This window comes from Nuphar pumila, chromosome 9 (assembly GCF_984573655.1).
Source record: "Nuphar pumila chromosome 9, dmNupPumi1.hap1.1, whole genome shotgun sequence".
Lineage (NCBI taxonomy): Eukaryota > Viridiplantae > Streptophyta > Magnoliopsida > Nymphaeales > Nymphaeaceae > Nuphar > Nuphar pumila.
In genome coordinates, this window is record NC_143257.1 from 12,722,827 (window position 1) to 12,794,915 (window position 72,089).

The 72,089-nt window shown below is 37.6% G+C and overlaps 1 protein-coding gene and 1 long non-coding RNA gene across 2 annotated transcripts; one reads left to right on the plus strand and one right to left on the minus strand.

The window, feature by feature from the left end:
• Positions 1-12,281: 12,281 nt before the first annotated feature.
• On the plus strand, positions 12,282-35,785 carry LOC149828430 (hypersensitive-induced response protein 4-like). The gene is made up of 5 exons (XM_090017573.1): positions 12,282-12,529; positions 13,193-13,313; positions 13,413-13,504; positions 34,991-35,087; positions 35,265-35,785. The coding sequence occupies exons 1-5, from the start codon at positions 12,341-12,343 to the stop codon at positions 35,633-35,635; spliced, it is 870 nt and encodes a 289-aa protein (XP_089873699.1). The 5' UTR covers positions 12,282-12,340; the 3' UTR covers positions 35,636-35,785.
• Positions 35,409-37,081, minus strand: LOC149828431 (uncharacterized). The gene is made up of 2 exons (XR_016434287.1): positions 36,887-37,081; positions 35,409-36,523 (listed from the first exon to the last, which is right to left on the minus strand). It is a non-coding gene; the product is annotated as an uncharacterized LOC149828431 (long non-coding RNA).
• Positions 37,082-72,089: the final 35,008 nt, after the last annotated feature.

Below are 72,089 nucleotides of genomic sequence, written 5' to 3' on the forward strand. Positions count from 1 at the left end.
ACATGGACCTATTAGAAAGCCTAAGAGGTGTAGGTACTGCACACGATAGGAAGAAAACTATGCGTAGATATGAAAATCTAGAGCTTAGTGACTCGAACAATTAAGTCAGAGGGATACTTTGTATCTAGTGCCCTAAGGTCATCTGGTCTAGGAGTCAATGACCCAAAGCTTGTTACAAGGGTCACAAAAGCCTAAAAATTGACATAGTGCTCTGAATAAGTGAAAAAAAAGAGCTTAATAAAAATTCATTGCTTAGAAAGAATTGCGAAAACTATACAGAAAACATACATGTGAGGATAGATAGGTTATAATATGAATGTGCTTGACTTTTTGAGGAAAAAACATAAATAAATGCAAATGCTAAAAAGGTAGACAAAAAATTTTTACTATTGTGGAGGCATGTTAGACTAAGCATGATTATGAGAATGTGATTGCATGAAATGTATGTTCAAACTAGATTCTTAATTGTCTAATGCCTTTTAAAAATATTGTATACTTATGCATAATAAAGATGTTTGTCAGTAACATCACTGTAAACCCTCACGAGACAACTCTCATCCATTGGGGTAACCCAGGGGTTTAAAGGGCTTGTTGCATATGCTAAATGAAACCGTGATTCCTACGAAAGTGAGTTATGCTAGTTAGGACTTGTATATTTATTGCTTTTGATTTCATGCATTGTTATTTCTAGTTTCTTAACATGTTGAGTTAGAAGTATATTAGAATTAGTTTGCTCAAGAACTAGCAAACAAGCAGGCATGGGGGCATTTGAGAATGCATGAGATGCATGGTATTTTATCATAAATTCATGCATTTATATTTGATTTTATAGCTTAAGTACCTGTGTTTATGATGTTTAAAAGGTAAAGAGGCTTCAATTTGAATTTCACGCGAAACTGAGTCAAAACGAGGGAGATAGAGCAACTTTAAGGTAATTGGATTTGTTTTCGATGAGATTTGGATCCAGATCTGACCCAAAGATTTCACCATGGACCTTGGATTAGATCCATGTCCAAATCTACCTAAGAACCCAAGATCCAAAGTGAGAAAAAAGACCAAACCACCCTCAAAAGTGGTGCCTAAAATAATTTTATAGTTTAGGTGGTGTTTTGAAAATAGTTTTAACATAAGATTGTTTTAGGAATTGTTTTAAATATTTTGTTTGAAAGAAGGGCTGCAGCAACCCTAGCAGTCATCCAATAATCCATGGGAAAACCGCCCCCCTCTTCCACCTTCTTTTCCACTTTTTCTTTTCTTCTTCTTCTTTTTCTTATTTTCCTTTCATCATTTTCTTCTTCATTGTCTCTTCCACCTTCATTGGTTTTTTTTCGTATTTGGTGTGTGCTTTGCTATTTTTTTTTTTATTCTCTACAAAAATATTGTCTTGGAGCAATAACTCTGATGTGGTGTAGTTGTACCACTTACCTTCACCGTTGGTGATCGAGACTCCTCTTCTAGCAACCGCCAACATCTCTTTTCTTCTCCACCGTTCTTCCCCTTCAACAACTCCACTCCATGACATGTTTCAGCAAAAGGGATTCAAAGTTGCAACAAAGAGAACATGAGTACGCGGTTCCAAGGAAGGCAGACTACTCTCTTCTTCCTAGAAATTGACGGACAACCCTTGAAGTGAGTCTTCTCATCCACTGCTTGGAGTTATGCATAAATTTAAATAGTTTCATTGAGTCTTAGGATTTTAGTTTATTCTTTTACATTGTAGTTTAGGTTTTAGTTTTAATTTTGGTTAATCTTCCTCTATTTTGCATCTTAGAATAGGTTCCATTTAGTTGCAGTTTTCTTTTTAGCATTTGATTGTTTTTAGCATCGTTGGCACCTATTTAGCTGTGAGGACCGGTTAGGTGGTTCTTGACCAAACTGTGGTCTTTGAACCTAGTTTAGGTTAGTTTAGGAATAGTATTGTTGATTCTAGGTTGGAGTAATTAGATTTGTTATTGCTTATAATTAGATTGAATTTTGATCGATTAGGTTTGCTTTATTTGCATTTGGTTAAGCATATGATATATTGTTTTTATTTTAATGTGAATTTGGGTAGTTTCTTATGGTTTCATGCTAGATTAGGTGTTGCACTTATTACTTTCTAACGTAGGATTTCATGCTATAACACATTTAAGTTTTTAAGAACTTTCCTAGTTAGCATTTTTTTTAAAGGCTAGTTTCTAAATTTTAATTTGTTTATAAAAGACAAGTAATTAAGTAGGTTTAATTAGTTTAGATAAGTTTTTATTTAAGTTTAAGTTGGAATTAAGTAAGCTTTCTTAGTTTAATTAGACTTCTTATTTTTTTTAGTACTTAATAGTAGTTGAAGTTAGTAGTTGGTGATAAACAATTATAGTTAGAATTTAAATTACTTCACATTAATTTATGTTCATAGCTGTAGGGTCTGATTTAGGCACAGATTAAGCTGGTTAAGATTAGTTTAGATTTTCAAAGTTTTAAGTAATTGAAATTAGTTATTGTTAACTTCCTTTTGGCTGCATATTTCAGAATTGATTATAAGGTAGATTATATTATGTTCAGTAGTAAATTAGAATTAATTGCTCTATTTTTAATTATCTTTTGGTTAGAATTTAGTTGAGTTAAGAGTAGAAAACGGTAAGGTCAGTTTTCTTGTTTTTGCATTAGTCTAGTTTAGTTGTAGCCGTTAGCATAGTTTTCCTTGTTTCTGTTTTAGTTTTTGAGTAGTGTTAAATTAGATAGATTTATTATTGCTTATTTGATTAGTTATTGATTCCCTTTAAGTTTCCCTCGAATTTAGTTAGAATTAATTTGTGTGAGTTTTTAACAATTAGTCCTGCAGCCCTTTTTGTTAGTTTAATAATAATCTTGTTAGTATAGGTATAGTTGTGTAATTTATTTTGCAAGTATTTTCTTTTAGAGGTTGCTTCTTTGGAGAGGGGGATATCTATTATTACCTCTTTACTTGAGCCCAAAAGAGAGGGAGTCTCGAGCCTAGTTTAGGATTTGCTTTCATTTTAATTGTATTTACTTTTATTGCATTGTAATTGCAGAGGTAGTGTAATTCTTTTATTCTCTTTTGAAATATTAATAAAGTGAGGTTTTTAAGTGAAATATTATTCCTTATTCCTCATTCCCTAAGGCGACGATCCAACTTGCCACTCTACACGAGTATAATGATTGGTTTTAAATTTATCATTTGGTGCGTAGTTCTTGTTTTTCAAAATATCTGTTTGCAAAAACTTACCACCAAACACATCTGCAGGGTCAGATTTGTGGAAAATAATCCAAAAAATGCATGTTTACTCTATGTAAGCTGGCAGTATGCTAGAAAAGTTGTAGGCAGCTATCACTTTTCTCTCTATATATATACTCCTTTCTTACATTTTTTTCTTTTAAAATCATTTGTTTAACTATACCGATTCATTTTTTTTTATGATTTTGTCACAACATTGTTGTTTATGAATCGTTGACAACAAAAAGGTACATAGCACCTATTTGAGGCATTTTCAGAAAAGTTGGGCACCCTATTTAAGGTTTTTGATACTATAAGGGGTTTCAATATAAAAATAGTGAAAAGCTACATAGCCAACTATAAATCTCTCTAAAGTCTAAGATGGAAGTAAAGGAATGTGGGAGAATGACCTTTGAGGGGTCGAGCACCCAAAGTTGCAGTGTGGTTGTCCATGGGCATGGCATGGGGAGACACTGATGCATTGGGTCTAATGCAGGGCTCTATTCAAACCATGGTTGCCGATTATTCCACTTACATGAAGAAAACTTTTTTCATGAAAAACTGTTTTTGAATTTAAAAACCTAGCATTTCTAAAACTTGTGAAAAATTGCTAAAAATGTATGGAAAAGTTGTTTCTCATCGAGTGAAAACCCATTTCTTTTAATTAAATAACATGTTATTGGACATTTATTTCAAGTTTTCTTTAATTAATAAAAATAAAACTTCTATTAAACATTTAAAATATATTTGTTATTTAAAATTGAAATAACTTATTTTAAAAACTATATTTTGTGTATATTTTTATTATTAAAAGAATGCAATGTATTGGATGAAATTGCGAATTTCAAAATTTAATATGACTACAACATTTTTTCTTATTTCTTGATGTGATCTAACCTATATTGCATTTAAATATTTTTTATGGTATTTAATATTTTTAAAAGCTATTTATGCAGGGATTATATGAAATATTATCAATTGTATAATAGTTTTATAGTTGTAGTCACTGTAATAATTAATTTTATTTATTTATTTTTATATTAATAAAAAGATAAAATTCATATAAACTAACAAATGTTCTTCATACATATTGTTGACTTTTGCACTTCCTTTTTGACAGATAAAGTTGGGGATGCCGTTTGGGGTTTAAACTTGCAACATAAGGTGACATGCACTGTTGACTTTTGCACTTTTGCTCTATAGTTTCTGTGCATCTATCTATATATATATATACACACACACACACGAGTGAGTGGTAAAAGGTGGCCACACAAAAAAATATGAAAAAGGAGAAAAAATGCACTTTTTTGGCTCCAGAAGAAATTGAAACCTTAAGTGAATTTTTTAACCGTCCCAGCAAAATAGGACCTTTAGCGATGGTAAAAAATGCTGCAAAAAACTCTAAAATGTATATATGAATTTTATATATGTTGTAGCGATGGTAAAAAATGCTATATATATATATATATATATATATATATATATATATATATATATATATATATATATATATATATATATATATATATATACACACACACACACACGAGTGAGTGGTAAAAGGTGGCCACACAAAAAAATATGAAAAAGGAGAAAAAATGCACTTTTTTGGCTCCAAAAGAAATTGAAACCTTAAGTGAATTTTTTAACCGTCCCAGCAAAATAGGACCTTTAGCGATGGTAAAAAATGCTGCAAAAAACTCTAAAATGTGCAAAAAGCATGTTTTAGTATTTTTTAACATTTTTTATGCTAGTTGTCCATCAAGCCCTACAATGGATGGCCAGCGTAATCTGGTAGGTAGCTACGCACCTAAGAGTTATGCAACTATCACTTTCTATATATATATATATATATAGAGAGAGAGAGAGAGAGGAGTTGCCTTTGATGCCGCACAAGGTTTTCTGAATGTTTTTAGCCATCTATTTTGTACACTCTAGATGCCCTCATCCACATTGATGGTTGTCAAAAAAGTCTGTGGGACCCATCTAAGATAAAAGAAACACAATCATTGTGTTTTAGAAGCCATTCATCCTGTAGATGAATGGTATCTGAGGCAGTTCTGATGGTGATGGTCCTTCCCTAGAGCTGATTGTTGGATTCCTGATTAGGGCAATCATATTTTTTGATCCCTAAATTTGTTCATGCTAAATCGTTAAAAATATAAAAAATAAACAAATAAAATCTAAAGCAAAATTGTACCTGAATCCATTGTTGCACTGATAGATCTTGATAGGTTCGATCTTCCAAAACTTCTATAGGTGGCATTTCCTTCTTCTCTAAATGTAATGAGAGAGGGACAACTTTCTTTCTTGATGTGGAAGCAAAAGTGAATAGCCACTATATATGGTTTTGGGGATCATAACCTAATTGTAACCACCCTAATGTCTTATTTTCAATTTAGCCCATCATAAAATAGGAAATTAATATATGAGGGCACATATAAGGTATCTACACATTATTATAACCATACACTATAAGATGTCATATGACCCAACCATATAAGATCACTTTATATGGGCCTTCACTTTAGACAATTTATAATGTGTGATCAATTACATATGTAGGCCCATATGAAATATACAACAATCTTTCACTTGGGCCACATATGTTACCATACAATTATGTATTATACAATATCCTTATGAGCTCAACACATTATTTTACCCGATGACATCTCCAATAATCTAGTCCATCAATCATGTCAACATAGAACTAAAGTGATCTTCATTATATTCATCATAATTAGATCCATCAATGATCATGTATATTGACATAACCAATGGCATATATTAAGTATAGATGTGAAGCATGAAAATTATACGTAATGTGATCCAAACATGCCTATTTCTAACTGGTCTTGCCTTATTCTTTAGTGAGATCATCATAAATGAATATATAATGAAAGTGAAACTTAAGCCTTATACTGAAGTAATAAAATTGAAACTTTATTTTATCTCAGAACATCTGAATACAAACTCCCACTAAACCAGCATATCATTAAATAATATAACACTCATTCGAGTAGTATGCTCATGAAAGACCTTGGGTGGTAAACCTTTGGTAAGTGGATCTGCAATCATAAAGTTTGTGGCAATATGTTCAATAGATATCTGATTATTCTGCACTCTTTTTTTAACAACAAGGAACTTAATGTTTATATGTTTTGACTTTGATAAGCTCCTGTTGTTGTTGGAATATAGTACTGTTGAATTATTATCATAAAACAACTTTAATGGTCTTTCAACATTATCCAAAATTCGCAGCCCAATAAAAAAATTGCGTAACCATATTCCATGATTGGATTCTTCATAATAGGCTACGAACTCTATCGACATAGTGAAAGATGCAATGAGTGTTTGCTTAGCACTCCTTTAAGGGATAGCTCCTCCGGACAACAGATAAACATAACCTAATGTGAATTTGCGACTGTCTTGATATCCAACAAAGTCAAAAAAAGAATACCCAATGATCTCTAACTGATTTGACTTCCTGTATGTGAGCATGTAATCTTTTGTTCTCTGCAAGTACTGCATAACCCATTTGGTTGCTTTCCAATGATCCATACCGAGGTTACTGAGATATCTACCTAATAACTCAACAATGTATGTTATATCCGGACGTGTACACACTTGAGCATACATAAGACTACCTACAACAGATACATAGAGAATCTTTTTCATATCTTTAACTTCAAGCTGGTGTTTAGGGCACTGAGCGAGACTAAACTTGTCTCTCATAGCAATAGGGGTGTCACCCAATTTACAATCATTTATGCTAAATTTGTCAAGAATCCTTTCAATATACATCTTTTGCAATAATCCAAGAATACCTTGAGAATGATCTCGATGTATCTGAATTCTAAATACAAAAGAGGTGTCACCAAGATCTTTCATTTCAAATTTTCTTGTCAAAAATTTCTTTGTTTCATGCAATAAGCCTATATCATTACTGAAAAGTAGTATGTCATCGACATATAAAACCAAGAAAATGAATTTACCCCCACTGAATTAATGGTATATGCATTCATCAACACATTCATCTCAAAACCAAATGAGAGGACAACTTGATGAAATCTATGATACCATTAACGAAAAGCCTGCTTAAGTCCATAAATGGATTTCTTTAATTTGCAAACCATTTTCATTGCATCGCCTGAGACAAAATATCTCGGTTGCACCATATATATTGTCTCATCAATGTCATCATTAAGGAATATAGTCTTTACATCCATTTGATGTAGCTCCATATCAAAATGAGCCACAAGTACCATCATTATTCTGAAAGAGTCTTTCTTATAAATTGGAGAGAAAGTCTCTGTATAGTCAATGTCTACCTTTTGAGTAAACCCTTTTGCAACAAGACGTGCCTTATATCTTTTCACATCACTCTTTAAATCTCTTTTGGTTTTAAATATCTATTTGCAACCAATGAGTTTCACACCTTTAGGTAATGGGACAAGATCTCATACGTCATTGCCTTTCATAGAATTAAACTATTCATGCATGACATCTATCCACTTTTGAGAGTTAGAACTCTGTATAACTTACTGAAAGTTGATTGGATCATCTTTCTTTAATCCAGTATCACTCTCATGTTCTTAGAGAAAATAATATAATCATCCAGAATTGCCCTTCTCCTCTTTCTAGTGGATTTCCTTAATGACACTTATTTTTTAGTTGAGGTATTTCTTGAGGTAGTTGAGTTTGTACTTAAGGAATAAAAACTTGATTTTTGATAGGAAGATCTTGAACAATGCCTTATTTTGGATTTGTTTAAACAATGTTAGAAATTGAAATTTGATCATTGTCAATAACAACTACAGGAAGAAAAACAAATTCTTCTTCAAAAGCAATATCTTTTACCGTATCATTTCCCAAAAAAATTAGCATCCTAAAAGAAACAAGTGTTTTCCGTCTAAAAAAAAACTTATTTATAGGGTCATAAAATTTATAACCCCTAAATCTTTTAGAATATCCAATAAAATATCAGCTAACTGTTCTTGAGTTTAGTTTCTTTTTATGTGGCCTATATGGCCTTGCCTCAGCTAGACATCCCCAAATATGAAAATGCTTCATACTAGGCTTTTTGTCTGCCCACATTTCATATGAGGTTTTGGTCACTGCTTTAGTTGATACTGTATTCAATACATAAGCTTCAGTCTTTAGTGCCTCTCCCTAGAGGGATTCTAATAAAGTAAAATGACAAATTATACTCCTTACCATATCCTTTAAGGTCATGTTTCGTCTCTCAGCAACATCATTCATGCTAGAAGTGCCTAACATGGTGTACTGAAGAATAATATCGTATTCTTCTAAGAATTAAGCAAACGACCCTAGATGTTGTTCACTTGATCCATCATATCTACTATAGTATTCACCATCATAGTCAGATCTGACAACTTTAATCTTTTTGCCAAGTTGGGTTTAAACTTCAGCCTTAAATAATTTGAACACATCTAGTGACTAAGACTTTTTATGAATCAAATACAGATACCTATAACGAGAATAGTCATCTATAAACATAATAAAACATTATTGACCATTCCAAGAAGCTGTAGAGAATGGCCCATAAATATCTATATAAATAAGTTCTAAGACGTGTGTTCTTCTGTCGGCACCTATTTTCCTTATGTTTATTCATTTCTATTTTATATATTCAACACAAACCTGAAAGTCAGTGAAATCAAGGGAATCAAGAATTTCACTTCTCACAAGCCTTTTAATTCTTTGTTTAGAAATGTGACCTAAGTGTTTATGTCATAATAAAGTAGAATTCTTATTGGCCAATTTTTGTTTTGTATCACGTGAACTTGAATGCAAGGTTTCATGATATGAGACAACAATATTAAGTAAATATCGATTATCGACCATAGATAAAGAATCAGTCACAACAAGATTTGAATTAAGAAACAACTTAAACTGATTATTTTTAAATAAACAAGAATAACCAAATTTGTCTAATACGAAAATGGACACCAAATTCTGTCTAAATGATGGTATAATACAAGTTTCTTTCAAATCTAAATAGCAATCAGTCCTTAATAATAACCTAAAAGTTCCTATTGCCTCAATTTAAACTGATTTACCATCATCCACATAGATAAATCTTTTAACATCAATTGATATTTGACAACTTAGGCAACTCTACATAGATACAGTTACGTAAGTGGTAGCACTAAAATCCATCCACCAAGTGTGATTGAGTACATAAGTTAAATTAACCTCAGAATAAACCAAAGTGAGAAGGATACCTTTCTTTTCACCCCAAGAACGATATTTGGAACAATCCTTTTTCATGTGACCCTTGCTCTTGCAAAAGAAACGAGTGAACTTTGAATCCTGATGTTTCTTCTATTTCTTCTATGATGAAGGGTCCACTACAACTTCCTTATCATTTTTTTTTCTTATATTTGTCTTTAGAGGTAACTGCCAAGTGAACACTTTCTGTTTTTTCTTGTTTCATCATTTTTTTTCTTGCACACAATGAGAAATAAGCTCATTTAGAGTCGATTTATCCTTTTAGCAGTTATAACTGACCTGTTGTATTGTGTTGGAAGATATATCAAAACTAAACACACGAGTAAGTCCTCAGACAACTCTAACCTTAGTGCCTTTAGTTTTGAAGTAAGATGAGACATTTTTATAATGTACTCTCTTATGTTCCATTTACCTTTATACCACATCAAAGCAAGACTCGAAAGGAGAGTGCTTATCTCAGCCTTTTCGTCTTTAGTAAAATATTTTTCAATTTTCTCAAGAAACTTCTTGGCATTAATCTCTTCAAACATAGTGCCCCTAAAGGTTTTAAGAATTGCACATTTCATGATCATAAGACTCATAAGATTGGATTGATTATACTTCTCATAGTTTTTTTTATCCTCTGAGAGTAGTGGGTTGATCCTCTCAAAGTGAAAAGCCCAAATCCACACACCAAAGAACAATCATAATGTTCTCTTTCCCGTTTTAAAGTTTGAGCTATTCAAAAAAGAGATTGAATTGATATTTCCTATACAGTGTAGACACCTTACATGTGCCCTTATATGTTAATTTTTATTTTATGACGGGTTAAATTGAAAAGATGATATTAAAGTAGTTATAATTAGGTTATAGTCCCACATTCAATCTCTTTTTTGAATAGCTCAAATATCAATTCAATCTCGGATTCAGTTCGGATCCTATACAGTGTAGAATCCGAATGATTAGTCAGATTTGGTGAAAAGAATCTGATTAGAATATCGGATCGGATTCAGTTTTGCATGGTAGAATTCCGAATGATTTGGATTTGGACTCGGTCTTGTACCAAGATCCGGCAGATTCCTGTGTGCTGCGTGTTTTCAGTAAAAAAGAAGTACGTTTGAGGCTCGAGAAAAATGACCTCAACCAAAAAACAAACTTAAGACGTCCGTAATCAGATCCGGTTACTTCAATGTTAGTCCGACTCGGATTCAATGTTATTTCTTATGTTTGTCTATAAATCTGATCAGTCGGATTTGGTAACGCCAACATCCGAACTGAATCCAACCCATTTACTATGTAACCGTGATTGGGGTCAATGCCAACTGTGTCAGATCGATCCAAATAAACTTTAGCCATATTTTCCAATCTGATTACAACTTGAATATGAATATCTCAGACCATATTTGTTCCTGATCCAACCCATGTTCTGGTCTAACAAATGAAAAAATGGGTTGGATACAGGTCTAAAATACCTGGATCTTAAGATATCAGATGGTCCAAGACTATAACAGTAGGGATGGCAGTGGACCGGGGATGAAGGTCATGAAATGAGGATGGAGGCGGGGATGAAGGTTAAAATCTATCCCCGTACGGGGATGAACTTATGCTTTTCTCCGCCCCACCCCATCCCCATCCCAATCCCCACCTAGCCCCGCCCCGTCCCCAATCCTTTAAGGGATGACTACTCAGGGTAAACGGGCCCCGCTTTGCCTCACCCCCGTTTGACCAGGGATGGAGGACATGAAAGGAGGATGGAGGCGGGGGTGGAGGTTAAAATCCATCCCCGTGCAGGGATGGAGGTTCGGATTTTGAAACGGGGCGGGGGTGGAGACCTTGTCCACCGCCCCGGTCCACTGCCATCTTTAATAACCAGTTTGCACCTCTACATGCAACCAGTCCATAAAGCAGGCCCACCAGTCGTCTGTGGGTGCGACCAACAGAATCCTTATTAAACATCCAAACAGCAAAATCCTTAATGATGCATAAAAATTGAATGATCAGCTCTGGTGGATCCCAACTTAACATTCCGTGAGCTTCAACATGATTGTAATGAGGTCAAATATGGTTAGATCCGGGTTTCATACCACCTGGGTTCAACAAAGACCGATCCCTTGACACACCTATTTATGCCATGAACCATTGGAGGTTTGAACCAAGGGATGGATCTCATTGATAGTAAAAAATTACCAGACCCAACCCAACAAAATGCATACCGATGCATAGGTCTTAATAAGAACTCAAGTGGAACCCTGCTATGAAATTTCACAAAAACACCCGGCTCCATATACTAATTAAATCCATTGGCCTCACATTTTCTAATCTTCATTTTTTTAAAGAATGTTGAAGAAATATTTTATTAAATCAATAAAGACGACTAGAAGTCGTCAAACATAACACATAATTTGAGCTTGGCTTAGCAGGTTTAAGGTACAACATTCTATCATTTTTAATTTTGAGAAAATATATTTATTTGTAAATGAGCTAACTTGTACTCTGCTAGGCTTCAAACAAGAATGAAAAATGTTGCGTTATATGATGTCAACACATGGTAATTATTTTAAATAAATAGTTGTTGCAATGATCTATTTTGTTATTCTTATTTCTTCCTATGCTCTAACTTCGTATATTTGTTACTCAAGTACAAGGTTTTAAACGTGAAATATTTGAAAACTAAAACTCTTATTTAGTAATGTGCCATTCATGCATGCACTTGTGCACACGTTCGTGCATCGCACGAGCCACGTTACTAGTAACGTTTGAATGTTTGGTTAGTAATGTTTGAATGTTTGGTTATTGACAAAAGTGCAGCAGCAAGCAGGGCGGACTTGCTTCGGTGGTCGCCGGAACGTGGGAGAGAGAGAGAGAGAGAGAGAGAGAGAGAGAGAGAGAGAGATGGGAAACTCCTTCGGGTTGATCTGCATCGACCAGGCGAGCATAGGCATCGTGGAGAGGTGGGGACGCTTCGAGCGATTGGCAGAGCCTGGCCTCCATTTCCTCAACCCTTTGGTCGGCCAGTTCCTCGCCGGCGTCCTCTCCACTAGGCTCTCCTACCTCGACGTCCGCATCGAAACCAAGACCAAGGTGTCTCCTCTCTCTCTTTCCTTTAGGTCCGTTCTCCTTTCTCTTTCCTTTCCGGCCCTAATATTTGATTTGATCCCTCCCTTAAATCTTCTTCTTCTTTACACGATCTGTTTGCCAAGAATGGCGATCAATGGATTGATTTGTAGGGAACCCATCTTTTAAATTTTGATTGGTTGAATTTATAGTTTCTCTCGGCACTCTTTATCTTCATGGAAACCGAACGTATCCCGTGGATATCCCCTTTCCCTCGCCCTGATTTCTGAATTCTCTCCTGCCCATGTGAATGATCGTTGCGATAATCTGGAGCTTTTGCTTGGCTACCGATTTGTCCATCGTGTTGCCATCCCATTTTTTTCTCTTTTTGCAATCCATCGTGTTTCCTCTTCCCTGTGTGTTGTTCAAGATATGATTCTTTTAGGCTTCAAAGGTTTCTTCTTCATCTTCCACCTCCTCTACTTCATTGGTGACCAGCACGTATTTCAAATGGTCATTCGCCTATTTAGACCTGTAAATGATTGGGTTGATAGTCGGATTCAATCTTGCACCACCCGTTGTTTCTAGAATGCCTCTATTGGTTAACGACCTAAATATTTATGTTGGTCATCCAGGGTTTTCCTTCTATTCATCTGATAAATTCTCCGACTACAACTTGTGTTCTTGCAGGATAATGTGTTTGTACAAATTCTGTGCTCTATTCAGTATCGAATCGTTAGACTTAATGCGGACGATGCATTCTACGAGCTGCAGAACGCCAAAGAACAAATTCAAGCCTATGTCTTTGATGGTAGTTTCAATTTCATTTATTTTTCTATATGCAAGTCTTCCTTCAAAATATGTTGTTTTGCCATTGCAATATGTCTTATGCGTTACCATCAAATGCCAGTGGTCAGAGCACATGTCCCAAGGATGTCACTGGATGAATTGTTTGAACAAAAGGATGATGTTGGTAAAGCTGTTCTTGATGAACTTGAAAAGGTAATGATCTTGACTATTCTGTTTATAAGTAGCTTCTAGAAGAAAAAGCCTAGTTGAAGATGATCGATTCTTTGTCACGGCAGGACTTTGGAGTTAGACCATCTCATCTTGAATCTACCCTGTATTTTATATTTGGAAACTTGTACTTATTAACTATGTATGACTCAAGTGGCCTCGTTGCAATTGATATTATAGCTTGGTTAAGAGAACCCACCAGAGCCATAGCTAAATTGATTCTTCATAGGGCAATTGTAAATGCTTATGGACCCGAACCCGGGTTATCTAGCCATGACCAGGATAAAGCTTCCATCAAGTTTGTTTTACAAGCCATTCGTCAAATTAGACTTAGTATTCTGTTATACAGATCAGTCAAGAATTTATTGCTAAATGATGATTGCAAGAAATACTATTAGGAAGAGAAAAAAGTGTAAGTCCATCAAAGACAATTTCAAATTCTATAAAGCTTTCTCATGTTTCAGAATGAGAAGTTAGAAAGACATATGCTTGTGTTGTATCATCCAGACTTTACAAATTGATAATTACAAGGTTCACATAACAAGGTAGTAGCGCCAGGTTATAGGGATGAGACTGTTTCTAACAATCATTGATTATGCTTTGACTGCCCATGCAACTCCCTGTATTAAGCGGTTAATTTGCCTAACTCTGCCTAAATTGACTATATTTGGATGAAATGAAATGTAAATAGCAACATTTCTGAAACATACCATAACACATAAGATCTAAGATCCAAACTTATCATATTGTATTGCAATAAACAGACGAAAACCAAATTTACAGATTAAAATTTAAAGTTTTGTATTAAAAACAAAAAACATTTGATAAATAACATTAGAGATATTTGATGTTTTTACCATGAAAAGAAGATTGTATAATAAACAATTGAATTGAACACACTATAGCAAGCAAAAGTTAATTATAAATATTTAAAGCACAATATTAAGTCTTGATGTTCATAACCTAAAGTTTGTAATTCATGGCAGTATAAGAGACAACAAAATCAATAAAATGTTATTAAGTAACATCCAACCTGAAAATGTATGACGTATCTAGTTTTCCTTATATAATTAGGGTGGTCTACTTCCAATTTTTTTCTAAGTAAATTATGAGTATCTCATCATCGACTTAATTCATAACTTTTCATACACATGAGAACGTCCTTCAACTTCATTATATCTGCAACTTTACATTTTTGTATGATGATGGTTGATCTTCCTTACTTTTTGATGTTGATGGTTTGTCTTTTTTGTCGTCTTCTACTATTTCTAGGTCATTATGTCATGTTTTGATCTGAAATATTAGGAGAGGAACATGGCCTTACAAGTTGTGTTTCACCTTGATAGTAGATCTGGTGGTTGAGGGATGAAGATGATGGTTTTTAATGGGTTTGGTGGGAAGGAAGGGAAATGATAGGGAAATAAGAGATCGACTAGGCTAGAGAGGGGGTTTGGACAGCTAGAATGGATTGGAAGGGATAGATCTAGGTATTGATAAGTTTATTCTCCAATTCCCTAGGGATTACTAGAGAATTAGAACCAGACTACCCTAATTAGAGGAAAGATTTCTCCAAAGAGAACTCAAGATGATCTCCAATTCTTTGTTAGACAAAAGATGAGAATTACAAGAGCCTTGACCAATTTATAGCCTTGGTGAGGCTTAGTACATGGGAATTGAATCCTCTCCACTCCTACTTGGATTCAATCCATACAAGTAAACCCATATTTTAAAGAAATGGATCCAAAACACAAAGAAGTCCTAAACTAAATATAAGTATCAACCCGTAGTTCTGATGTGAGAAGGGTGTGCATGTAACTTTCTACCCACTTTTAAATTCGCCTTGCTCCAAGGTGAAAATCCTTGGAATTCTTACGAGTATACATCACAGTGTCGCAGTGGTGAGAACCCACGGAAGGCATGTGAATAGGCATGACTTTGTCTCCATGGTGTGAATCCCTGGAATGCATGTGAGTATAGCATCTTGGCCAATTTTGGTCTATCTTTAACTTCACATTGCACGTGAATGCCAAATCTTCACCATTTTCATACTGGAGGAGTTGCATTTAGCACTCATGCCATCATTAGTAAGTATGCTTCTGCCAAGGTGGGAAAAAATGTAGACCATGCCAAAATTGTTCATTCATCCCCTTTGATGATTGATTAGCTTCTGAACTATGTCACAGGGATTTGGCTAGCAGGGTGCCGCACCCGCATCGATGCGGGTGCAGGTGTGGTCAACCCAACCCTGGGTGCGTTGACCGCACCCAGGGTCATTTCGGTCTATTTTTTAGATTTTTTTTTTTTTTTAAATTTCCCTATGAAATGGGCTGCGGAATTTAAAAAAAAATCTTGGGGGGAGGGGGGGGGGGCACCCGGACCCCCCTTATATATATATATATATATATATATATATATATATATATATATATATATATATATATATATATATATATACATTTTTGCCTCTGCCGCACCCCCGCACCCAAGGTTTTTGAAAGTGCTGCACCCCTGCACCCGCACCCATGTGACATAGCTTCTGAAGCATCATAGATAAGTGACACCCTACTTCATGCATGGTAGTGATTCTTATTGGTGGCAGCAAACTATGCTTGTACTTGGCAAGGTTCATATCAACAAGGATCTGATCTAAAACCATGCATATCTCACATGGACCTGCAAAAAGTGATGGGACATCTGCATTTTCTAGGATTCTATCCATGATCTTGCGTGCAATCTTTATACTGGATTTTCGTCTTTTTTTGGCAAGAGGTGATAATTTGCGAATTCTGCTGCTAAGATAGCAAGCCTTTCTAAGATCAATGGTGAGGAAGGATCTTTTGAAAGATCTCATTCAAGATCCTTCAAGGCCTCATTGATGTCCTTCAAGCTCTCCTTCACCAAGAAGTTGGTCTATGAGTTCATTCCTTAATCATTGAAAAACCAAAATTGACTTGATGATGGCATCGGCTTCTTTGAGATTTGGATATGATTCTGCCTCTGTCAACTCATTGACACGTGAGCTCAAGTCAAAAAGTGAGTCGATGAACTCTAACTCTCTTTTTGTCACTTTCATTGGATTCTTGGCCCACTTATGTCAATAACAGCAGTAGAAAACAGTTTCTGCAAGAATATTCATATCTCAAGTTCTGGAACACCAAATTAAGTGATTCTTGATTTGTCAGAAACCTCAAGCTACCTTTCCACCAACTATAATAATTTTCTGCTGGACAGGATGGCTGAAATCTGCTTAGAAAGATCAGTCAAATTCTGGAACTGGAACTCTGTTTTCTGTCAACAGCACAAATACTAATTTTTCTGCATAGAGAAGGTGTTTATGGAGCCAAATTTTCTAAGTAGTGGTGCAATCTTGTAATGAGATATGCGAAAACACAAAGAGTGCTATAAGCACTTACAATGTCTACCAATGGACACACAAAAGAGATAATAACCAAGTCCACAAGGGACAACACAACACAAAATATAAATGCCTCTTTATTGAAGGAGAGGGAGCTCTCAAGAATGGAAATATACAAAGGGGTTCACCCCTATTTATACAAATAAAATGAGAGAAGGAGGCCAAATGGCCTCAAAAGAAGAGCTACAAAGGGGGCTCCCATGGAGTCGTTGGGAGCCCCCAACGGTCACAAATGTGACCGTTGGGGGGCCCAACGACTCAATGGTGGGGCCCCCTTAAGTGGGTAAAAAAGAGGAAAATAAAAACGAGAATAAAAAAATAAATATAAACAATAAAAAGAGGAGAAAAACAAGTACCCCTAATGGGTACATGTGAAATGACTAAAATACCCTTATCGAATATTGAATATATATATATATATTGATTACATGTATTTTAACACCCTCCCTCAACCTTTACGGGGATATGACCAAAAGCTGAGAAGGAACATAAAACAAGGAGTTGTAAGGGCTTTAGTGAAGAAGTCCGCCAACTAGTATTCGGAAGTAACGTAAGGCAATGCTATGGTTTCTCTTAGGTATTCATCATGAACGTAGTGGCAGTCCATCTCGATGTGTTTAGTACGCTCATGGAAGGTGTGCTTGTTTGCGATATAGATTGCGCTTTTGTTGTCACAACACGTCTTCGAAAGAGTAGAGATGGCTATGCCCATATCACTGAGGAGACTTCTTAGCCACACAAGCTCTATGGTTGTAGTGGTTATAGCACGATATTTTGCTTCTGTTGAGGACAATGATACTTTGTGTTGCTTCTTGCATCTCCAAGAAATCATAGTCACCTAAGAAAACACAAAAACCATTAGTTGAGACTCTATCATTGGGATTTTCTCCCCAATCAACATCAGTATAAACAATTAAATCAAGTGATGAAGAAGAAAGAAAAACTTCCTTAGTTATGATGTTTTTGATGTATCTAACTATCCTTAAGATTGCACTCATGTGCACAGTTGTAGGTGCATGTTGAAACTGACTGACTGAGTGGACGACATGAGCTATGTCTGGCCGAGTGATGGATAAGTAAGTCAGAGACCCAACAAATTGGCGGTAGGGAGTAGGATCCTTGAGGAGTGTTCCATCTTCCAACCTTAACTTTGCATTGATAACTTCAGAGGTTTTTGTCTTCTTATCATCGGAGATACCAAACTTAGAACAAATGTCAACAACAAGTTTCAACTGAGAGAGAATGTACCTTCGAGGAGAGTACGCTACTTCAATTCCTAAAAAATGTCTTAAGAAACCAAGGTCAGACATATCAAAATTTTCTTTTAAAACTTTTTTAATATCATTGATTCCTTGCTCATCACTGAAAGTGATGATCATATCATCAACATAAAGTAGTAGAATAACTACTGAAGACCCTGCACTTTTCACAAACAAAGCAGTGTCAGTATAGCATGAACAAAAATTCAAACTTGTCATTACATTGACAAATCTATCATGTCAAGCCTTTGGAGCTTGCTTTAAACCATATAATGCCTTTTTAAGTTTGAGAATCTTATTTTCACCAATACATACTCCTGGTGGAGGATCCATGTAAACTTCTTCATTTAATTCACCATTTAAGAATGCATTCTTAACATCTAATTGATAAATAGGCTATTTTTTAACTGACGCAACCGCAATAAGAGTCCTAACACTAGTCATTCTAACTACGGGCGTGAATGTTTCTTCATAGTCTATACCGTATTCTTGAGTGTATCCTTTTGCTACCAACCGGGCTTTATAATGTTCTAATGATCCATCACTTTTAGTTTTAATTTTGAAGACTCATCTACATCCAATAGATCTCTTTTCAATGGGTAATGAAGTTATTTCTCAAGTTTTTGCCTTTTTAAGGGCACTAAGTTCTAAGTTCATGGCTTCAATCCATTGTGGAATGATTTTTGCTTCATTATAATGTGAAGGTTCATGAAAAGAGTGTAACGCAATTAGACACGCTTTATACCTTGGGGTTAGAGACTCATAGAAAACAAACCTATTAGGAGGATTGGAGATTCGGTCGGATCTCCTTAAAGAGGTTTCTTCTATGTTGGAATCTTGAAAGTATTTTTCGAATGCACTCATGGGAGCTTGTTGACCACGCCTAACATAGGTTTGGATGGGTCTATCACTTTCATTTTTAACATTGTTAAGAAGAATATCCTCTAGATCATTCAACAAATCATTAGAAATTTGCTCTTCTTGAGGAGTCCCATCTTCTTGAGAGAGAAGATCAAATAAGAAAGCATATTCGCTTTTGTCAATATCTTTAGTTTTCTCAAAACTATTTTCATTTTCTAAAAAGGTTACATCTTTGGATACATAGAGCTTGTTATTTTTAAGGTCGAAACATCTAAAACCCTTTTGATTTTTTCTCCATATCCTAAGAAAACACATTCAATAGCCTTAGGAGATAATTTGTCTCTTTTATGTGTAAAGACAAAACATTTACACCAAAAAATTCTTAATCTATTGAAATCGGGCGTTCTTTCAAATAGTTTTTCATATGGAGATGTATTTTGTAAGGATGAAGATATCATTCTATTTATCAAGTAAGTTGAAGTTAAAGCGGCTTCGGCCTAAAAACTTTTTGGAATTTCTTTGGAAATAAGAAGTGTTCTAGTGGTTTCCAAAATGTGTCTGCTTTCTTTCGGGTAGACCATTTTGTTGAGGAGTCCTAGGACATGATCTTTGATGACAAATTCCATTTGTTTCCAAATAATTTTGAAATTCATTTGATAGATGCCCTCCACCCGAATAAGATCTAAGAGTAGAGATATTACTTGAAAAATGATTTTTGACTTTCATGTGAAATTTCTTGAAGAAGTCAAAGACTTCGGATTTTAAATTGAGAAAATAGATCCACACATATCTAGTGTAGTCATCAATGAAAGTAACATAATAAGAGTATCCTCCTTTCAATATGACCGGAGAAGGGCCCCAAACGTCTGAATGGACTAACTCAAAAGGTCTTTTGAACACAAAAGTTCGATTTAGAAAAGGAGTGGATTTCATTTTTCCAAAAATATAATTCTTGCAAACAAAATGTTTCTCATTACAAAATTTCTTTCTAAAAGGAAAGGAATACATTTTTTAGAAACTTGGATGTCCAAGTCTTTGATGCCAAGTTTCAATATTTTTATCTTGGACATGATTACAAAAAGAGTTAGTGAGAAGTTTCAAGTTGTTCATGTAATAGAGATCTTCCCTCTATGGCCTTGCCCAATCTGCTTCCCAGATCGGAGATCCTGTATAGAGCAATCCTTAGTTGAGAATGAGATTTCACATTCATGATCACATATTTGAGAAATAGAGAAAAGATTTAAATTAAGGTGAGGTACTACTCTTATGTTTGGCACAAAGAAATCTTTGGAAAAATTCAAAGTTCCAAAACGTTTTACTTGTAAAGATATACCATCTACGGTTGAAACATAAAAAGTTTTTAGAGTTATTACACAAATCGAAAAGACCATTTTCAAGAGGGGTCATATGAAAGGAAACTCTAGAATCAAGAATCCAAGAAGACATACCTGGAGGAGAAGAAGAAGTTATGGCGGCCACTCGAGGTTGATGGCGATTTGAGTAAAATTTGAAGTGCTTCCGATAGTTGAGCAAGAGAGAAGGACTCCTTCCCTTTGATAGTTTTCTCTTTCTTTTGAGTAATTTCTTCAACGGAGGCAACCTTATTCTTTGGTGCTTCATTTATCTTAGGGCAATTAGGTCTTATATGACCCGATTCTTGGCAATAATGGCAAATGGCTTTTCTATAGTTGCCATTATAGTTATTTTGTCTCCCAAAGTGTGGAGGCTTATAGGCTTTCACATGATTGTCGGGTTTAGACACGGCCAAAACTCCATCTCCTCCCTTAATCATGCCAAGACGAGTCTCTTCTTGGTATATTTCGGCTATGACATCTTCCAAAGAGGCTTAGATCTATGAAGAAGGAAAGATCTAACTTGTTCATATACGGGCCTAAGCCCATGTAGAAATTGAAAAAAGTATTCTTTTTTCATTTGTTCTCTTCTTAGTTTCACATCTATACTAGAAACCCACTTTGGTTCTAGTAAAGATAGCTCATCCCATAAGGGTTCAAGAGTGCTAAAGTAATCTCTTACACTCACTTTCTCTTGCTTAATAGTCCAGATTTTTTCTTGGAGAAAGAATTGACGAGCAATGTCTTTTTTAGTATACATACCTTTCATAAAGAACCATGCTTCATTAGCCATCCGAAATTTAGAAATGTTAGCACAAATTTTGAGCTCCACATTGTTCATGAACCAAGCAAGAATCTTTGCATGTTTGCTTTCCCAATCTTCCACTTTAGATTGATGTCTTCAATGACCTTTATGCGGGCATTTCCTTCAAGGGCTTTTTCTTGATCACCATCCATCTTGGTGAGTTAGAGTTGCGGTTCCAAAATGGTGCCCATAACGTATCCCCAAAGCTTTTTATCCTTGAGGTTGTTCTCCATGACGATGACCCACATCATGTAGTTGAAACCATTAAGTTTGAAAGAGAGATCATTTTTTTGTTCTCCTTCCATTTTAACATCTCTCAAGAAGATACACCAAGGAAGAGAGATACAAAATAAAAAATTATACCTAGTCAACTAGTTATATAAAAAATCAAGAGCATACACAAGGCTCTGATACCATGTAATGAGATATGCGAAAATACAAAGAGTGCTATAAGCACTTACAATGTCTACCAATGGACACACAAAAGAGATAATAACCAAGTCCACAAGGGACAACACAACACAAAATATAAATGCCTCTTTATTGAAAGAGAGGGAGCTCTCAAGAATGGAAATATACAAAGGGGTTCACCCCTATTTATACAAATAAAATGAGAGAAGGGGGAGGCCAAATGGCCTCAAAAGAAGAGCTATTAAGGGGGCTCCCATGGAGTCGTTGGGAGCCCCCAACGGTCACAAATGTGACCGTTGTGGGGGGCAACAACTCAATGGTGGGCCCCCCTTAAGTGGGTAAAAAAGAGGAAAATAAAAAAGAGAATAAAAAAATAAATATAAACAATAAAAAGAGGAGAAAAACAAGTACCCCTAATGGGTACATGTGAAATGACTAAAATACCCCTATCGGGTATTGAATATATATATATTTATATATTCATTACATGTATTTTTTAACAAATCTATCAACTGAAATTTCTTCTATATATTAGAAAAGTCCACATTAATTTTCTGGCCAATCATAAACAGATTTGGGGTCGGAATTGGTGACTATGCACAAAATGTCACCATGCTAACAGAATGTTGTTATGCAAGATCTCCCAATTCGTGAATCCAATTGAAATGTGATTTGGGGCCCCTGCAACTAGACAGCCAGAGCTAGATGTCTGCCAAATTTTGGTGAATTTTCAAGGCACTAATTAATCAGAGTGAGCTCACAAACTATAGTGAAATTTTGTGACTGAGTACTGAAATTTCTGCAGAAAAAATTCAGTCTCCTGCACTAATCAAATGACATCTTGGGCTACAGGGATGAACACTTCAAAATTTGAAATTCAACTAGGCAAAATAAGCAATCTCTAGAAAAAAGTTGGGCTCAAATCAAACTGATTTAACCCCCAAAATGCACGAAAAATCAGGCAACAATCTTCTGTTCGCCTGTTTCTGCTGAAAAAATTAACTAGTTTTGAACATTTGGATAAATCTTCCACTCCAATTTCAGCAACTCTTGATTCGAGTGCCAAGTAAACACTCTAATCTAACTGCATAACAAATTTCAGCCATATTCGACATTCGGAACCCTCTGAAATCATCAGATCAAGATCACCAGAAAATTCATGATTCTGCTGGGAAACAGAACCTGCTGGCCTGAATTTTTCTCACAAAAACTAGATTCCCACAACATCTATGCTCCAATTTCTCACAAATTCTCACTTCAAACTTCTCAGACACGCATAGAAACTTCAAAAACTTCAGATAAGATTGGATGCACAGAAAATCCACTGGAATAATAGATCTAGGCTGATCTCACAATAGAAATTGTCTCTAGGCATCTCAAAAGGAGAAGACACCTATCCATCCACAAACTTTACTTCTATGACAATTAAAAACTCAATCTAATTGTAATGTCTACAGATCTAACTCAACCTCATGAAACTCAAAGAAAATAGGGAAAATTAGAATGCTCGCACCCAGAATTTACTCGATCTTGAGCTCGTTACACTGATTTCCAACTTGATTCAATTATCGGCCCTTCAAGATGAGTGATCTTCCTTGCTATGGTCTACATCAAGCTCAATTCGATCAGATCATCCTTCTTCACGTCTTTAGTGATGATTTTGACTTGAATTTGGCTGATGCTGTTATTCTCTATCGATCATGACATAAATCTCATGATTCTTGCCAATTTGTATTGCTAGGAAGTATGAAATCAGTAGGTAATTCTGCTAGTCTTTCTGAATCTTTTTGGTATTTTTTGGTTTGTTTAAGTAAACCTAAGTTCAGATCAGGATCAAATTGCTCTATACCACTTGAAAGTACATCTGGTGGTTATGGATGGAGATGATGGTTTTGAATAGGTTTTGGAGGGAAGGAAAATTATGAGGAAATAAAGGGATCAGCTAGGCTAGAGAGGGGGGTTGGATGGCTAAGATAGGTTGGAATGGGTAGATCTAGGGTCTTGATGAGGTTATTCTCCAATTTCCTTGAGGTTACTAGAGAATTAGAGCTAAATTTCCCTAATTAGAGATAGGGTCCCCCCCAAAGAGACTTGAAGAGAATGTCACAAAATGGTACGAATCCCAATACGTATCATGGGACAAGAATACAATGTAGTTAAACACTCATTCACAATGAAAATACCCATAGAACACAAGACTTGAAAATAAACAATTTCATTAAGTATGAAATTCAAATAATACAAAAGAAATAGAAAATTACAAAAGAATCTCACTACACACTCAAAACAATCAAAACCTAGAAAACTACCCATCACTCTCTCAAACCTCACATATGCATAAACCCACTTATTTATAGAGGGGAGAAGAGAGTAAAAGGAGAAGAGAGAGCTTCTTCTAGTCGTTGGAGAGGGTCCAACGGCTAGAAATCTAGCTGTTGGACACATTCTCCAATGACTAGAAGTCAACCAATGTTGACTTTAGTCAACATATGTTGACTATTCATATATATAATATATATTTATATATACATACAAATGTACAAAAGAATACGTCCATCTTAACACCCCCCCTCAAACTTACAATGTTTCAGGGTAAGTTTGAAATTACAAAATCAGAAACCATTACATAAAATGTCTTCATAGACTTTAGCAAGTTCTTCTACTTGGTGCTTCTTTAGGGGGGTGCTCAATCCTATGCTCCATTACACAAAAGATCTTCAAAATCATCAATTCTCGATATGCTCGAAATATCTTTAGAATCATCAATACCACAAATATTTGGAGAACATATAAAGAGAGCAAAACAAGAACAATCTAACAAGAGAGCTATATATATATATATATATATATATATATATATTATACAGAAAGAATGGCCAAACACACAAAGATATAATATATAGAAAATAAGTCAATTTAACGAATTTTCAAAAACATTTAGAAGATGAATTAATTTTGAAAAAATCATTAATTTCAAACATGATAGTCATTTATCATTTTAATCATTCATGAAAATCATGCACACATATATCTCTCACAAAAGGTATATTAATGTATAACAATCATAGATTTTCATCATTATTAATACTATGAAGAACTAACTCAATAAAAAATCATCTTTATACAATAGAAGATATAAATAAGCATGGATCAATTAAAAGCAATATTTAAACCAACAATTAATGCATATATGAATGAACTATGCAATAATTTAGAACCAATTAAAAAGTCACATATGAACCAATAACAATAAACAATGTTTCAAGAACACATGCTTGAAAATAAGTGAAAAAAGGGATCTTAATGAGGATCCACACAAATACAATAGGAATGCCCAAGCACCAGTTTTACCAAAAAGTAATACAAAGTGAAATCAATCTCAAGAGCAATCAAATGTGTACAATAACCACTATGGGCATGCATATAAGAGATTTCACTAATGAAATGCTTAAAAAAACATGTAATGAAATCTGCAGAATTACAAAAACAACGGACAGAAGCACATGCAAGTTTAAGCATAGACAACACAAAAACACGAAGGCACAATACAAGCACAAAAGTGCATAAGCACAAGTTTACTATGAGACAATACAAAAAGCCAACAAAGGGTAACACAAGTAAAAAAGAATATATATTTGTTTATTGAGTATATGCTTGGAAAAACATAGCCTTATGCAAAACAATTAATCATAGAATAACTCATGTAACTAAAGCATATACAATGCAAAATGCATGAAAATATTTCAACAACCATTTCTCATAAAAGAGCAAATGAGTTTAAAAAAAATTATCAAAGAGATTTTAAAAATCTCATACATCATAATGAATGAATTTTGCAAATTAAAACACTAGTTTGACCACCATAAACAATCGCCTCTTAGGCCTCCAAACCTTAAACATCAAGTGTATCAGTGACTAGAACAAGAGCACTATCATCATGCCATTAAAGGGCCAAAGACACACACGAAGGTGTGCATAAACATCTCTTGTTTACATATAATAATACGTAAAAACAAGTATATCAACGACTAGAACACAAGCATAATGCCAACGAAGGGCTAAAATCATACGAAGGTGTAAATAAACATTTCTTGTCTACATATAATGGCACTAAAAAATCAAGTGTATCAGCGACTAAATCAAGAGTATAATGCCAACAATGGATTAAAATCACACATGAAGGTGTAAATACACATCACTTGTCTACATATAATGACATTTAGATAAGAGGCATAATAGGAGGAAACACAAAAGGTAAGAGAGCTTGTAATGAAAACACACTAATATTATCAATTTTAATCATCTTTCGAAACACCATGGTTTCAAAAATAGATAGCCATAACAAATAAACGGAGTTATAAGCATCCATAATAACAAAGGCCATACAATAAATGAGTGATACAACACACTCAGATCTAGAGATCAAACAACTGGTAGTTAAAGTCAAACCATAAGTTGACAATCTAAACTTGACATAAAATGAGGTGCACATAACTTACCCCAACAAACATCTCTGAATCAACAAAAATATATATGGATTAAGAAGCCAATCAACTATCAATAAGATCAAAGACTGGTGTCAACATGACACTCATAAACTTTGATAATTGTAGATTGATAAGATGATTTGAGGTGCACACATAACTCACCTCAACGACTAACTCGAAATACCAATAATAATGAGTTCAGAGGCCAATCAACCATCAATTAGACCAAAGACAAGTCACGACACGTCACTCATAACCCTTGGGAATGTAGATTGATACGATGACATGAGTTGCATACATAAATCTCCTCAACGGCTAATCACTCACCCAATAACAAGGCCAAGAGAGATGATGTATCATATAAAATTTTGTGATGGATACAACAAATGCCATAAGAAGGCAATAAATACTCACGAAAATCATTTTCCAACTAGGTGAGTTCATAAAAGGAACCGATTTGAAAAGACATTTTCAAATAAAAAATCCAATAAAGAAGATGAAATCTTAGAATGAATGTAGTGCAATCATATGTCCAACAATATGTCTCATAACAATTTTTACAATTTTTAATAAGCAAATAAGAATCATGCTTAATATAAACCAGAGTTACCGGAAGCTTCTTAGGTAGGTGGGAAGCGCACTTCCCGGAAACTCACTTCAGAAGCGCGATACTCCTCGCTTTTGAAACTTTATAGGAATCTTGATTTTCCCACGCTTCTTCTATGCTTTGCACACACATGGTATATGTTTCCTGTTTTTATCACGTTTCTTGTCATGCTTTTGATGTATTTCCTCTCACACTTTCACTCACTTCCCATGTACTTTCTCTAAATTGGTAAACATCATTGTTAGATTTTAATAAAAAAATCTCTTTTACTGAAAAATCATGAAATATAAAATAATCAATTTTATTTTAGGTTTTATTTACTTCTTGTTAGATTCCTATTCAGTTACCATATTGCTTCATTTTTTATTTATATTTCGCTTTCAAATTGATATTTTGCTTCTCGCTTCCTATAAATTTCAAAATGCCTCGCTTCTTGCTTCCGCTTCCCGTATCGTTTCCCGCTTCTGCTTCCTAGTTTGACAACCTTGATATAAGCAGTTCTTCAAAAATGAATTCATAAATCCACCAAATCAATGAATAAGTTCACTAAGGCACATCACATCCAAAGGATCCAATAACTATCAAAGAGAAGATAAGAAATATATATGATCTAAAAAAAGCCTTTTAGATTTAAATCGTAAGTCTACTATGAGACAACAATGACAAGTAACGTTAAGGAAGTAACTAGAGATTCTCAAGGAAGTATTTATAAACCCAAAAGAATACATAATTATCACTAATCATGAATAGTTAATGCAAATAAGATAATCTAATAACTTATAGCCACACATACCATACAAAAGCTATGAATTTTAATACTACATACTAAATATCACTCTTAATGCATCAAATATAAACCTTCTAAGGGGCACAGGAACCTACTGTTAGTATATATATATATATATATATATATATATATATATATATATATCATTTTCTTTATATCATTCGGGCCCTATTCATGGAGTCGTTGGGGGCCCCAACGATCATAAATATGATCGTTGGGAGCTCCCAACGACTTTATGAGGGAGCTCCCAATGGTCTCCCCTCTCCTCATTTGTTGTGTATAAATCTATGTCACACGGACTAGGCTAAGGAGGTGCCGCACCCGAGTCGACACGCCCCGACACGGGTGCGGCTTCGGACTCGGCCGGGAGTCGGTCAACGCCGAGTCGGACTCGGTCAACGAGTCCAGGCCGAGTCCGTCCACATTTTAGACTCGGTCAACTTTGACTGAGTCCAAAAATGTCCCTGAAAAACCAATTTTTTATATTTTTATTTAAAAATATATATATAAAAAGAGGCACAGTGTTGTGACAGTGTCACAGACTGTGACTGTGCACAGTCTGTGCAGTGTGCACAGTCTGTGCAGTGTGCACAGTCTGTGCAGTGTGCACAGTCTGTGCAGTGTGCACAGTCTGTGCAGTGTGCACAGTCTCTGACTGTGTGACTGTGCACAGTGCACAGTCTGTGACTGTGTGACTGTGCACAGTCGCAGACTGTGACTGTGGCATTTTAAAAATAAATTAAATTATATATATATATATATTATTTTTTTTTGCCGAGTCCCCGTGTCCAAAAATTTTAAAATTGTGCCGCACCCGTGTCGCACCCGCACCCGCACCCATGTGACATAGGTATAAATCAAGGTTTTAAAACCCGTGACTCGGGACTCGACTCGTTCTTTATTGACTCGTGACTCAGCGGGTCAACTCGGTGACACGGACCGGGTTTTGTTAACTTTTGATTTTAAAAGAAAAACAATTTATAATTTGTCTCAAACCATGTTTTTTAGTAAACAAGAGATCCTTGGGTTGTGTAAAGGCATGTAATCACTGAAACTGGGAGAGAGATGTGACTCTTTCTTAGGTTGCTTTTGAACTGATAACAATTGGCATCAACTAAATTAGCTTGGTTTTTGCTTGTATTACTTCCTGGGTTTGTCATTTTCTAGTTAAACCATTCATAGAGAGCAGTAGCATTGAAAAATGCATAGGCTGATCTCTCCTAGACTATCTCACAGGAATATTCCCAACTTACCAGTTACCCTTGTGTCATGCCCCCTTATACAGTATTCTTAATGAAAAATTGAACAACGGCATGCCATGTGTCCTTTTTGTTGTCCATGTGACTACATATAAATGTACATCCTTGACAAATGAACAAAGGTCATTAAAAGCAACTAATGCTGTAGCAAAAAACTCTAGGATATCCTGCTAAATAGCCTTCAAATTTATTTTTTAGACAAAGGACTACGGAGTAAGTTGAAGAATAACTATGGTGTCAGTTGAAAAATATGAAATTAAGTGGCATGACAAATTCTCGAAAGAGATGCAGCATATAAAATCCTGGTTGTTCACTCCCAAACAGAGCTAAAACTCTTTCCTCTATGAACACTGGCTCCTAATGTTGTTTCTTATGAATTAGCGGGATTTTTGTATTTTGAAGGTTTTGTGCATTGTCAAGCAATCAAGAACTTATGTGAAGCTCTGTTGACATTTGCCTTATTGGTAGAAATTTATGAAAACGTTACGAATCCTCTCTTGAGTGACTTCTAGATACTGGCTACCACAAGGCCAATTACCAGTTTCCAACATATACTTAGTTCCTTAATTTTATGCTTCTGATAATACATGATGAATATTATAGTTGATTATGCTATGATAGTGATACTTAGTACCTGTTACGAAGTTAACACACACACACAGGGAAGATCTAAGAGCACACATACCACAAATCCAATGAGCACATCAGTCCACCAAATCAGCCAACACAAGGACCACTAAGGACACAATCACAGGAGACCCTAAGGGTCTGTCTGATTGCTTGTCCGAGATTGGACAGACCCTTAGAACATAACAGACAAAACATATGTTCTGTCTGTAACAACCGTACTTCGTCCCATGTTTGTTTAACTCAAATAAAAAATCAAATTTCAAACATCCCAGAACTCGCCCGAGTCAAGCCGAGTCAGGCCCGAGTCAAGGCCGAGTCTTGTCAGGCCGAGTTTGCCTTGCCGGGTTGACTCGTTGGAGGGCCGAGCCGAGTCAGCCGAGTCAACAAGTTGACTCGGCGAGTTTTAAAACCATGGTATAAATAGGAGATGTCCCCCTTTGTTCTCATTAAGCTTTCCAAGCCTTCTTTAATAAGATTTGTATTATTTACTTGGCATTGCCTTTTAAGGCTTTTTGTATTATCCCATTGTGGACTTCTTGTATGTATGCTCACTGTGTTTTTGCATTTGTCGATTATTGGACTTAGTTGATACTTTTGCATATTTGGCTTGTAATTCTGCATACTTCATTACATGGTATCAAAGTAAGGTTGTGCTCTTTGTCTCTTGGAAGGTGACCATTGAAAGATTGTGTTTCGGGAATCAAAGCTCTTGTCACAATTTAGGTGGAGGATATCTTCCATACTCTTTGTCCTTCTCTAAGTCACAATGGAGAATGAGCAAAAGATTGATTTCTTTCAAGTTGAATGGTACCAACTAAATGATGTGGGCATCCTCCTTGGAGAATAACCTCAAAGGCAAAAAGCTTTGGGGATACGTGATGGGCTCTATTCCGGAACCATCACTCAAACTCACCAAAATGAAAGGAGAATAAGAAAAGGCTCTAGAAGGAAATGCTCGCGCAAACTCTATTGAGGATCACCAATCCAAGAAGTAGGAATAATGGCACCAGAAATAATATTACGTGATTTAGAAAGTAAACATGCCAAAATCCTCGCATGGTTTATAAACAATGTTGAGTTCAAAATATGTGTCAATATAGCCAAATTTTGCAAGGCAAACGAGACATGGTTTTTCATAAAAAGTATGTATATACAAAACGATCTTGCAAGACAATTTTTTCTCCAAGAAAAAATATGTACCATTAAACATGGGGACATGAGTGTCCGTGATTACTTTAACACTCTTAGTCTCTTATGGGATAAATTATCTCTTCTTGAACCCAAGTAGGTTGCTAGTGAAGATGTTGAACTAAGAAGAGAGCAAATGAAAAAAGAATATTTTTTTCAATTTTTACATGAGTTTAGGCCTGAATATGAACAAGTTAAATCTTCTCTCTTTCATAGATCTAAGCTTCTTCCTCTAGAGGATGTTGTTGCCGAAATATGCCAAGAGAAAACTCGCATTGGTATGATAAAAGGAGGAGATGAACTGTTAGCCGCATTCAAGACCGATAATCATGTGAAAACTTACAAGCCTCCACACTTTGGGAGGCAAAATAGCTATAATGGAGGCTACAAGAAGGCCATTTGCCATCATTGCCATGAACCGGGTCATATACGGCCCAATTGTCCAAGTTATATGAAAACTCAAAGAACAAAGTTGCTTCCGTTGAAGAAACTACACCGAGGAAGGAAAAACCAATTAAAGGAAAAGATTCTTTTCGCTTGTTCAATTATCAGAGGCATTTCAAATGCTACTCAAATCTCTATCCACATTGGGTGCTGCAATAACCTCATCTTCCTCTCCAAGTATATCTTATTGGATCCTTGATTCGGGGGCCTCTTTTCAATGACACCTATTGAGAATGATTTATCCAACTTATGAACTAATTCAAAAACCTCCTATGTTTCAACTGCCGATAGAACATCTATACAAATTAAAAGTATTGGAACTTTAATTTCCTCTAAAAACTTTTTTGTGCCAAAAGTAAGGGTTGTTACACAACTAAGTTTGAATCTTCTTTTCATTTTATAAAATTTCGATTATTGATGTGGAATCTCCTTCTCATCTAAGGGTTGCTCCGTGTAGGATCTCTACTCCAGAAAGCTGATTGGGCAAAGCCATAGGAAGGGGGATCTCTACTAAATGAACTATTTAAACCTTTTCTAAACTTTTTTTGTAATTATGTCCAAGATAAAGATATTGAAACTTGACATAAACAATTTGAGCATCCAAGCTTCTCTAAGATGTATCTTCTTCCCTTTGGGAAAAAATTTTGTAATGAAAAAAATTTAGTTTGCAAAGATTTTATCTTTGAAAAAATAAAATCCACTCCCTTTCCAAGTAGAACCTTTGTCTCTAAGATACCTTTTGAATTAATGCATTTGGATGTTTGGGGACCTTCTCCCATCATATCGAAAGGAGGATATTCATATTATGTTACCTTTATTGATGATTTCACTAGGTATATATGGATATACTTTCTTAATTTCAAATCCAATGTTTTTTCCTTCTTTAAAAAATTTCATATGATTGTCAAAAATTAATCTGATTCGGGTGGTGAATACTTATCAAATGAGTTTCAAAATTATTTAGAATTAAACAAAATTTGTCACAAAAAATCATGTCCTGAAACTCCACAACAAAATGGATTACCCGAAAGAAAACATAGACACATTTTAGAAACACTAGGACACTAATTTCTAAAGACATTCCAAAAAGTTTTTGGGTCGAGGCCGTTCTAACATCAACTTATTTGATAAATAGAATAGTCTCATTGTCCTTGCAAAACATATCTACTTATGAAAAATTATTTGAAAGAATACCCGACTTTAATAGGTTGCGGATCTTTGGTTGAAGGTATTTTGTGTTTTTTCATAAAAGAGATAAATTGTCCTCAAAAGCCATTGAATGTGTATTCATGGGTCATAGAGAAAACAAAAAAGGATATAAATATTTTGATCCTAAGAATAACAAACTATATGTTTCTAAATATGAAACCTTTTTTTAAAATGAAAATGGTTTTGAGAAGACCAAAGAAAACAATGAAGTTGATTATACCTTTTTATTTGATCTCTTGCCACAAGAAGAATTGAATTCTTGTGATGATTCTTTGGATGACATAGGGGATAATCCCTTAAATATCAATAAAGATGGTAATAAGAATGCAGAAGAGGAACCACATATAAATAATGATATTGTTGATAAACCTATTCTAACTTATACCTAGCGTGAACAAAGGAATCTTCTAAATGCTTTAGAAAAATATTCTCAAAGTTCATCATTAGAGGAAACCTCACTTAGGAGATCCAATCGTATCTCCAACCCACCAAATAGGTTTGTATCTTAGGACACGTTAACACTTATAGGTCATGTTTAATTGCATTACATTCTTATCATGAACCATCTTGTTATAATGAAGCAAAAAATCTTCCTCAATAGGTTGAAGCTATGAATATAGAATTTAGTGCTCTTGAAAAAACTAAAACATGAGAAATAACTTCATTACCCATAGAAAAGAAATCTATATGATGTAAATGAGTTTTTAAAGTTAAAACCAAGAGTGATAGGTCTCTAGAATGTTACAAAGCTAGGCTAGTGGCCAAAGGATACTCTCAAGAGTATGGTATTGACTATAAAGAAATATTCGCCCCGGTAGCTAGAATGACTAGTGTTAAGACCCTAACAACCGTTGCATCTATTAAAAAATGACTCATTTATCAACTAGATGTGAAAACTGTTTTTCTAAATAGTGAATTAAATGAAGAAGTTTACATGGATCCTCCATCGGGGTTTTGCATTGAAAAAGGTAAAATTCTTAAACTTAAAAAAACCTTATATGGTCTAAAACATTCTCCAAAATCTTGGCATGATAAATTTAGTAATGTGATAACTCATCTGGGTTTTCATTCATGTTATATTGACATTGCTCTTTTTGTTAAAACTACATGTTCTATGGTTGTTATTTTTCTACTTTATGTAGATGATATGATTATCACTGAAAGTGACAAACAAGGAATCAGTGATATTAAAAATATTTTAAAAGAAACTTTGATATGTTTGATTTAGGTTTCTTAAGATACTTCTGTAGATATTTGTACTAAGTCTGGTATTTCATATGATAAGAAGATAAAAACCTTAGAAGTAATTAATGTTAAATTGAGGTTGGAAGATGAGACTCTACTCGAAGATCCTACTTCTTACCGCCAACTTGTTGGGTCACTCATATACTTATCCATCACTCGACCAGACAAAGCTCATGCAGTTCATTCTGTTAGTCAATTTCAACATGTTCCTACCACTGTGCATATGAGTGTTGTCTTGAGAATTGTCAGATACATCAATAATACTATAACCAAGGGGGGTTTTTTATCCTCATCTTCTTCATTTGATTTATATGCCTATACTGATGCTGATTGGGGTGAAAATCTTAATGATAGAGTCTCAACTACAGGTTTTTGTGTGTTTTTAGGTGACTATGATTTCATGAAGATGCAAGAAGCAACATAAAGTATCTCTATCGTCAATTGAAGTCGATTATCGTACAATGGTTGGCTGCTACAACCATGGAGCTTGTGTGGCTTCGAAGTCTTCTCAGCGATATGGGCATAATCATCTCCACTCCTTTGAAGATGTGTTGTGACAATAAGAGTGCAATTTACATCACAAGTAACCACACCTTCCACGAACGTACTAAACATATCGATATGGACTGACATTATGTACGTGATGAATATCTGAGAAAAACTATTACATTGTCGTATGTTACATCATAGTACTAGTTAGCGAATTTCTTCACAAAAGTTCTTCCTGCTTCTCGTTTTATTTTTCTCCTTAGCAAACTTTCGGTTATTTTCTCGTAAGTTTGAGGGAGGGTGTTAATATATATATATATATATATATATATATATATATATATATATATATATATATATATATATATATATATAATTTGTGTAGTTTGCCTGATAGGAGCATTTTCATCTTTTCACATTCCCAACGACTCTATGAGGGAGCTCCCAATGGTCTTCCCTCTCCTCATTTGTGTATAAATAGGGGATGTTTCCCTTTGTTCTCATTAAGCTTTCTAAGCCTTCTTTAATGAGATTTGTATTCTTTACTTGTTGGCATTGCCTTTTAAAGCTTTTTGGATTGTCTCGTTGTGGACTTCTTGCTTGTATGCTCATTGTGCTTTTGCATTTGTCCATTAATGGACTTAGTTGATGTTTTTGCATCTTTGGCTTGTAATTTCGCATACTTCATTACACCTACTAGAGGGCAAAATACAATCTATAAGGAGAAAAACAAGTTAATATTATGATATAAAAAATGCATTCAAGTATGTGAGCAAAACATCTAATGCAAGTCATTTGTAATAAGAATGACAAAGAAAAATGAACACAAGTCATAGTTGTTCACATGGATATGGTCTTCTCGCCACTTCATGGTGCTTTGGCCAGTGTGACTTGTGGAACCCATGCCTTAATGTACTTGACTAAAAAAGTCTCGTGAATTTCATCTAGCTTTACCCACATTATTTTGTTGATCCTGATGGCTTGGCATATCAAATTGTCGTATACATTGTGAATGTGGATCAGGTGATGGGAGCTTATGGATATAACATAGAGCAGATCCTGATGGTTGACATCATTCCAGATGCTTCTGTGCGCAGAGCAATGAATGAGATCAATACAGGTATGTGCCTTTTTATTATATTCCATCAGGTGTCATGTCCAAATGACCATGTTTTTTTAAAATATCAGGTTCTGGTATATGCTTTTGTTCATCATTTATTTCTTCTGTATAAGACCTGATATCTATGATCTGCTGGTGGCGTTCTATGCTTGATGGTTCTTTATTACTGGTTTGCAGCCCAAAGGTTGCAGCTTGCCAGTGTGTATAAAGGAGAGGCAGAGAAGGTGCTTCTAGTGAAAAAAGCAGAAGCTGAGGCAGAGGCCAAGTACCTTAGTGGAGTGGGGGTAGCACGCCAACGGCAGGCAATCATCCAAGGTCTGCGGGAGAATGTGCTAGAATTTTCGCATACAGTCCCAGGAACATCTGCTAAGGATGTGATGGACTTGATCATGATAACTCAGTACTTCGATACAATTAAAGACCTTGGCGATTCCTCAAAAAACACCACAGTCTTTATTCCTCATGGCCCAGGTCATATAAGAGACATAAGTGACCAGATACGCAATGGTCTCTTGGAGGCTGCGAGCACAGATGTAAATATTGGTTAATCCAGTCTTACAGTTTCTCAAACTTTTCTTTACAAGTTGGTCACTTTCCAATCTCACGATCTCATGTTTCTTATGTTTAAACGACAGCCGTTACTGATGTTCTATGTTTTGCCACTGTATAAATGAATGCATGAGTTTGCCTTTTTGAAACTTAGTTCTCTTTTTGGCTCGCCAACCAGAAAAGCTTGTGACGTTTCTGCATGGATTCAAATAGGTTCTTCCTCTTTATCTTATCCATGTTTCCCTGTAATTTGAGTCATTTTTCATGATTTCTAGCACTTTTCTTATCTCCGCTGTCCTATCTACGACCTGCCATGAATTCACAGACTATTCATGGCGGTGGGCTGGTCAAAATTAGTGTAAAGTGCACAAGTTTTGCAATGTCCAGTGTAAATTGGATTGGTGTTTCACTTCTTCACAATGGTCCTGTTTATCTTAGTACTGATCCAGTCTGACCATAGGGTCTCTCACAAATAGAAGCCAAGAACCATAAAAAGGAGAGAAGAGGTGGAGGGGTTTGCTCTCGATAAACGAACTGAATCGACAGGAGGAGAAATCCCCTCATCCCTCTTTGATCGTTAGGGTTGCGTCCTCTTCTTCATCTTCGTCGTGTTGATGATGGAAATAGAAACGTCGGCGGGGGAGCGGAGCGCAGTGCTGGAGAGTTTCAGGGACATGAAGCAGGAAGACGTTTGTCGGATCTGCTGGAACCCAGGCGATGCCGACAACCCACTGCGCTACCCTTGTGCCTACAGCGGCAACATCAAGCACGTCCACCAACATTGGCCGCTCTAGTGGCTCAACCCCCTCACCCAGCACAACAAGTGATTCACCGTGGTGCTGTCCTACAAGATGGCTGCCATCATTGCCAGATCGTTCATCTCTGACCTGCAGAGATTAATTAAAAAAAATAGTTGAGAGGGGAGGGGTTCCACCGGTGCGCGCAGTAGGAGGAGGAGCCGCTTCTGCCCCAACTGCTCGGCATTGGTGATGACAAGCTGCAAACAAGGGGGCCTCCGCCAAAAATCCAAGGAATTGCATGTCCGGCGGTGCCGCTTGAGGAAAGAGGTTACGGCGCAAGGCAGGTCATGCCCGGAAGGAGTCTGCCGCTGTGAGGAGCCCTTCAACAGGAGGTTGCCGGCAGAGGGACACCCGCAGAGGAGCGGTTGAGCCTGGCGGAACTGCCGGAAGTGTGGCGACAACAAGAAGAAGAAAAATAAAAAAATAAAAAGAGGAGGCGGAGGATGATACCCCCATCGGTGGCTCGGATGCTCCTGCCGGAAGGGCGGGGATGTGCATAGAAGAAGAAGAGAAGGAGGAACTCATCGACCGCTGCAGGCAGCCGGTAGTGCAGGGGAGGCGGAGGCAATCTCCCCAGACGGCCTTGCCCTGCGCCCCGCCGGACGATCCTGCTTGGCGCTCGGGTGAGAGGCTGTGGCGCAGGGAGGAGGTTGCCTTATAGAGAGGTTAGGGTTTCGAATCCTCCGTTGTTTTTAAGCTTCAAGAACCCATCAAATTATTCTCTTTTTTTTATTATTATTATGTTTTTATTTTTCATTTGTTTATTACATGTTTTACTTAGGGTCCATAATACCTTCTGATATTCCTGCTTGAGACCCCTGTTTTTTCGGAACAGAGTCTTTTTTTTTTATAGATTATATACGTGTTCTCTGAAAAATATCCGAGAACAACTCCCAAACTTTCTGAAATTTTTGGAATCTACTTAAAACTTTTTCGTTTAACTCATAAAGTTTTGAAAATTCAGGTTTAAAGTTCTGATTTGTTGTTTTTTGCATAGAACGATACTTTAACTTTTTTTATTACAAAAAAGTGTTTTTGGTTTGCTGATTTCCTCTCGTAGCTTTATTTTTTGGTAAAAGAGATGTTTGAATCTATTTTATTTTGATTTGATATCCGGTTAAGGTAATATCTATGGATTAGAATTTAAATATTTAATTTTTTTATGATGAAAAACTCATGGTTGATTTTGTTTCTTGGATTTAGTCATAATCTAGATTGGATTTATACCCTGGTACGAGAGAGTTTGCTTTTTTGCATATATTTGTGATCTTAAAATGCTTTGTAAGCTTGTATATGGTTTTGATATGCTTTATAATTTGTTTATGTTTAGATCTTATTAATATATGGAAACGAGCATGATTTAGTATTGATCCAATTTTATGTTGGATGAAGTTATATTAGATTAAGATCCATTAGATTTGACTCTTGAATTAAGGTGACATAGACTTGGTTGAATAAAAAAAATATTGGATTTGCTTGAACATGAATGAATATGAATAGATCCGAATAAATATTTTTTGGATCTACATAACACCATTTGATTCAGTTGAACCGGTTGGACAGATTGCATAATTATCATAATTGAATGGGTCAATTAAAGAGTTTTAAGGTATGAAGATCCAATTTTGAAATTGATTTTGACTCAAAACTCATTGTACTGTTTTTGGATATAATCATGAAGTGACAGTGGTTTCACCTATGGAGCGCTTCGTTCATGGGCAGTCAAAAAATTGTTTGCTGACCAAAGAGACGGCAGACTAAAGCCCAAGCTCACCTTGTAGCAGGGTATTGCAGGAAAAGATGATCAATTGATTCCTCATTTGCACCACATAAGTAACATCTATTTGCTAAAGCAAAACCCAACTGTTTCGACATGTTTTGACACAGCAATCGACCTTTCATGGCCAGATATAACGTCAAGGCTGACCTGGGATCATGGTGTTTACCAGTTGAGGAAGCGAGAGCGGGAAGCGAGACACTTTAAAAAATTTAGGAAGCGGGGAAGCGTGAGACTACTTAGAAGAAAATTTTGAACCGTCTTGGAAGCAACCTAGGAAGCGAACCGGAAGAGAGGTGGAAGTGAAAAAAATAAAAAAAATGGAGAAGCGTGGGGGAAGCGTGCTTCCCATAAAAGGAAAGTGCGCTTCCCCAAAAAGGGGATGCTTCCCCTCATGCTTCGGAAGCACGATGTTTCACGCTTTCAAAGCATGCTTCCCCTTTTACGTAGGTGCTTCCGGTAACTCTATTGTTTACACCATATTAGTTTAGCAGTCGTTTGTTTCTGTGATGGAGTTCGACTGAACCTCCAACCCACTTTGGCCGTCAGAGCATCAATGGAAAGAGAGTCCATCAATCTGCAATCGGATGTTACCGTGTTTGCCTGAATGGAGCAGAGATGACGGCTCCCAGCACCCTCGTTCTGAAGCTCATGTTGAATAGACATGGGGACATCAATAGATACACCTTGGTCCACATCCTCCACACTGAGTGGTTTAAGAAATTTGATGAGGGATCGAGTGACAGGGAGACCCAGGTTGTGAATCAAAGGTGAATCGTTGAACCAAGGATCAAGCCAGAAACATGTATCCTGTCCATTTCCAAACCGCCAACGCAAATTATCACTGATAGAATGAAGTCCATACAACAAACTGCGCCATCCATGGGATCCTGCACCCAGCACTCTTTAAAGGCAAGTTAAGGAAAAAGGAAGAGCACTCTGGATCCAACCACATAGGCTAGCCACAATGAGAAGGCGACTGAAGGAAATCTTAAAAGGAATGAAAACTGATTTACCTGGGCTGACCAATAATCCAAACTTTAGGGCATCATCCGCAAAGAAACAGTGACTCCATCGAAACCCTTTGATGGAGATCGGAGCAATGAGATGATGATTTTCAGTTTCAGTAAGCTTGCGGCTAAGCCTTTCCATTATTAATAATAACAAAAAAAAAGGGAAAAAGAGGGCCCCCTTGTCTAACTCTGCTGCTTCTAAAAACAGGTCATGGTCACCATTAATCACCACAGGTCCACAACAAAGGTGGGTGTAGAGATACAATGCATGACCCGATTAACCCAAAAATCCGCAAACCAAATCGATGCATAGTGTCTTTCAAAGAGTCCAATCAACCCGGTCATAGGCTTTAGTAAGATATGTCTTAAAAAGGGCTTTGGGCCATCGAATCTACAATATCATGGGCAAGCAAAATCGAAGCAGGTTATATGTTCCCCCCCCCGAACAGGGCAGTTAGCTACATCTCATGATCGGGGGTCCCAAAGAGCACCACGTATGTAAGCGTGTGCGTCTTGTATCCCCATGTTTGTCAGCACTAATTAGCGTTGGAGTTTGATGCAATTGCAAAGACTTAAGTACCCTCTCCTCCATTGGTGCAAAAAAAATGACGGTTCTTGAAAAGGAGTGGTTGTAAAGACTTAAGTGCCCCGAAGATGATTATTTAAGACCCAGTCTCTGCACTACAGGATTATCCGCGAAAGATATCTCTCCTGGACATCAACCCTTTCACACACTCTCTCCCTTCTATTTATGCTTCTATGCACATCCAATAGAAAATCTTACATTGCTCCATCAAGCACCGACTGACCTGCACATTTACTGTTGTGGAGCCTGATTCACCCTTACAGGAGGAGGGTCTGGGGGCTCCTCTCAGTGTGGGTAGCATCATTCAACTTGAAGAGTTATGGAGTTTGATTCAGAGCTTTTACCCTTACAGAAGGGGGGTCTGAGGGCTCCTCCCAGCGTGTTCATGGCCCTTTGCCCTCACAGGATGCTACCCGTTCGGGCTCATCAACCATCTCTCGCTCTCTCTCCCTTCTATTTCTGCTTTTGTGCACATCCATCACAAGATCCTATATTGCTCCATCAAGCACCGACTGACCTGCACATTGACTGTTGTGGGTCCTTACTGATGAGCTGCCTCTAAATTTATTGGACTCTGGGTCCTTACTGCACTTGAAGTTGAGTCGTTGTATTTTTTGTTATTCGGTGGGTAGTGAGGCCCTCCTCTACTATCTCAAGACTCTTAGCTTGGGCAATCTTTCTTTTGATGATTGTGGTTGTAATGTATCGTTGAAGTTAAAATGGAGAATGAAATGACAATAGAAATCGCTGAAAATTTACAGAAATAAATGCCCTCCTTCTAGAAAACTGAATCGTCGGTTCCTCTTCCTCGGACGGACATAAATGCCCTCCTTCTAGAAAACTGAATCGTCGGTTCATGAAAATGACAAAACTGCCCTCCATCGATATCGCGGGAAAACGTTCCGCAGGTGGTTGTAATGTATCGTTGAAGTTAAAATGGGGAATGAAATGACAATAGAAATCGCTGAAAATTTACAGAAATAAATGCCCTCCTTCTAGAAAACTGAATCGTCGGTTCCTCTTCCTCGGACGGGCATAAATGCCCTCCTTCTAGAGAACTGAATCGTCGGTTCGTGAAAATGACAAAACTGCCCTCCATCGATATCGCGGGAAAACGTTCCGCAGGTGGTTGTAATGTATCGTTGAAGTTAAAATGGAGAATGAAATGACAATAGAAATCGCTGAAAATTTACAGAAATAAATGCCCAACTTCTAGAAAACTGAATCGTCGGTTCCTCTTCCTCGGACGGACATAAATGCCCTCCTTCTAGAAAACTGAATCGTCGGTTCATGAAAATGACAAAACTGTCCTCCATCGATATCGCGGGAAAACGTTCCGTAGGTGGTTGTAATGTATCGTTGAAGTTAAAATGGGGAATGAAATGACAATAGAAATCGCTGAAAATTTACAGAAATAAATGCCCTCCTTCTAGAAAACTGAATCGTCGGTTCCTTTTTCTCGGACGGACATAAATGCCCTCCTTCTAGAGAACTGAATCGTCGGTTCGTGAAAATGACAAAACTGCCCTCCATCGATATCGCGGGAAAACGTTCCACAGGTGGTTGTAATGTATCGTTGAAGTTAAAATGGGGAATGAAATGACAATAGAAATCGCTGAAAATTTACAGAAATAAATGCCCTCCTTCTAGAAAACTGAATCGTCGGTTCGTGAAAATGACAAAACTGCCCTCCATCGATATCGCGGGAAAACGTTCCGCAGGTGGTTGTAATGTATCGTTGAAGTTAAAATGGGGAATGAAATGACAATAGAAATCGCTGAAAATTTACAGAAATAAATGCCCTCCTTCTAGAAAACTGAATCGTCGGTTCCTCTTCCTCGGACGGACATAAATGCCCTCCTTCTAGAAAACTGAATCGTCGGTTCGTGAAAATGACAAAACTGCCCTCCATCGATATCGCGGGAAAACGTTCCGCAGAGTTTGCGTATGTAGCAAGCGTTATGTTGTATGATACAAATAGTTCAAAAAAATTCTTTCTCGCTCTAAGCACTCTACCAGAGATTCTTTGCTTTCATCTCGAGTTGCCGGAGCATCCTTTCCTTTTTACCAGAGCATCTGTTTCCGTCTTACGCGTAGTCGCAGCATCGTTGCCACCTTCTGTTGCGTATTAGTTGTTACTGTTGCTTACTCTACAGTTGGAATATCCAAATTCTCATCGTTTCGGTGAGTTTCGTGTAAGTTTTCTTTCTTCAATCTGAAGATTGGTTCTTATACAAGGATTTGTATTATGAACCCAAATATTCTGACGATTTCTAATGATGATGATCGTGTATTGTGTTGTGCAGGTTAGCAATGTCTACGCCTCATCAGATTAGAGATACCCCGTCGTTCTATGGGTTGTCTATTAGAGAAGTGATCCGCCAGTCCCATCTATCTAAAGTTTTTGAAAGATACCAAAATATACTTAAGATTGAGAACGATGAAGACAGGGAAAAAGCCTTGGAATCGTATTTTGCGGAGGATTATCCATCAGATATCGAGGCTGCGGACCAAAGGAAGAACTCTGAAGAACGAAAGATGCAGAACAAGGATGACGAAGAGAAGGCAAAGGCCAGAAATATTGATTAGAATATAAATAGAAGGCGGAGGATTAACGCACAGCAGATGGAAAAGAGGAAGAAGAAAGCGGAGGAGTGGGAAAGGGATGTTAGCAATATGATGGCGGAGGCTCATAGGAGAAACTTGGAGAGTAGAGCAATGCGACACAAGGCAAGGCTACTGAAGGAGGCGGAGGATAGGCGAAGGCAAATGAATAAGGAAGAGGAAGAGAAGGAACAAAATATTCCTCAGTTTGAGGAAGAAAAGGAAAGGCGAAGGAGGGAGTTGGAGTTCGAGGAAGCTAAGGAAATGCAAAGGCAGCAGAAGGAGAATGAGGAAAAGAAGGAAAGGCAACGGAAGGAGAAGGAGGAGGAGGTAGAGAAGGAAAGAGAAAGGAAGAAGCAGGAGGAAGAATTGCAGGAAAGGAAGAAGCAGGTGGAAGAACTGCGGCAAAGAAGGAAACAAGAAATCGAAGAGAAAGAAAGGCGGCTGAAGGAGAAGGAGGAGGAAGAAAAGGAAAGGAAAAGGAAGAAGCAGGAGGAAGAGGCGAAAAGGGAGAGACAAAGGAAGCAGAAGGAGGAGGAGATAAAGGAGAGAGAAAGAAAGGAGAAGGAGGAGGATGCGAAAAAGGAGAGAGAAAGGATGCAGGAGGAGAAAAGGGAGAGAGAAAGGAAGGAGAAGGAGGAGGAGAAAAGGCAGAGAGAAAGAAAGCAGAAGGAGGAGGAGGAGAAAAGGGAGAGAGAAAGGAAGGAGAAGGAGGAGGAGAAAAGGCAGAGAGAAAGAAAGCAGAAGGAGGAGGAGGAGAAAAGGGAGAGAGAAAGGAAGGAGAAGGAGGAGGAGAAAAGGCAGAGAGAAAGGAAGCAGAAGGAGGAGGAGGAGAAAAGGGAGAGAGAAAGGAAGGAGAAGGAGGAGGAGGAGAGAAGGGAGAGAGAAAGGAAGGAGAAGGAGGAGGAGAAACGCGAGAGAGAAAGGAATCAGAAAGAGCAGGCGGAAAAGGAGAGAGAAAGGAAGCAGAAGGAGGAGGAGGAGAATAGGGACAAAGAAAGGAAGTAGAAGGAGGATGAGAAAAGGAAGGCGAGAGAAAGGAAGGCGACGGTGGAGCCGGTAGAGATGGAGATTAAAAGGCAGTTCGAGGCAGTGGACCCACCAGAAAGTCCCAGGTTGAAGCGAGAACAACAGAAAATAGCGACCAAGGTAAATATATTTGTCCTGTCTGCGAAGATTTAATAATATGTTTAGCAATTTTGGTATAGCGATTACTGTGTTAGGTATTGATATTTATAGCGATTACTGCGATAGTATGTCTGCAACCGATATTATTTATAGCGGTTAGTAGAATAGTATTTATAAGTACAAATGGAAGTAATTTATAATTTGTAGGAATAATATGTTATTTTGTGTTACAGGGAGGTCACAGGAGAAGTAAATCACCAGGTGAAAAGCTCGGAGGTCGCTGTCAATGGCCTGTAGTTCTGTCTTGGTATGGTCAACTGAGTGCATATCAGAAGGACCGACTACGAAATATGCACTTCGGTGACCTTTTGGACCAACAATATTTTGAAACTTGCTGGAATACCATGACTCACCTGGTAAATAAGTGGAATGATAAGACTAACACATTTCAGTTTGATTCTTTTGAGATCACCATGACTCTAGAAGATGTGGCGAGGATCACTGGCCTTAAGTGCGATGGCAGTGCTGTCCTATTACGGCATTCAAACTATAACGCAAGGGAAAACTGCACTGCCCTTCTAGGAATGTCGATGGACGAATGGAGTCAATGTATTTCTGGTGGAAGCAATTTCACATCAATGAAGGTCTCAGTTTTTCGTAATAAATGGGAAGGCCACTCCGCTACTTGTGCATCTGAAACAGTTGACCAAGAGTTGCGCGACTTCCTTCTATATTTTTTTGCTCTTACATTATTTTCCGATTGTTCTGGTTCGAGAATAAGTTCCATGTGGCTGCAGTACCTGGCAGACTTAGACGAAGTCAACAACTATGCCTGGGGTGCCGCTATGCTCGCACACCTGTACAGTCAACTCCACCGTGCGAGTAATGGTATGAAAACAGTTGGCGTATTTTGGCCATTTGTTCAGGTATTTGTTGATTACATACTTAGTATTTGTAGACAAATCTCATTGCAGTCTGTGGCGTTGCTAATAATATTTTTTTTGTTAGGCCTGGGCGTTGGAACATATTATCCCATTGCGTCCACGGTGTGGCCCTCCGATTTGTGGTTTTCCAAAGATCGGTCGCTGGGCCAGAATAAACGTTGCAGTTTATAATGCTAAGTCCATTTTAGATGGGCTGCAATTAAACGAGGTAAACGTTCTAAAATTGTTTACAATCGCGTCAGCATTTACCATTGAGTATTATAAGTCGTTGTAATGTTCAACATTCTTAAGTATACATCGTTGCAGGATTGTCTTCCGTAGTGCATATCGTTGTTGCCATATCATGCGTAAATAAATTTTAATATATTTGTCATTCGTTATTAAAAAGAATTACCAATGTACAGGTTTTGTGGAGACCTTATGAAGATGGGGGCGATGATGAAGACGTTGTTGCGGAGGCTGCCAGATTGTCTGACCGCGATTTGTGGCTATTCTGCAATTTTGAAGCCGAGTTGCAGCAAGGTAGTCGAGTTCTCCTACAATCTGGCTTGGGGCAGTCTATCCCAAATAAGCCTTTGGAGGTGAGAAAGAAGATGAATATTGGTTGGGGCAGGCACGTGAATTGGAGCGATCGCTATAGGGACGAATTATTAAATTGGAACTCAGGTGGTTTCCCTGCTGTACCGTATGATCATGAAGGACTACAATTTGATCCCTTCTATTTCGAAAGCTATTGGGAACCAATGCGGCGAAATCGGAAGATTGAGAAAATTGTCAACCCATGCCTCCCAACTGTCCCTTCTCATGTTGTAGCCCAGCCTCTACAACCAAAACGTTGTCTCGCTCTGGTTAATACGACTAGTCCATCAGTAACAAATCACGAGGAAGACCGAACACTTGCTCTAAAAGAGATGACTGTCTCTGCCGCAAGGTTCGAACTTATTGAGAGGGGGAATAAGAAATTAAGGACAGAAGTAAGCACTATGGGGACCCAATTGAATGCAGTGGTGGACATGATGACCAGTCTTCTTAGGCAAGGTTTCGCAACGAGGAGGTCACCCAGGATAGACAGTCCACCAATAAAAAGTGAGAGACAAGTCTATGAAATTTCATCAGATTCGTCCAGTGACTCGGAATAAATCCTAGATTTTCATTTTTATCACACTATACATTTGTTGTAATTGTATAATGAGTTGCGGTAACGTGAAATTCTTTTACTGTTTAATTCTTTATTATTACATCTTTCCGACTTTGGGTCTCGGTAATAAATAAACTTTAAACGAAAATAGATGTTTCTTCAGAAATCGGGCTTTTGGATTGCTGGAATCTAACTTATCTATAAGTTTTTCAGTTGATCCAAAATCAATGGCTATAAGGAACCAGTTCTTTTAGGCTGAGAAAAACATGTTTTTTGTCAAAAAAACATGATCCAAGAGTCTATTCCCATTAAATAAAGCATGCTAAACACATTTAACGGTTCAGATCTACAATAAAACTCTTCAAAGTATGGGATTTAAGGGGGCAGAACGAGAAAATGGGGCCTAATATGTTTAGTTCTCATTATGTTTTTTCGACCAAAAGTATAGTTTTATGAGCAGAGAAAAATTGATGCCTTCATAGCCATTGATTTTGAACCACCAATGATCCAAAAGCCGGTTCCTACTAAACAAAACCTATTGATTACATCTACGACCGTGAGAAAAATTACTTAAAACTATGATTTTTGAAGTTACCTAATGAGACCTAATGAAAAAGGAGGCTTAAAGGAACACATTACTCATAAAACAATGACCTCAAGAAACCCAAATCATAGTTTAATAACCATTTGGCTTCAACTTCTCTTCTAAGATCCATTTATGATTAAAAATATGTTTATATATCTTCAACCATTGATCTATTATGGGTATCATGTATCTAACAGTGACTCGCTTGGTTCCATCTGGGTGGTTCCGAACAAATTCAGGCCAAGATCATCTTATCCAGGTCCAGAAAAAAAAAACGGAATGAGATAGCTGGATGGTTAGGCCGTACTATCATAATTGAAGGGTCTCATGTCCAATCTCTGCAATGGTTAGCCTCTGCTTTGCCTATCAAAAGACATTTCTGTTTAGCAATCGCTGTATTTGTCTTCGCCTCGAAAGAATAACGCACAAAGTATTGGCGATCTAAGCCATGAACAATAATTTAACGAGTTCTGACGGCACAAAGGTTTGTATCCATATACGATAATCGTGAAAAGGTATTTGTGTTAAATAATCAATAGATAAGGAAAGGATTTGTTGCCATCGCTGGATACTTCGTGCTTTGAGTCGGAGAGCGATCTGTGGCATCACAACATAGTGATTTGTGGGTATTATTCGAATGTCAAATCACATGTGGAAAACATATTTTTGAATATTTAAAACTTAATGAGCGGCATGGAAAGACGTATTTTTGAATACTTCGAACGCAAGCATTTAATTTGGCGGCGGTTATCAAAAAAAGGCGGCATGCGAAAAGCCGTATTTATATTTTTTTTAAACGCAATCAATTAATTGGCTTCATGCTTTGATTCGGAGAGCGATCTGTGGCATCGCAGCATAGTGATTTGTGGGTATTGTTCGAATGTCTAATCACACGTAGAAAACGTATTTTTGAATATTTAAAACTTAATGAGCGGCATGGAAAGACGTATTTTTGAATACTTCGAACGCAAGCATTTAATTTGGCGGTGGTTATAAAAAAAAGGCGGCATGCGAAAAGCCGTATTTATATTTTTTTTAAACGCAATCAATTAATTAGCGGGCTGTTTTCAAAAAATGGCTGCACGTTAAAGGACTTTACCTTTGTAGATGAGGACGGCGTTTCAGTATCTTCGTTGCAAAGGTGCCATCGATATCTCCGTCCAGGCATGGCGCCGAAGAAGGGGACAATCGGAGCAGTACGACCAGCCATGGCGGACAAGAAGAGGACGAGTGGAGCAATACGACCCGACACAACGCCAAAGACGATGGGAGCACTACGACCGGGCACAGCGGCAACGGAGAGGACGATGGTAGCAAAACGATCAGGCACAGCGCAGAGGAGTGGACGAGGGGAAAAAAACGACCAGGCACGGAGCAAACGGATAGGAGGATGGGAGCTAAACGACCAGGCACGTTGCCAATGGAGTGGACGATGGGAGCAAAACGGCCACGCACGGCTCTGACCAAGAAGACAACCACATCCACAGTACCAGGACTAGCACTTAAGAGGTATATTTTTTGAAACGCCTGAGCGGTTTAGTGAACATTTGGCTTTTCATGTCGTATTTGGACTAGTGTTGTTTACTGTAGACAATAATTTCAATGTCCAATCCTGAATACCACGCTCATGGTGCACTCAGTGCAACATCCACAGTCTCGGGTGGGCGGCAACGCCCTGACGAGTTCGTAGATGACATCGAGCAGATGCAAGATGAATTTGCAGATGGGAACACTATCAGTAATTTTGTAAGTATTTGTCCACTATCAATTTCTAGGTCATCGGTTTGCATGTTCTGAAGTTCGTAACTTTGTGCAACCAGACAATGTATGATTTTGTCAATTACATTCAGAGCAACCCAACGAGCAATACAGTACGCATCATCAGCCCGTATTTCATGGTATGTCTGGGCCGCTGTTCTGTTTGCTTTCATGACGTACTCACATTTCTTGGTGGTTAAACCTTGCTATTTCGTGCAACAGATGTACGTCCGGTGAAAGCCATACGACATAGGATTCGAAGATGCACTACCTTGTTGGAACAGCGATGATGAGTGCATAGACATTTCGAAATTTGAAAAGGTAAGTGAACAAACCTCTTATCCAAGGTTTATTCGTAACATCCCCATCACGATAAGTCTCTGGAACGAAAAATGATTTTATCGATTCGTAGATTTTACTTCCTACACTCTGGCAACATCCAGACCATTGGGTCCTATACAAGATGAATTTTCAGCTAAAACAACTATGGTGCTACAACTCATTGGACTGCCACAGTGGCATAGAACGCGATGCTATGCATTTGGTAAACTTGTACCCAAAGGTGAAGTAGCTATTCGAGGTGGACCGGACTGTAATATATTATCCCTTTTTCATAGGCGGGATTCCTTAACGGGCAAATGGGTGTCGACATTGGTGAGTGGATGTTGCTCTGTGCTGACGATGCTCCGTTACAAAGTAATGGGGTCGATTGTGGCATATTCGTAATGAAGCATATTGAAGCAATATACAATGGAGAAGAACCTTGTTTCCACGCTGTATGAGCTTCGTATCCGATGTTATTGGGTATTCCTGTTATATATTGGTTTCACATTACTTGTTTTGTTGCAGGAACATATGTCGGTAATACGCGATGAAATATGCGGAAAATTGATTGAGTTTAAAACGAACGACAGACAGAATAGTATAAAGTGAAACCTATCGATTGCTCTGTCTGTACAACCTAATGAGCCCCTCCATCACCGTTCTCGCCGTCCTCCTCGACAGCAACCCAGTCGGTGCAGTCGCGCTGAGGGTGGCCAGCAGGAGCTCCGCCAAGTCCTCTTCCTCTCCCTAGCGAGGTCTAAGCAGATTTGTCGTTCCGGTGATGGGTGTTCTATGAAAAGTAAATTGTATTCAGAAATAGTTTTGTGTTGTATACGCATAACCAATGCTGGTAAAGTTGTTCTTAAGCATTGAAGAATACTGTACGGCGAAAGATATTTCTAAATATCGCATTACTCTGTCTGTACAACCTAACGAGCCCCTCCATCACCGTTCATTAATATTTGAATATTTATAAGTTCATCAGGATAGTGCTAATATTTATTTAGACGCTATCATGAATATTCCTCTAATATGTTTTGTGGTCTTATGAATAAACATGGTAAAGACATGCAGTCTGAATGCATGTCATGCCTTATGTTTATGATCCAGTGTGGTTTAAGAAACTGTATCCTATGCTATGTTATTTGATTCTTATCGAGGAACTTATAAGAATGCCATATCCAATGTCCCTTGGGCCATGTCCATCAGGTATAGATTCTTTGCAGTTATATAGTCTGTAAACTAGAGATTGTATCCTATTGGACGGGATATCAAAGCAGTCCTGCCTGTGGATGATGAGCAATGAAGATATCCTTTGACCTTGCGGTGCTAATTCAATTTAAAAGGTGATGAGCCTTAGATCCTTAGGGTAACATTTTCTCCAAACTCCATTTCTGAAGTGGACGCAGAAATTATTGTTGTATTGCACTGTAATGTTTCCTTAGTGTCTGTTTGCTAGAGACTTCTGATTATCACTCTTTTGGTCCGTCTTCATCTGATGGAGAGATAGCATGAACCCCTAAATGTCATGATTTTCAAGTATGCTCAGGCCATTGTGACTTCTTTTTTATTTCCTTCCTGTTGCCTTCTTCTTCTACCATGCAAACTGAAGTCATGGAATAAGTATAAATTAACTTAAAATCTAGAAAAATCAAGAAAGTAAACAAAAAATTAGCAAAACAATAAAAACAAACTGGGGTTTCGTGTCAATCTAGATCTCATTGAGCTATTCCTAATATTCTTATTTATATAGTATCAAGTTATGAAATAATCATGAATTAACTGGAAAGTCTATAAATGCAAGAATGTGTTTCTTTTTACCACTATAAAAGCGAACTAGGGTTTCATATCAATCTAGTACTTAATGAAACTGACGTATATACTCGAAAACTGACGGAGGGTGATAGGACGTTTCATTAATATTTGAATGACACAACACACAGTTCCACTTTGCTTCGCGAATAAGGAACCGACATAATCGACAATTCCTGTATAAATGACTTATTCTTGAATCGAGTGCATAGGCGGCTTCGACGCAGTTGTCGTATCCGTCTATACCTTTTTCATAGGTCTGTAAGATCATAATTGAAGAAACCGTCGTTTAAAATTCAAACAATTTTCAAATGCTGGCACAGGTTTTCATGGTCGTAGCAGTGTAGTTTGACGTTAGACCACCAAGCGTATCGCTTTGTACTATTCGTAAAATACGAACGCGACATTAAAGCGATGTTTAAGCATACAACATTTCATAGCGATGTTGAATATTATCATTTCAAACATTAGAAGTCTTTGTTCATTGCACACATCGCAGTCTCACCCTGCGACTGTCAATCACGCGGGTTGAGCGCATATCTTTTATCAATTACAAGCCTTTTAGATCCTCGCCTCCGTCAGTTTCTCCTCCGAAATTAGAAAGGACGTCAACTTTTTGTAGAGTTCTTCGCGGAATCCGGGTATATCAACCTGCAAAAACAGATTGTAAACTAGAAGCAATAGACATGCCCTTAATTCCCAATAACAGAGGTCAAGGAATGGCATACAGCGTCGAAACAGGGTTCTGCACCATTGTATATCGCTTCAATGTACTTCATTACAAATACGCCGCAATCAACGCCATTATCTTGTAAAGGAGCATGGTATGTCGTGCGATAGATCCACTCGCTGACATCGACTCCAAAAATGGCTATGAGGAAACCGATCTGAGAATAATGCGACCGAAAGTAAATTCATGACCCCAGTACACTACACGATACTCATATAGATGGAATCTTACGAGATGGGAAATGTCTAGCCGTAAACCACTGTCAACTTCCAACGAATTGTAACACTATAGTTGTTTTTCGCGTAAATCCATCACGTATAAGACCCAATGCTTTTCATACTGCCAGAGTGTAGGAATCAGTATATGCAAATAGATCGAAAAAATGTTGTTACCACTGTCACGCTGTAATATTGCACTGTAGGTTTGTTTGCTTACCTTTTCACTTGTCATAAGGTCTCTGCAGTGATTACCGTTAACCCAATAAGGTTTGCCGTCTTAAAATCCACTGGAGTATGACAAACGGCGTAATATAGTCTGCAAACCGAAAGAAACATTGCTAACACCAACGTTAACATACGAATCAATTGGACTAAATCAATAATGAAAAGCAACATAAAATACAACCGATATACCATGAAATATGGGCTGACGACGCTCACAGTCTGGCTTGGTGCGTTGCTTTTAATATAATTTACGAAATCGGATATAGTCTGTTTGCAGCAAATATGGTGTTGTATTGATCATACGTACACATGGCTTACGTTTATAGACAACTACTACTAGTTTCATACTAACAAAATTACTGATCATGTTGCATTGTGCGAATTCACAGCGCATTCGGTTGATGTCCTCCAGGAGTGATTGACTAAGTTTTCGCCCAACTTCGTCGGTGGATGTTCGACTGAAATGAATGCGGACATTGCAACGACCGATATTTAAATTACATTATATAGTACACAAAAACAAATCGCAAAAAACGCATGAAAGAGACGGATTTTGCTGAACATGTAGACTATGTGTAGACAATATACCCATGATTTGCCATTGTTGGTCGTGTAGCTGTCTTTGTCTGCCTCACCGACTATAATTTTCTATATTCGAGGGCGGATCTCCAGGTTTATGAAGGAACCGTCGGTTTGGTTGTTGCTGGTTCACGAAGTAGAAGACAAACACACCTTCCAGTGCTTGTGCGACTATTTATAACCTAAAAGATGTACTGCTCAACCAACATGATCAATGAATACTCTACGACAACTCAAACATTTATGGGTATCAGTTGGAAAATACACATTGAGTAGCCTTTTATTTATAATATATGGATACAACTTTTCACAAGATAACAATAATGATTTCAAAAGGCAAGTGGAGGTGTCGGGAACGCGAAAGATTTGCTAGAGAAGAAGTTGACTGGAGGTGTATGGCGATTTGTGGTTATCGTTGAATAGCGATCTGTGGCATCGCAGCACAGTGATTGACAGTCCTACGCTGCGATGCCACACATCGCAGCACACTTGAACAATCCTTCGCATCACGCTAAGATTGACAGTCCAACAATAATCAACAACGTTCTACGCTGCGATGCCACATATCGCTATTCAACGATAACCACAAATCGCCATACAGTGATGTCATCAATCGCCTTCCTGCGGAAGCAAAAACTCGCTATCTATCGATTTGAACAAATTCAACCACGAACTGCAGGTCGTCAATGACAAACGACTATAAACTCTCAAAAAATCCGGCATTGTGGAGATCGGGTCATGCAAAGAGGCATGACAACTAAGTTAATAGCCCACACGAGATTCCTGTGTCCCAAACCTATCTGTCGACTGCATCATAGCCTGTCATGAAAGAGAAAATATTAGACACTGAATTAAATTTCACAAGAAATGCATACCTCCTCGCAACATCGATTACATACCAAAAGCCTTGTAAAACTGTAGCGATCGTTGCCGGAAATCTGGTCGGGAGGAATGTAGGTTTGAACGTTTGCCGGTACTTCTGCAGGGTATTGCTGCATGATGGACATTACACGAGTTAGCTATTTGACAAGCTTCACGCAATGAGAAGCAATATAATGTTTTACATACCTGTTCATTCGAAGGGCTTTGTTGTTTTTTATTACAGGTTGGTTGTTTCTTAGTCCTTTTCTTGCCAACCAATTCTAGTGCACCCTTTGCCCTCTGACGACTGCAATCAGAGGCAGGTTTTCTTTTGATACCCTGCGTTTCATGAATATGTCCATCATAATCAACAACGTTCACTACTGACTTGTTGAAGATAATGTTTACGCTTCGGCGCAACTTCTCGGGAGTGTCAAGCGAGACATGATTTTGACCTACATTGTTCGATCCCATTATCTTCGGCTGATATTCATTCGCTGCAAAAGACTTAATGTGAATTAACTCCACGTTTTCAAGTAACTCCGTTGCAGCTTTTCTCGCACATGCATAGCCTTCTTCGCTTCTCGATGCCAAATCAGCAACATGCATGAATGACCTACACAGTTGTTGGTAACGGGAGGCTGTGTGGCACTTCTCGTCAACACCAGATTTACTCGCATTGTCCATAACGAGCATTTCAATCTTCGCGTGTCTCGTCCATCTTCGCATTACGTAAGACTCAGGTATTTCTTGTATCTTTTCTTGATTGAGTGCCTTTAATGCATGACAACATAGGATACCTTTGAATTCATACATTTTGCACGAACATTCTACCCTTCCGTTGTCGACATTGTACGTGACATGCGCTTCTTGCCTTTCCTGATGCTTTTCGCCCTGACAAAAAATATGGTATTTGTGCATATTCTCGGTTTGCACCAGTTCTTCTATTTTGCAATTCATGACATGCAACACCTCTTTCTTGATCCATTCAAATATAGTTAGTGTATACAAAGCTGCAGGTCGCATCAATATTTTCATGCCAAATGTTAGAGGTCGTGTATTGAAGCATTTCACGTCTTGTTCAAGCTCATTCTGTCTTAGACCGTCTACAAATAATTCATATTGTTCCATGAAATGAAACATTGTTAAACATGAATACAGGGTTTTCTTCAGCGTGGCATGCATAGATTCGGCTTTTTGTGTGCTTATCATACCTGCACAAAAGTATTGTCTTCCATATGCCAATGCCCACTTCCCTTTTTCTGCATATAAATTTTGTAACCACAGACAGTCAGCAAGGTCGTATGTCTTAATCATTTTGTCCCAATCTGACTTAAAGGTGACCTCGTCTATGCTATGAAGTACACACCTTGTAAAATGTTTGTCAAACCCTGTATTCTGATTAAATATGTGTCCTATGTTCTTTGCTGCATTTTGAAAGATATGCCACAAACACAGGCGATGATGTGCATCTGGCCACACATGAAGCACTGCAGCCGCAATTGCGTGATCACCATCTGTAAGTACAGTTTCAGGATGCTTCCCGTTCATTGCCTGTGTAAATACTCTGAACAACCACTCAAAGGTTTCCTTGGTCTGGTCATACACAAAAGCACCGCCTAATATACAACTCTGTGCGTGATGGTTCACTCCCACAAACTACGCAAATGGACACTGTTCAGTGTTAATCTTTACTGTAGTATCAAACACAAGCACATCATTGAAGCATTCATAATCTAATCTAGACCTTGAATCTGACCAAAACATATTCACGGCATATCCATCTGCGTCCACTTGTATTGCACTAAAGAAACCATGTTCATTGCTTGATTTATTCTGTAAGTAACGAACCAAACAACATATTTCTCCGTTCTTCATGTTATCTGTCCTCTTCCTGCTCAAGTGGTTTCTAAGATCCAAAGGTGTGAATGGCACATTTTCGCGACTACCATCAATGCGGGTAAACAAATTGTATGTCTTCCTTGGTGCAATGCCATCGCTATCGGCTATTTCAGCCATTGCAGCATGAGCTACAGTTACTTTACGATGTGACCTTAGCATAGGAGTCATAAATGATGCAGATAAATCATGATTATGATCACTGATTAAAGTACGCACGACAAATTTCCCATTCGGATGTCTTCTCAAAACCAATCTCGCCTGACATCCACATCTTGATTCTGGCGTGCTCCTAGTTGGATTTCCCATTGATTTCTTCCAACCTTGCTTGGAACAGACATATGTCTTTCTAACCAAGAGACCCTGTGCATTTTTTGACCAAGAAAACCTTCTCACACTGAAGCCAACTTTTAAGGCATAATCATTGTAAAATTTATATGCATCTTCTTCATTATTAAAATGCATTCCTTCTACAGGAACATAGTCAAGTGCAATTCCATGTACATTCCCAGTTCCTACGGTTTTATTAAGTGTACTGACATCAAAATCAGGATCATTATTGAATTGCATTTCTTCTCCTGGAACATTGAAGTCAGGTGTACTTCCGTGTACATTCCCGGTGCATACACTTTTATTATGTGCGCTGTCATGGTAGTCTACCTCATCATTGAATTGCATTTCTTCCACTGGAACATTCAAGTCAATAGTGGGTCTAATGCCTGCACCCTTCTTTTCATGTGCATCGTGAGTGCAGATGTTCAATTCTTCAGTTGGGTCATAAGTATAAATATTCAATTCTCCAGATCTTTCTATTGATTGAGCTACATCGTCTTTATTACAACCTGATGATAAGCTCAATAATGTTTTAAGCAATATATCAATTTGTGTTTGCAGTAACATGGCAAACAAGTCGATATTATCTCACAAAAACGACAGTCTGTTACTAATACAGCGGTTTGAGATACAATGCATATGATGAGTGAATGTAGGATACCTGATGGGGTAGAGGCCCTTCCTAGCATCTGCAAACAAGCATTCCTGTCAACAGGTCCCAGCGTCTTACAAATATCGATAAGTTTCCAACCTTCGTAAGAACAAGATCTACCTGCAATAACCAAAAAAAAGCCTTAATGACACACAAGACGACATGCCTTCTTCATCGATAGCATGATGCTGGGAAGCTACTCACGCCGCCTTGATGGAACTGGTTGGAATGTTTGTGCATCATTGCTTTCTTCCTTAATGCCTAACAACAACGACAAATAAAAGAAGACAGTGGAATGTTTTGTAAGCAATATATCAATTTCCGTTAGCAAGCGACATAGGTTTACTACGATTTAATCAGGATGCATATAAGAACGGATACCACTAGGGTTACGCAAGTCAAAGCAACGATTTAATGAATGAAAGTATCAAAGCAAGTACGGTTTGATGTTTGCTTATGCTGAGCATCGACGTGTCGCTTACCATGCCAATAAAATAAACATGTCGCACATGTGTGTTGACGATAACACTCTCATAATATCCACGAGGTTCTAAAGCGAGTTCAATAGAAGTCGCTGAGAGAGCAACGATATGCATGCGAAAATCGCCCCGCCATGCGTGTCAAGATGTGTTTCTGCACCCAAACGTTTTCAAAGTCTGTGTACAAATATCTTACAAATACATATTACAAAACATATAATATCTTACAAAACGATATGTACAGCGATTTGTCAGATATTGAAAATCGATACGGCAGTTCAGTATTTATAACTTATAACTCGACGATACAAAAACATACTATCTAAATGGTCGATAAATATATCGCACAATAAATTATAAATCGATAAGGAAGAACTTGAACATAATAGCAAACAAATCGATATTAACTAACAAAAATGTATCTCACAAAAACGAGAGTCTGTTACTAATACAACGGTTTGAGACACAATGCATATGATGAGTGACTGTAGGATACCTGATGGGGTAGAGGCCCTTCCTAGCATCTGCAAACAAGCGTTCTTGTCAACAGGTCCCAGCGTCTTACAAATATCGATAAGTTTCCAACCTTCGTAATAACAAGATCTACCTGCAATAACCAAACAATGCCTTAATGGCACACAAGACGACATGCCTTCTTCATCGATAGCATGATGAGATGAAAAGCTACTCACGGTGCCTTAATGGCACTGGTTGGAATGTTTGTGAATCATTGCTTTCTTCCATGATGCCTAACAACAGCAGAAATGAAGAGAAGACACTGGAATGTTTTGTAACACAAGGCAGGTACGAGAAGGCGACAGTGTGTTGTACAACAGGATAAAAAACAAGGCAGAAAGCTCGACTGGAGACGAAGGCAAAGTTTGCGTTGATAATGGGAGCACTGTTACAGCAGATGGCGCAGGCGAACGTCTCCACTTTAAATGGTTAACATCAAACTTTCTGGAAGGAGGACTTTTTTGTCCTTTTCCCCACCCGTCGTTTCACAACTTTTGAATGGAGGATATTTTTGTCATTTCCTCGAACCGTCATTTCAGGGCAAGAAAAGCAAGTAAGGGTGATTAAGTCTTTGCAACAGCACCAGAGTCCGATGCAAAGTTATGTCAACATACACCGGAATACGAGCCCCATGTGCATGAATACATGGCGCTCATTCGATCCCCCGAACACGGGCGTGGGATTCAGTGAATCATCGGGGGCGAACATACACAACCCTCTCAAGCAAAATACTCTCCAAAATAGTACGACCTTTCAAAAAAGCCCATTGATTTTGAGAAATGATTAGCTGCATAATGGGCATCGTACGGTTGATTATTATCTTGCTAATAATTTTATATAGTACATTACCTAATAGGTCGAAACTTAGAGAGGGTGAGTCCCCTCATCTTGTGGAATTAAAATAATGTGGCATTGATACTCGATAAGAGCTTGCCTTTTGAAAAAAAAAATCCTTAATTGCCATAAATATATCACGCCCAATAACCAAAAAGCCTTAGGGCTTAAGAACCCCGTGTATTAGGCTCCTCTCTCCCTCTTTATGTACTTTGCTTTCAAGTATCTATAAAAGTGTTTGTGCATGCATGTACTCTTGCTTTTTGCCTCTGCGCTTGTTGTGAGTTGCTTATGCGCTTAAAAGGCCTGTTTTCGATATTTGTGATTATTCGAAGCTATGTCGCTGGGGCCTTCGCTTCTAAGCCCGTGACAGTGAAAAACTTGTTAAGCCATCAGGGCATGGGGGCGCTATCATCATCCAGTTCAAAAATTACCCTCCTCACTGGTGATACGAGGAATCATTTTTTGAGCGACCAACTGTCGGCTCTAAGGGACACGTGACCTCTCCCGTGCTCACATCGGTTTTGTTTAACATCTTAGAGAAAAAGCAGGTGGCCTCCTGGAAAAAGTAATCCCTGGAAGATATACAAGACCCATCTTCCTTCTGCAACCAGTGAATATGCTTTCTTTGATTATTTCTGTTGGTTAATAGGCGAAAGAATTTAGAATTTCGATCCCCCTCTTTAAGCCAACGACAACACGACCTTTGTTGCCAACTGGCTTCTTCAACGCGAAGAATATCCATCAATTCTTCCTGAAGCATAGCTTTCTTTTTCAATGGCTGACACACTACCGATATCCACTTGAGCCTGTAACGAGGAAATTTCTACCGAGATGTTCTCTTTACGAATTTGAATATCACCAATGGTTCATTTTCTCCATTCCTTAAGATGACGCCTCACTGCAGCAAGCTTACTTACTACACGGTACATCGGACAACCTTGTACCCAAGTATCCCAAGCTTCTTGCACCACCTCTTGACAGCCCAGAAGGGAGACCCGTGAGGAGAAATACTTAAAAAGGCTTTGGGTAAGAGGAATGAGAATTCACTGTCACCATAAGAGCATTGTGATCCGACGCTCTTAGGGAGGGCAACTAATGAAGTGTCAAGATAAAACAACCAATGTTCAGTTACAAAGTAGTGATCTAACTTACTCGCACAGTAATTACTACCGGATTGCTTATTGTGCCAAATGAACTTGCACCAAGGATCGTCCAACTCCATCAACCCCGAAACACTAAATTGTTGAAATCATCAGATCCTACATGATGAGAGGTAGATCTCCACGCTCAGACAGACAGCAAGTCACATTCCAATCTTCAACTGCCAAACAAGGAGAATCGATTTTGATGTTGGATTAGGGTCTGCCATAACCTCTAACGCTCCAAATAACTATTACTCCCATATACACCTGAAACTAACAAAATTTCCTACATTGCTCCACCGTTACAGTCATCACGATCCATAATATCTCCAGATGAATACTGTGGGGTCACCATAAACTTAAGATACGACTAGTGTGACAGTGTTCAAAATTCCCAACTATAACATAGTTCGAAAATTCAGCTCGAATGCACTGAAGATCGTCCTCAGTGATTTTGACCACCAGGAAGAAGGCCAAATCATGTTGGTACCGAGAATTCATGTGCGTGATGTGTCTCTCTGCCCAAGCACGTCACAACCAGTGGACATTCCAACTACAAATCTTAAACATGGACTTCATGAACATGCACATCCAAAGCGTCCAAAGCTGCTTCTTTCTGACAAGCAGGATCACTAGATTCCATGGGAAGACGGGGAAGGCTGGCCTGGGGAAGTAGATGTAGAATCCAGCTCGCGACGGAGAATGCCTCTACGAAGCTGAAGACGGTGAGCTCGACCTGCAGGCCGGATAAAATCATTGTTAAGCCATGGTTGGCGTGGGCCTTCGAAGGTCCCCGATTGGTAATGCCTACGACTTTTGGAAGAAGCTCTAGAAAGCTTCTCGGGGACAAAACTTTTCGTATCAGGCGACATGTTCTCTTTATCGTGGAGAACCTGGGTAGCAAAGAGGAAACGGTGGGGAGAGGGTGGTGTATGTTCCCCCCCGGATGATTCACGTATACAAGCACATGGGGCTCGTATTTTCGTGTATGTTGACATCACTAAGCATTGGAATCTGGTGTGGTTGCAAAGACTTCAGTACCCTTTCTTACTATTCTTCTCATAAAGTGATGGTTTGAGAAAATGACAAAAATGCCCTTCATTGAAAAAAGAAAAAACACACAGTTCAAAAAAAGGACAAACATGTCCTCCATCCAAAAAGTCGAGGATGATGTTGACTCTTCAAAGTCTTCTTCTTCTTTTTCCGTAAAACACTTTAAAACCCTCTCTCTCTCTAGAGAAGAAATCAAGGGAGGCAAAAAGTTCTTCCTGGAGAAGGCCATGAACATCAACCCTCTCACTCTCTCTCCCTTCTCTCTCTACTTCTGTGCACATCCAACAGACGATCCTATATTGCTCCATCAAACACCGACTGACCTGCTCACTGACTGTAGCATCGTTCAACTTGATGAGTTGTGGAGCTTGATTCATAGTTTTTGCCTTTATAGGAGGAGGGTTTGGGGGCTCCTCCCAACGTGGATAGCATCGTTCAACTTGATTCGTTGTAGAGCCTGATTCAGAGTTTTGCCCTTACAAGAGAAGGGTTTGGGGGCTCCTTCCAGCGTGGGTAACATCATTCAACTTGATGAGTTGTGGAGCCTGATTTAGAGTTTTTGCCTTTACAAGAGGGGGGTCCGGGGGCTCCCCCCGGCGCGGATCCCGCTGCGTAGTCAGCGGGCGGGGGGCTCGGGGGGCAGCGCCCTCCTGACCACATTTTTTTGGGGCCTTCCAACAACGATTTGTAGTGTTATCGGGCTTTCCTACAACGATTTGTAGTGTTTTCTGCAAATCGCTATAGCGATTTATAGTGTTTTTGGATCTCAATATAACGATTTGTAGTGTTTTCTGCAAATCGCTATAGCGATTTATAGTGTTTTGGATCTCACTATAGCGATTTGTAGTGTTTTTCGCAAATCGCTATAGCGATTTATAGTGTTTTTGAATCTCACTATAGTGATTTGTAGTGTCTTCCGCAAATCACTATAGCGATTTGTAGTGTTATTCAGTAAGCAAATCGCTATAAATTGCTACCCGAATTAGGACCAACTTGTCAGAGCCATATCTCCCTAACCGGATGTCATATTCCAAATCCATAAAAAGTGGTGTCTTTGTTATTGAGTCTAGTTTATTTCTGTAAATTTTCAGCGATTTCTATTGTCATTTCATTCCCCATTTTAACTAAAAACCAGACCCCTATTATTCTGTGTTATTTGAGTTGCACAACACCATTCTCGCTTGACATCCACATCTTGATTCTAGCATGCTTCTTGTTGGATTTTCCATTGATTTCTTTCAACCTTGCTTGGAACAAAAATATGTCTTTCTCACCATGATACCCTGTGCATTTTTTGACCATGACACCCGGGACCCATGCCGGGGGAGCCCCCGGACCCCCCTCTTGTAAGGGCAAAAACTCTAAATCAGGTTCCACAACGAATCAAGTTGAACGATGCTACCCACGCTGGGAGGAGCCCCCAAACCCTCCTTCTATAAGGGCACAAACTCTGAATCAGACTCCACAACTCATCAAGTTGAATGATGCTACCCACGCCGGGAGGAGCCCTCAGACCCCCCTTCTGTAAGGGTAAAAACTCTGAATCAGACTCCACAACTCTTCAAGTTGAACGATGCTACCCACGCTGGGAGGAGCCCTCAGACCCCCCTTTCTGTAAGGGTAAAAACTTTGAATCAGACTCCACAACTCTTCAAGTTGAATGATGCTACCCACGTTGGGAGGAGCTCCGAGACCCTTCTCCTGTAAGGGTAAAAACTCTGAATCAGGATCTACAACTCATTTAGTTGAATGATGCTACCCACGCTGGGAGGAGCCCCCAAACCCTCCTCCTGTAAGGGTAAAAACTCTGAATCAGGCTCCACAACAGTCAATGTGCAGGTCAGTCGGTGCTTGATGGAGCAATGTATGATCTTCTGCTGGATGTGCACAGAAGCAGAAAGAGAAGGGAGAGAGAGAGTGAGTGAGAGGGTTGATGTTCATGGCCTCCTCCAGGGGAGATTTCTTTCTCGGATAATCCTGCAGTGCAGAGACTGGGTCTTAAATAATCATCTTCGGGGCACTTAAGTCTTTATAACCACTCCTTTTCAAGAATCGTCATTTTTTTGGCACCAATGGAGGAGAGGGTACTTAAGTCTTTGCAATCGCATCAAACTCCAATGCTAATTAATGCTGACAAACATGGGGATACGAGACACACATGCTTACATACGTGGTGCTCTTTGGGACCCCCGAACATGAGATGTAGCTAACTCCCCTGTTCGGGGGGGGGGGGGGACATATAACTTGCTTCGAACGGTGGGAGTCACTGCTGCAGTACCACATGACGGCATTGTCCATAGTAAAGGGAGCCACATGATCCACTCTCAAAACTACTAGGAGTGGGTCATTATTCACCATTTAGACCACCACGTCGTTGATTGGTTCCACCACCAGATGGCCATTGTGGTCGGCGAAAAATCCCTCCACCGATAGGTGTGATGATCATGGCGAGACAGGGTCACCGAAATTCCGCTCCACCAACAGTTGTGATGACTAGAGGAAGACAGGCTCCACAGGAACCTACATAGGCATTGGCTGAACGACAACTTCACCAAAAAATTGTTTCGTTATCGAAGAGGACTGAGAATTAGATTTCGAACCGTCGGCTCGAGCAAAAATGCAAGAGCTTGAGTTTACACAATTTTTTTGGGTCATTGTTTCACGCCTAGACCTCGCTCGGAGACTCCACCTCCATCAACGATGAATTTTCCGAACCACGCCCTTCCTTGGTATGTTTCTTAGATTAGAAGCTATAAAACAATTTTGCTGGGTTGGTATGATTAATCTTCAACTTTGAACTTCTTTTCAATCATCTTGGGAAGTTGGGTATAAGAAGGTCGAATGATTCATCGACCCGCATGATGTACAGTATTTAATACGCTTCTCATAAATGATTCCCTGGGTGAAAGATCTATAATTCAAGATAGTGATATCTATCTTTTCCTTAGGCACAAAATTCAGGGGAACAAAGATAGATGTGCGCAAATGCACATCCTTTTGGGAGGGTGTTGCGTAAGACACATTGTTTGCTACAATGCATGTTCGGGTCTGAATGAGCGCCATGTATATATGCACATGGGGCTAATATTCTCGAGTGTGTCAGCATCACTTAGCATCAGAGTCTGGTGTGGTTGCAAAGACTTAAGTATCCTTTCCTGCTATTCTCGTCATGAAACGACGGTTCAAAAAAATGACAAAAATATCCTCCATTCAAAAAATAGAGAAACGACGGTTCGAGAGAAGGACAAAAATGTTCTCCTTCCAGAAAGTCGAGGATGATGTTAACTTTTCAAAGTCCAAACGTTCCGTTTTGGCCCTAAGCAGTAAACTTTTGCACCATTTGCTGTAACATGAGCTCCCTTTGATGACGCACCATTTACCGTCGTTTGCTGCCACCGGAGCAGCCTTTGCCGTCGTCTCGAGTCCAGGTTCCCGTCTTGTTTTTTAGCTTATGTTACAACACATTGCCGCCTTCTCGTTCCTGCCTTGTGTTACAAAATATTCTCAGGTTCGCGATCAACTGGTTCGATCATTGGTGGGCATCATAGTGGCATTTGCCGGCCTTCTCTTTTTACAGTCTTCTCTTCTTTTTCATTGTCGTTAGGCAGTATGGAAGAAAGCAATGACGCACAAACATTCCAACAAGTACCATTAAGGCATCGTGAGTACCTTTCCATGTCATCATGCTATTGTTGAAGAACATATGTTATCGTGAGAGCCATTAAAGCGTTGTTTTGTTATTGCAGGTGGATCTTGTCCTTTCGATGGTTGAAAAATGAAAGATATTTGTAAGACGCTGGGACCTGTTGACAAGAATGCTTGTTTACAGATGCGAGGAAGGGCCTCTATCACATCCGGTATCATCCATTCACTCAGTATATGCAATGTATCGCAAATCGCAATTGTGGAAACATGTTACCGATTTATGAGATATTATTTTGTTTGTTAATATCGATTTGTAAGCTATTATGCTGAATTTTCGTATCGATTTGAAATATATTTTGCGATATGTATATCGATTTATAAGATATTATGTGTTTTGTAGTGTCGATTTGTAAGCTATTATGCTGAATTTCTGTATCGATTTATAATATATTTTGCGATAGGTATATCGATTTGTAAGATATTATGTGTTTTGTAGTGTCAATTTGTAAGCTATTATGCTGAAGTGCCTCATTGATTTGTAATATATTATGCGATACGTATATCGATTTGTAAGATATTATGTGTTTTCTAGTATCGATTTATAAGATATTTATAGAAAGAATTTTAAAACATGTGTGTGCAAAAATACATTATTGCGCGCTTGCGGTGATGATTTTCGTATTCAAATCGCTGCTCATTTAGCGATTTTATTGAAATCGCTTCACATCGTCGTAGATATAATTAAATCGCTATCGTCAGCACATATACGACAAATCGTTTCTTTTATAAGCATGGTAAGTAACAACTCGATGCATAGTATAAGCAAATAAGAAATAGTTGTTGCTTTTATACTATGATTCATTCAATCGTTTCTTCGACTTGCTTAACCTTATCGGTATCCGTTTAACACAAAATGGTATCTTGCTTATGACAGTGGTGAGCTTATCACCTAGTTGCAACGAAGATGATCTATCTCATTCATTGGAAAGTTATGGAGAAGTGAATATGTGCACTAATGTTGCACATGATAAGAAGGGTGCAAGCATTGAATTCACTCTTGACTTGAATGTTCTAGCAGAAGAAATGCAATTCGATAATGAGGTAGATGATCATGATAGTACATTTGATAAAGGTGCAAGCACTAGGAATGAACATGATAGTACACTTGACTCTGCTCATGTAGAAGGAACGCAATTTAATAATGAGAAAGTTGCATATAAATTTTATAATGATTATGCCTTAAAACTTGGCTTCAATGTTAGAAGGTATTCTTGGTCAAAAAATGCATAGGGTGTCATGGTGAGAAAGACATATGTTTGTTCTAAGAAAGGTTGGAAGAAGTCAAGCAGAAATCCAACAAGGAGCAAGCCAGATTCAAGATATGGATGTCCAGCGAGAATGATGTTAAGAATACTTCCGAATGAGAAATATGAGTTCATACTTTAATCAGTGATCATAACCATAATTTATCTGCTTCATTTATGACTCCTATGTTAAGGTCACATCATAAAGTAACTAAAGCATATGCTGCAATTGCTGAAATAACTGATAGCACCAGCATTACACCAAGGAAGACATAATTTATGCGCACATAGATGGTGGTCGCAAGAATGTGCCATTCACACCTATGGATCTAAGAGACCACTTGAGAAGGAAGAGGACATATAACATAAAGAATGAAGAAATATGTTCTTTGGTTGATTACTTACAAAATAAATCAGGCATTGACCTTGGTTTCTTTAGTGCAATACAACTAGATGAAGATGGATATGCTGTGAATATGTTTGGGCATATTCAAAGTCAAGAGTAGATTATGAATGCTTCAATGATGTGCTTATTTTTTATACGACAATGAAGATTAATACTGAATAGTGGCCATTTGCGCAGTTTGTCAGAGTGAACCATCACTCATAGAGTTGTATATTAGGCAATGCTTTTTTTTTATGACCAGACCAAGGAAAGCTTTGAGTGGTTGTTCAGAGTATTTACACAGGCAATGAATGAGAAGCAACCTGAAGCTGTACTTACAGATGGTGATCACGCAATTGCAGCTGCAGTGTCTCATGTATGGCCAGATGCACATCATCGCCTATGTTTGTGGCATATCTTTCAAAATGCAGCAAAGAACATAGGACACATATTTAATAAAAAAACATGGTTTGAAAAAAAGTTTACAAGGTGTGTACTTGAGAGCATAGACGAGGTCACCTTTATGTCTGAATACACTAATTGTATTTGAATAGATTAAGAAGGAGGTTATACAGGTCATGAATTGCAACATAGAAGGATGCGTGCAAACCGAGAATATGCATAAATATCATATTGTATGGGAGGGCAAAGAGCATCAGAAAAGGCAAGAAGCCCATGTCACATATAATGTTGACACCGGAACAATTGAATGTATGTGTAAAAAGTATGAATTCAAAGGTATTTTATATCGTCATGCATTAAAGGTATTTAATCAAGAGAAGATACAAGAAATACCTGATTCATATTTAATGTGAAGATGGAGGAGACAAACAAAGATTGAACTACTGGATACAGATAATGTCAGTCAATCTGGTGTTGATGAGAAGTGCCACATAGCCTTTCGTTATCAACAACTATGTAGGTCACTTATGCATGTTGCAGATTTGACATCGAAAAGTGAAGAAGTCTATGCATGAATAAGAAAAGCGTCAAGGGAGTTAATTAAAAATATGCAGTTAATTCACCATTAGTCCATTGCAACTCATGAAGACTAGTCAAAGAAAATGGGAGTGAACAACATAGGTGAAAATCATGCTTTCATTGACACTCATAAGAAGTTGCGCTGAAGCGTAAACATCATCTTCAACAAGTCAGGAGTGAACGCTGTAGATTATGATGAAAAAATTCACCTAGCAAAGAGTATCAAAAGAAAACCTGCCTCTGATCGCAGTCGTCGAAGGACAAAGAGTGCACTAGAATTGGTTGACAAGAAAAGGTCTAAGAAACAACCAACCTCTAAGAAAAAGCAATCAAGCCCTTCACATGAACATGTATGTAATACACTATATTGCTTCCCATGTAAATTGCATTACGTGCAACTTATCAATATCTAACTTGTGTAGTTTCCAACATGTAGCAATACCCTACATACGTAATTTCCAACATTGTAACCTTCAATCCTCCTGACCAGTTTTTTTTTGGAATGATAGCTTCAATTTTACAAGTCTTTTGGTATGTAATCAATGTTGAGAGAATGTTTGCATTTCTTATGAAACTTAATATAGTGTCTTATATTGTTCTGTTTCATGAAAGACTCAGATCAATACGAAAGTGAGCTATGGAACACAGAAATCACGTGTGAATTTTGTTTAAGTCTTACCATAAAGTTAGTTGTTATGCCTCTTTGCATGACCCAAATTCCACATTGTCAGATTTGTTAAGAGTTTGACAAAATACGAGGTGAATATGCTTATACACTGGATGGTCTTATTAAGAAAGAGTTTTTGGATGAAGCCATTTTCATGAACCATGAACCATGAGCCACAAAAATAGAATTGTTAATATTTTTGTGGAACACCGTTCATGAAAATGGCTTCATCCAAAAAGCTATAGAACACATAAATCACATATGAATTCTGTATAATAATGTATCTTTCACATGTATAAATCATTGTAATATGTATCATTCACATAAATCGTTGTCTCATCTAGCCTATAGAGCTACAATTTTGATACCGTAGGTAAATCGTCGTTGCTCAGTGCTTATACAATTAGTAAAAATCATTGTCTCATCTAGCCTTCACATATATAAATTGTTATACATATACTATATCATCCATATTATATGGGAGGACCTCTACCCCATCCAGTAACAACCATTCACTCAATATATGCAATGTATCACAAATCGCGGTTGTAGTAATATAATATCAATTTGTGAGATATTATTTTGTTTGTTAATATCAAATTTTAAGTCATTATGTTGTATTTTCGTATCGATCTGTAATATATTTTGCCATGTATAGATAGGATATATCGTTCACATAGACAAAACTTGTCAACCCTAAACCTAAACCCCAATCCCTAAAGCCAAAAACCTAAAACACAAAGCTCGTCAATCATCGATATCGTTCACAAAGACAAACAAAGACATATCGTTGTCGTGGTAACTTCCTAAACCCTAAAACCTAAACCATAAACCCTAAACCCTAAACCCCTAAAACCCTAAACCCTAAACCCTAAACCCTAAACCCTAAACCCTAAACCCTAAACTCTAAACCTAAAAACCCTAAACCTAAACCCTAAACAATCACTATAGGACAAATCGTTTCCGCTTTATGTCCATTGTTGTACAAATCGTGATAGATTTATAAAACAGTGATAGCGATTTGTAACTTTTACTTAAATATTTATATTAAGTTGTAAATCAATTTGTAATTTACTAAGTCTAAACATCGTGTTGATTTGTGTACATGTGGGTAAAACCCTATTCTATGTAAAACCCTACCCGACCTGACCTATTGTCCAGGTCTAAAACCCTAATCTATTTCACTAAAAAAAAATTACAGATTAGCGATGGACGCTATCCGTCGCCAACATGTTTAGCCACGGAAAGCGTTCGTCGTATAATCCTGGTCACTAAAATGCGCTAGAATTTATCTATCGCAAATTCATCTTTAATTTGAGATAGATTAGTGACAGATCATGTCTGTCGCTAATCTGTCGCTAAATAAGGACTGATTTAGTTTTGCGAAGGAATGTATTCCATTGCTAATTTGTTGCTAAAATTTAACGACAAATACGTATTTGTTACTAATGTTTGTTCCAATTTAGAGAGGGATTAGCGACAAATTAAATTCCGTCATAAAACATTGACTAATTTAAATTGGCGACGGATAATATTCGTCGCTAATTCGTCACAAATTTATTTATTTTTCTTTTTAAATATGAATATCGAGAAAAATTTCTCGTTATACAATTTATATAACTCGTGTATAAAAAATAAAGTACATATAAAAATTACATATACAAAACAGGTGAAACAAATTTAACACAAGTTATAAGTTAAACAAATTTAACAACCTAGTACAGTCCTTGCCAAGTTCTAATTAGTTACAAGTACGTGAAACAAATTAAACACATGAATCTAATTCTCGCCAAGATTCTGGGCATCATCCTCTTCATTGTGTCGATTTGCCCCTCTATCCATGCCTCCATCAACTCCTCTACGCTGATCATCTCAAGCATGCTACAAGTGAACCAAAATGTTAGTATTGATAAACAAAATATAATGAAATAAATTATATACAATGCACCTAATCTAATGCAATCAAAGTAAATGGCTGAATGACACATAGACTAGCAATAAAGTGAAAGAAAATAACAGAATTCAGATATGTGTTCTAAGACTGACAAAAAAAATTCATAGTGATTCAATCATGCAGATATGTGTTCTAAGGTTGTCAAAAAAATGTTACAGTGATTCATGCATGCATATAATGTTTATAAGGCTATCAAATAAATGTGTTATGTATCACAATCATGCATATATGCATTATAAGGCAGTCAAAAAACTTTTATAGTGATGAAATCATGCTTATATGTGTTCTAAGGTTGTTAAAAAACTTTCATAGTGATTCAATCATGCATATATGTGTTCTAAGGCAGTAAAAAATTTTCATAGTGATTTAATCATGCATATATGTGTTCTAAGGCAATAAAACAATTTCATAGTGATGAAATCATGCTTATATGTGTTCTAAGGTTGTCAAAAAACTTTCATAGTGATTCAATCATGCATATATGTGTTCTAAGGTTGTCAAAAACTTTCATATTGATTTAATCATGCATATATGTGTTATAAGCTAGTCAAAAAACTTTCATATATGATAATATCATGCTTGTGTTCTAAGGTTGTCAAAAAACTTTCAGAGTGATTCAATCATGCACATATGTGTTCTAAGGCAGTAAAAAAACTTTCATAGTTATTCAATCATGCATATATGTGTTTTAAGGTTATCAAAAAACTTTTATATTGATTCAATCATGCATATATGTGTTATGAGGCAGTAAAAAAACTTTCATATATGCTAATATCATGCTCATATGTGTTCTAAAGTTGTCATAGTGATGAAAGAATGCTTGTATGTGTTCTAAGGTTGTCAAAAAACTTTCATAGTGATTCAATCATGCATATATGTGTTATAAGGTAGTCAAAAAAATTTATAGTGATGAAATCATGCTTATATATGTTGTAAGGTTGTCAAAAAATATTCATAGTGATTCAATCATGCATATATGTGTTATAAGGGTGTCATAAAAATTGTATAGTGATTCAATCATGCATATATGTGTTCTAAAGGTGTTAAAAAAATTCATAGTGATTCAATCATGCATATATGTATTCAATCATGCATATACTAGCTTGAAATCTAACGACATGAAACAAATCACATGAATCTTTATACATGACGGGCACCGGAGCTCATGTTGAATGCAGACGAAGTTTCCCTATCTCAAAAAAAGTTGCACAACTCATTATAGACAAGGTTGTGAATGACTTCATGTAAAAAAACACATATTTTATCCTCAAGACGCTGACAGATACCATCCCAAGACATAACAGGGTCAATCAGACAGTGAGAGTTGATGCTGGCGGGAGAACTCTGAGAGTTCTGGCTGTAAGAGGCAACGACTGGTATGGTGTTCATGTTACTCCCAAACCCGAACACACAACCCTTTTTGGGTTCACCGGTTGCAGTCACCCATGCTGCAGGATCAAAAGGTTGATGTTCGGTGGAGTCATCGCCATATCGCTCTACCATTTGTTGCTCGTATGACTCCTACAAAGTAATGATTACAGTATGGATTAATAATTAAGAATTACAATGTTTATGATAATGTAATTCATAGTAACTTGTATAATACAATGTTTATTAATACAATAAATACATACTGATGTCGCTCTCGCCTTCTCTGATACAAACTCTCCCATGCTCTTACGTTTATGTGTTTCAACAAACACATTCTTGTAAGGCACAATGCCTCATTTTTCTGCTTCCTGCAAGGTTAAAGGATAAAAAATCAATTAAAAAGTATGCAGAAATACGTATAAATTTGACAATATATATATTAATGAGTTACCATTTTCTTCTGGTGGCTCCCAAAAGTCCTAGATCCACCTGTGTGTAGATGGGCATCAGGCATCTTCGTTCGGTTTTGTACAACCTTTGTTCAGCGGTTTTGAAATTCATTGCTCGCCCACTTATTGCATATTCCCTCCCAATAATCTCTCCTAATAGTAGAAGGGCCATGGCCCTTCCACTGCAGTGGATCATCTATCCCACCAGCTGCTTTTATTGTTGCAGTCTTTAAATTATGCAGCATGTTGGCAAATCGATTGACATTCATCTTTTGCCACACTGCCCTTGCGTCCTTCTCCTCGTTCGCAGTCACGAAGCGAAACCTACAAATACTTTCAGAAAGTTAACACACATGACTATAACAAAAAATTAAATACAAAACACATTATTTATGATAAACGATTGCATACCATGAATGAAGATAATAATCTGTCCAACACCTCCTTCGGGTACTCTTTCCATTGAGTGACCGGTCCTGGAAGATGTTGAAGTAGTGACTTCCTAATTTCTTGTATTACTTCTTGTGGCTCAAACTCGCACTGCACATGAATTGATACACATTAACAATCGACTGTCGATATATACTATTTATAAGATAAGTATTGAACAAGTAACAATAAAATACTTATGGTCAACTATCGATATACACTATTTAAATGAGTCATCGTGTATTAGACTGAGAAGACACTGCATCCGACGTTGTCTCGTAATGTGTATGAGTAGCTGGTGTAAGTGGGTCATGTGTAGGCGAAACATCACCTACATAATAATGAGTTAGAAATTTACATAATGCACATTTAAACTAATCAAGTATATAATTATTTAAATGATATACATATCAAAGCATTACGTGAAGAGGAAGGCTGAGACTGACTATCACTGAGCTCGGATCTTATAAAGACAATTAACAAGTAACAATTTTTATATCAACATATAAGCAAAAACATAATGAATGCCTATATTTAAATATACAACAAAGACATCTACCTAATGATGTCCCACGGCCTCCATTTGGTCCTCGACCACTGAGTGCTCGACCACTGTTACCTCCACGAACCATATTCTAACAAATAAAAATGTTATTTTGATCAGTTACATGATATGCAATTCCATGAATACATAATCAAATAAAAAATAACTTCATGCAAGCATGAATACAGTCACATCAAACATGATAATAGATTCAAATCATTTATATCACATCAATGTCAAACATGTACCTACAATAAACACACTCAAATATCTTGCTAACTACTACCATGACTAGCATGGTCTTTGAACTACAAAAATAAGAGCATACGAGAAAGTGATGTGGTATGTATTACAAGATATATTTTACTGGCTCGAGTATGCTTCCTCATCACTTGTTTGACTTTCATATTCTTTTTCTTCTTCTTCCTCCTCTTTGTCTTCTTCTTCCTCCACTTTGTCGTCTTCTTTATTGGGCGCTCATCCACTTGGTATATCATTTGAATCACATTCTTCCATATGTGTGTCATCGGATAATGGAGATGTGACATCGTGACCATAAGATAAGTCATACATATCATCTGATTGATAATAATCACCCTTTTCAACAATCTTGTCTTCCTATAACTATTCATACTCGGGGTATAGTTTAGACTTCACCTTGCAAACCGCCCACCATTCATTTCTATCTGAATTCTTAGTATTCAGATATGAAGTATAGTAAATTTATTGA

Coding starts and splice junctions, on each gene's coding strand:
- LOC149828430 (XM_090017573.1), top strand. CDS start 12,341: ATGGGAAACTCCTTCGGGTTGATCTGCATCGACCAGGCGAGCATAGGC. Junction 13,505..34,990: donor TTCTTGATGAACTTGAAAAG/GTAATGATCTTG, acceptor AATGTGGATCAG/GTGATGGGAGCTTATGGATA. Junction 35,088..35,264: donor AATGAATGAGATCAATACAG/GTATGTGCCTTT, acceptor ACTGGTTTGCAG/CCCAAAGGTTGCAGCTTGCC.